General features: G+C 45.1%; 1 protein-coding gene across 1 annotated transcript; it reads left to right on the plus strand.

Annotated features, from left to right (window-relative positions):
- The first annotated feature begins 25,144 nt into the window (after positions 1–25,144).
- bambia (BMP and activin membrane-bound inhibitor (Xenopus laevis) homolog a) lies at positions 25,145–30,396 on the plus strand. The gene is made up of 3 exons (XM_078233611.1): positions 25,145–25,740; positions 28,018–28,302; positions 29,577–30,396. The coding sequence occupies exons 1-3, from the start codon at positions 25,665–25,667 to the stop codon at positions 29,993–29,995; spliced, it is 780 nt and encodes a 259-aa protein (XP_078089737.1). The 5' UTR covers positions 25,145–25,664; the 3' UTR covers positions 29,996–30,396.
- Positions 30,397–72,089: the final 41,693 nt, after the last annotated feature.

Below are 72,089 nucleotides of genomic sequence, written 5' to 3' on the forward strand. Positions count from 1 at the left end.
ATTCTGAAAGACGTGCTGATTAAGTGCATTGGCCATGTTAAATTCTCCCTCAGTGTACCCGAACAGGAACCGGAGTGTCGCGACTAGGGGATTTTCACAGCAACTTCTGCAACGTAAGCCTACTTGTGACTAATAAATAAACTTTAATTTTAAAGCTTCTTTAACAGCACCTTCCAAACTCATGGCCTCTACCAACTAGAAGGACAAGGGAGCAGACACATGGGACACCACCTCCTGCAAGTGCTCCTTCAAGCTACTCACCACCCTGACTTGGAAATATATTCCTGTCCCTTCACTGTCGCTGGGTCAAACTCCTGGAACTTACTTCCCAACAGCACTGCGGGTGCACCTACAACACAATGATGGCATTGGTTCAAGAAGATGGCTCATCACCACCTTCTTAAGGGCAATTAAGGATGGGCGATAAATGCTGGTCTAACCAGCGATGCCCACATCCCATGAACAAATAAATAAAATGATTGTCGAATTTCTGACAGTTGGTTCATTTCTATCAAAGTATTCTACAGTGCCTGCTGCTGACAGCACACCATTAATATAAAGCCACATTTACAGAAACACAGAATTGTTACGGCACAGAAGGAGGCAATTTGACCCATCATATCTGCAACGGCTGTCCAAATGAGCATCAAGACTTAGTGCCATTCCCCTGCCTTTTCCCTGTATCTCGGCACATTGTTTCTATTCAAGTAATCATCTCATGCCCTCTTGAATGTTTCGATTGAATCTGCCTCCACCACACTTTCAGGCAGAGAATTCCAGACCCAAACCTCTCGCTGTGGGAAAAAGCTTTTTCTCATCATATTTGCTTCCTTTGCAAATCACTTAAAATCTATGCCCTTTCATTTTTGATCCTTTTACGAGCGGGAACAGTTTCTCTATATCTAATCAGTCCATCCCCTTCATAATTTTGAACAAATCTCAAATCTCCTCTTAGCCTTCTTCTCTCTGAGGAGAACAGTCCCAATCTCTCCAATCTATTTAAAGTGTATTTATTAGTGTCACAAGTAGGCTCACATTAACACTGCAATGAAGTTCCTGTGAAAATCCGCTCGCCGCCACACTCTGGCGAATGTTCGGGCACATTGAGGGAGAATTTAGCATGGCCAATGCACCTAACCCTGTCTATCGGACTGTGGGAAGGGAGCACCCGGAGGAAGCCCATGCAGACACGGGGAGAGCGCGTAGATTCTGTACAGACAGTAAGCCAAGCCGAGAATCGAACCAGGGTCCCTGGTGCTGTGAGACAGCAGTACTAACCACTGTGCCACCATGTCTCCCATTTATCTATCCTCATAACTGAAGTTTCTTATCCCTGTAACATTTCATGTAAACCTCTTCTGCACTGTCTCCATCCTTCCTATCATGTGGCACCCAGCTGAGGTCTAACTAATGCCTTGTATATAAGTTCAGCAAAACCTCCTTGCCCTTGTACTCTTTGAAATTGTTCCCTTCCTACCAAGATCTAGATCATTAATATATATCAGGAAAAGAAACAGCCCCAATACCAACCCCTGGAAAGACCATTACAAACCTTCCTCCAGCCCAAAAAATATCCATTGACCATTATTCTCTGCTTCCTATTATTCAACCAATCCTGGCGCACGACCCAAAAGGCTTGGAAGCCAGTAGATCAGCAAGTGAAATGATGGGCGGGATTCTCCCCTCCCCTCCATGGTGGAACCTGTTGCAAGCGAGAGCGGAAAATCTGGCGCTCCAGCCAAAACTCCATTCACTGTCAGCGGTTCGGAAAATCCCAGCTGTAAACAAGGATGGAAGATTTTGGCCAATACGTTTAAACTGTGTGAGGCCTCGCATTTTGTTATAAAGAAACTCTGGAACTTTTAATATTTCTGTAACTGAACCTGCCAATTCTAACACTGGAGGCTGGATCAGCACATGGCAGTATTCATAGAATAGAAAGAATCATGGAATCCCTACAGTGCAGAAGTGGGCCATTCAGCCTATTGAGTCTGCACTAGCCCTCCGACAGAGCATCTTACCCAGACCCTATCCCCATAACCCCAGGTATTTGCCTTGCTAATGCCCCTAACCTACACATCTTTGGACACTAAGGGGCACTTTAGCATGGCCAATCAACCTCACTTGTACATCTTTGGACTGTGGAAGGAAACTGGAGCACCTGAAGGAAACCCATGCAGACATGGGGAGAACTTACAAACTCCATATGAACCCGGGTCCCTGGCACTGTGAGGCAGCAGTGCTAACTACTGTGCCACCACACCACCCAGGTTAGAGCTCAACTGGTTTTTATTTGTACTGCTGATGAAAAGTGATTGGAACCTCTTGATGGTCTTGCGCCTCTATAAGACACAGATGTGGGAAAGGAGAGCAGACTTCTGTTTTGAAAACCAGACTGTTGGGGTGGAATTCTGTTGAATTCACAGGAAAATTGGAGTGAATCATGCTGTTTATTTTCAGTGGGAGTTCACACTAGAATCTCCCACACTCTGTGCAATGCAGAGGCCACCCGGGTGAATATCATTAGATTTCAGTGGGCGAGATCTATTCCCGGCCGGGAGCCTGCACCGATCGCTGACCGTCCTCCTGCCCCCATCGATCCCCATGCAGAGTGGCAGCGGGACCCCACACCCCCACCAATCGCCCCCTAAGCCCCGCCCCATCAGGCCCCACACCCTAGGCCCCACCCCAATAGGCCTCATCCCTTTGTCACTACCCCATGTCCGATGGGCAGTGCCCAGCTGCCCCCTGGGCATGGGCACTTTGCCCCTTGGCAGTGCCAGGAGGTACAGGCTTGCACTGCCAGAGTGCCCATGCCCAGGGGGCACCACCCTGGCACCCAACCCACTGGGGGACCCCGATTGCCCATCATTCACTCCAGCAGGCTCAGGCCGCTAGCTCCCAAAAGTGGGGAACTAGTGTAATCCCTGGAGTGAAACACTCTATGCTGACGCTATAGTTAAGAAAGCCCACCAACGCCTCTACTTTCTCAGAAGACTAAGGAAATTTGGCATGTCAGCTACAACTCTCACCAATTTTTACAGATGCACCATAGAAAGCATTCTCTCTGGTTGTATCACAGCTTGGTATGGCTCCTGCTCTGCCCATGACCACAAGGAACTACAAAAGGTCATAAATGTAGCCCAATCCATCACACAAACCAACCTCCCAACCATTGACTCTGTCTATGCTTCCCGCTGCCCCGGAAAAGCAGCCAGCATAATTAAGGACCCCACGCACCCCGGACATTCTCTCTTCCACCTTCTTCTATCAGGAAAAAGATACAAAAGTCTGAGGTAATATACCAACCGACTCAAGAACAGATTCTTCCCTGCTGCTGTCAGACTTTTGAATGGACCTACCTCGCATTAAGTCGATCTTTCTCTGCACCCTAGCTATGACTGTAACACTACATTCTCCACTCATGTTTCCTTCTCTATGAATGGTATGTTTTGTCTGTACAGCGCGCAAGAAACAATACTTTTCACTGTATTCTAATACAAGTGACAATAATAAATCAAATCAAATCAAATCGGGCCTGGAGACTTCTGTGCCAGGCCTGCTAATAGCATTTAAATTATATGTAAAATATAATTTAAATGTTAACCCCGCCTCCCTGCCGATTTCTGGCGGGGAACAGACCGCTTCGGGAATCCAACACTGGGAGGCGCTAGCGGGCTGCGAACGCTCACGCAATTCTCCCGGCCCGCTGCGCTAAGAAACGATTGCAGCGGGATGGGAGAATCGCCCCTTGGTGTCCAGTTTAAATTTTGCGATGTCTGAACTTCCCATTGCCGGAGAATCATCCTGTTGGCCAACTCTTGTGCGGTTAACCACAGGGCCAAAAGGAAAGGTCACCGACCTCGATGGCCGATAGCAGTGCAGATCAACTTTACCCTCGAACTCCTGATGTAGAACCAGAATTCTAAGCTTTGCTTAATCATACTGAGCAATGCTGAGCATTTCGATGAGTTTATATCATAGTAGAAAGAAGTTGTGGTGTCAGCAAGTTCAGATATCAGTCAAATTATCATTTGTTCACAACGCAGAAGTGATTACAGTGGCAGAAAGAGACATGTTAATATGTTGAACAGGGAATTGTTTTCAGAGACTCAGTACACACAGATCAGAGTGAGTTCATTAATTAAAAGGGACAGTAAAAGGGAATAGTTCATCCCCTGAGACCTCCAACCTGCCAAAAAATAAATAAAAGAGGCTTTCAAAACTGGGCAAGTAACAATCTTATTATGATGGAGTCTTCTATCCACCTGAACTTGTAAGATAGCTCACTCATGCATGATCCATCTATTGTGTAATCTTGGCGTATCCATTACAGTTTGGTGCTCTGAGCTGAGGAGATTTTAGAACAGGAAAAGGTTAATTATTCCAAGCCATCCGTCCTGTCTCAGTAGACCAGGGTCCAAATTTATTCAATCCCTGTGTTAGCTTCAGTCAATTGCTGGCCTTTTTAATTAAAAAGTTCAGGCCTCTCTCCAGAAATGAAACTTTGGCCTTTCGAATGCACATTGATCATTGCCTGCCTAGACCATAAGATATAGAAGCAGAAGTAAGCCATTTGGCCCATTGAGTCTTCCCTGCCATTCAGTCATGGCTGATAAGTTTCACAACCCCATTCTCCTGCCTTTTCCTTGTAACCTTTGATCCTTTTACCAATCAAGAACCTATCTACCTCTGTCTTAAATATATTCAATGACTTGGTCTCCTCAGCCTTCTGTGGCAATGGATTTCATAGATTCACCAACTTCTGGCTGAAGTAATCTCTCCTGATCTCAGTACTAAAGCGTCCCTCTATTCTGATGCTGTGCCCTCAGATCCTAGTCTCTCCTACTAATGGAAACATCTTCCTCACATCCACTCTATCCAGATCTTTCAGTGTTGCAATGAGACCCCCTCCTTCATCCTTCTGAATTCCACCAAGTACAGAGTCCTCAAACGCTCCTCATACGTCAAGCCTTTCATTCCTGGGATCATTCACTGGACCCTCCTGGATCTGGACCCTCCAGATCATTCTCTGGGCCGCTCATCAAAGTGCTCCTTCTAATTATATATCCACGTTATCAATAAGAATGCTTGTTTCCACCTCGATAACATCACCCCACTTCACCTCTGTCTCAGCGCTTCTCCTGCCAAAACCCAACTTCTTTTACCTCAAAACTTGACATGTTCAGAATTCCTGGCTGGTCTCCCATGGAGGCTGACCTCCGTAAACCTGAGGTCATGCAAAATTCTGCTGCCCACTCACGCCAAGTCGCATTCACCTCTGACCCCTGTGATCACTGACCAACAATGGCTCCCAGTCCAGCAGCATCGTGATTTGAAAATTCTTGTCCTTGTTTGTAAATCCTTCCATGGTCTTGCCTCTCCCCATCTCGGTAAGCTGCCCCACAATTCTCTGAGACACCCCTGCTCCTCGAACTCTGTCCTCTTGTACATTCCCAATTTGAATCAGTCTCCAGTTGGTGACTGGCTAGGCCCCAAGCTCCGGAATACCTTGCTCACGGCTCCCTCGCCTCTTGACCTCTCTTTCCTCTTTTAAGATATCCCTTAATACTTACACCTCGTTGACCAAGCTTTTGGTTACCTCATCTAATGCCTCCTTATTTTGCTCAGTATTCGATTTTATTTATAAATGCTCCTGAGAAGTGCCGAGGAATATTTTATTACGTCAAAGATCTATATAAATAAATGTTATTGCGGTTATAGTACCACACGGTCTATTGTGCCAACATAGAGAGCAGATGGGAGAATCATAGAATCCTACAGTGCAGAAGGAGGCCATTTGGCCCATCGAATCCACACCGATCACAATCCCACCCATGTATTTATCTTGCTAGTCCCCCTGATACTAAGGGGTAATTTAGCATGGCCAATCCGCTTAACCCACACATCTTTGGAGTGTGGGAGGAAACCCACACAGACACAGGGAGAACATGTAGAATCCACACAGGCAGTGACCCAAGCCAGGAATCGAACCCGGGTCGCTGGCGCTGTGAGGTAGCAGTGCTAACCACTGGGCTACCACGCCGCCCACCAATTTAAAGTCACATCAAAAGACAGTACCCAACGGAGTGTAGTGATACCTGACTGTACTACACTGGAGTGTCAGATTAGATTTTTGATTCTCTTGAGTGGATCTTGATCCCACAACTTTCTGACTCCTGGTAAAATATTCAGGTTCACACATGAGCCCCGGCCAAAGCAGCACGGCTAAAGAACTGAATCATAGCAAACCTCAAAGCCTCAGGCAAGGAAGAGGATTTCGAGAAATAGGAATATTTTCTGTGGAGGTCAGAAGTGATAGCCCTTCCATCAGCGCACTGCTCCTCAATTCAAGAGATCTGTGTTTCTGTATCCTTTTCAAAGTGTACATTCCATCCCACGCCAGCTAAAGCCTCCTTTAAGTCCTGAGGAGAATTCCAGAACTTTATCTGGAAATATCACACAGGCCCCTGCCACATCTATCTCTCACACAGATACTTGTATCCCTTTGATATGCCCATGCATCCTGATTTATTATCATTTACAACAGACGCTGCTTTATCCTTGCTGAGCTCCTCCAGCCTCCAGGGCTGCACGAGCTGTTCCAGCCACCCTGCCCTTTATACGGGCGGCTTGTGGGTGAATCCTAGTGTCTGCACAACCCAAAGCATTTTGAAAGTGTGATACAATGCTCCCTGTGAGGAGGGAAACAATGTGGGCCAACATATTCTGCATTTTAGTTTTCATTTAAGGGGAAATATTGACAAATCTGTTGGTGTAAAGAGAAAAGACCTAAAGTCATTCATACCATAATAATGTTGCCCCCGTGTCTGCGTGGGTTTCCTCCCACAGTCCAAAGATGTGCGGGTTAGGTGGATTGGCCGTGCTAAATTGTACCTTAGTGTCAGGGGGACTTGCTAGGGTAAATACATGGGGTTAAGGTGATAGGGCCTGTGTGGGATTGTGTTTGGTGCAGGCTTGATGGGCTGAATGGCCTCCTTCTGCACTGTCAGATTCTATGATCCTCAGCTGTCTCGTGTTGACACAATAGTCTACAACAATGCTTTTTTTTAACCTTTCGCTCATTTCTTTCTCTTTATTGTCACACCTTGTTGGAAGTAGCTGGGATTAAAGCTTCCAAAGGCATTGCCCACCCATCTGTATCTTAGTGCTGTCAAATCTGTGATGAATAAAAGAAATAATAATTTGTTCAGTGATCAACCAGTCATTATTCTTGTCGGATGGTGGCAGGAGGGGTGGGTGGCGGGTGAAAGTAAGTCTTCTTCGAGGTTCGCTCCAAGATTTTGATTTGATTTGATTTATTATTGTCACAAGCATTAATATAGAGTGAAAAGTATTGTTTCTTGCGCGCTATACAGATAAAGCATACCATTCATAGAAAAGGAAACAAGAAAGTGCAGAATGTAGTGTTATAGTCATAGCTAAGGTGTAGAGAAAGATCAACTTCATATCAGACAGGTCCATTCAGTCTGATGGCAGCAGGGAAGAAGCTGTTCTTGAGTCGGTTGGTACGTGACCTCAGATTTTTGTGTCTTTTTCCCTGAAAGGTGAGAAGTGAACACGGGTGATACTGAATCATCAAATGTTGTGGAAGAGAATGGCCAGTTTCTGGAGGCTCACAAAGAAACACAATCACCTTAAGTTGCAGAGCGAACCAGTCACAGAGTCACGTCAAAACAGAAGGAAGCCATTCAGCCTGGAGAACCCACAGTGCTTCTAGAACAATCCAACCAGTCACATTCCCTGGTTTTATGCCGGTAACCCAGCAAGTGCCTTCCCTTAAGTGCCCACTCAGTTTGCTATTGAAATCATTCACTGTCTCTGCCTCCACCACTCCAATAGGCCATGAGGTTCCAGTTTATTGCCACTGCTTCTTTTGAAAGTGGAATGACGTTTTTAGGAAAAACTCTGCCGAAAAAAACATTTTGCTTCATGTCAATTAAACTTCATTTGGTACCTCATAAGATCATAGAATTCCTACAATGCAGAAAAAGGCCATTTGGCCCATCGAGCCAGCTGCCCTGTCCACATAACCCCAGGCATTTACCCTGCTAGTCCCCCTGACACTAAGGGTCAATCTATCAAAGCCAATGCACCTAACCTGCACATCTTTGGACTGTGGGAGGAAACTGGAGCACCCGGAGGAAACCCATGCAGACACAGGGAGAACGTGCAAACTCCACACAGACAGTGACCCAAGCTAGGAATCGAACCTGGCGCTATGAATACAGCAGGATATAGATAGGCTGGAAAATTGGGCAGATGGAGTTTAATTTGGATAAATGCGAAGTGATGCATTTTGGAAGAAATAATGTAGGGAGGAGTTATACAATAAATGGCAGAGTCATCAGGAGTATAGAAACACAGAGGGACCTAGGTGTGCAAGTCCACAAATCCTTGAAGGTGGCAACACAGGTGGAGAAGATGGTGAAGAAGGCATATGGTATGCTTGCCTTTATAGGACGGGGTATAGAGTATAAAAGCTGGAGTCTGATGATGCAGCTGTATAGAACGCTGGTTAGGCCACATTTGGAGTACTGCGTCCAGTTCTGGTCGCCGCACTACCAGAAGGACGTGGAGGCGTTAGAGAGAGTGCAGAGAAGGTTTACCAGGATGTTGCCTGGTATGGAGGGTCTTAGCTATGAGGAGAGATTGGGTAAACTGGGGTTGTTCTCCCTGGAAAGACGGAGAATGAGGGGAGGTCTAATAGAGGTGTACAAGATTATGAAGGGGATAGATAGGGTGAACGGTGGGAAGCTTTTTCCCAGATCAGAAGTGACGTTCACGAGGGGTCACGGGCTCAAGGTGAGAGGGGCGAAGTATAACTCAGATATTAGAGGGATGTTTTTTACACAGAGGGTGGTGGGGGCCTGGAATGCGCTGCCAAGTAGGGTGGTGGAGGCAGGCACGCTGACATCGTTTAAGACTTACCTGGATAGTCACATGAGCAGCCTGGGAATGGAGGGATACAAACGATTGGTCTAGTTGGACCAAGGAGCGGCACAGGTTGGAGGGCCGAAGGGCCTGTTTCCTGTGCTATACTGTTCTTTGTTCTTTTTGCTAACCACTGTGCCACCGTGCCACCCATGATATTCTTATACCTGTACTTACTGAATGATGTGATATTATACTTACAGATAAATACATTTATCACCTCCCTGTCTGAAAATAAAGGTCACCTTCCATCTTTATATTGCCTTTTGAATTAGGGATTTATAACTCTATATTTCTCTTCTCTTATCCGTGACTGGGGTTGTTCTCCTTGGAAAGACGGAGAATGAGGGGAGGTCTAATAGAGGTGTACAAGATTATGAAGGGGATAGATAGGGTGAACGGTGGGAAGCTCCTTGGTCCAACTAGACCAATCGTTTGTATCCCTCCATTCCCAGGCTGCTCATGTGACTATCCAGGTAAGTCTTAAACGATGTCAGCGTGCCTGCCTCCACCACCCTACTTGGCAGCGCATTCCAGGCCCCCACCACCCTCTTCGCCCCTCTCACCTTGAGCCCGTGACCCCTCGTGAACCTGCTTTTGAATTGAGTCTTTCACACTGCCCTTAGCAACCATAACAGTACTTATCCCAAGTATGTACACTCCTGACGATGTGAGAAGGTTGCTTGAAAGCTAATATATTTATAAGTATACAGCTCCTAGGTGCAGCTGAACATTCTTACTCCCAAATGTCCCACAAATATATTACTATGTTCTAGACAGCTGCTGAAATCGAAACAGTGCTTAGGTATGCCACAAGGGGGCAAATGTGCTCCACACTGAGGGAAGTGGGACAGTCAGTAGTTGGAGTGGTCAGCCAGTTCTAACCATCATACTAATCCAACGAGCTTTATTGTTTATTCATAAGCACTTTGGGGCTTGTTTATTAATTATTATCTGCAACAGATATTTATGGAGGATATTCCAGTTACGGCTGGAAGCTTTGTTTAGAGTGACTATCTGCCCAAGGGCAAGCTGTAGACACAACATTATACAGGAAACAATATAGGTACTGTGGAAATCATGATGATCTCATCTTATACCTACTTCCTATTATAGATACATTGTTAAGCGCACAAACTGCATCGTGATTACAACTCTACCACTGAAACTCCAAAACTGTTTGTAAAAATTGCAATCTGGTAGCTGATGTTCAATGTCTGGAGACAGTTTTTGATCCTGAGTTGTTGCAGTGGTATAGTATCCTGGTGTTTCATTCCAGTTCTCCTCTAATTCTGGCCTCTTTAACATCCTCTGATTGTAATCACTCCACCATTGATTGGCATACACTCAGTCACCCAGGCCCTAAAGCAGTGATGGACAATCTAGGCCAGTGAGTGGGCCGCATGAGTGGCCCCCCCTTCATCCCAGTGGGCCGCAAGATTGAAATCAGGCTTGTTGACTAACCACGACCAAATGAATAATATTCAATACATTTAATACATGATGAATATTTCACAGTGAGTTATAGAAAATGCTTAATCATTTATATATTAATAGAACTATCATCAACTTCAAATGCTAAAATCTAAATAAATATTTACACTTTGAATGCTGAGGGAGAGCACATCCCTCGCAGTCAATATTGAGTACAATCAGCATGCACCTCACTTCACGTACCCTTGCTTTACGTGCGTACCACTTCAGTCATACCGGTAGGGGGAAAAAAACGACGCAGGAGGAAATCAGCAGAATGTGGAAACACTGCACGTGGACCACACTCTGAACCCAGACATGCCGCATGTGGTCCCTGTGCCCACCACTTCCCTAAGCTCTAGAATTCTCTCTCCATTTCACTTTCCTCCTTTAGGACACGCCTTAAAACTAAACTATTCCGGCTCGGGTCACTGTCTGTGTGGAGTTTGCACATTCTCCTCGTATCTGCGTGGGTTTCCTCCGGGTGCTCCGGTTTCCCCCCACAGTCCAAAGATGTGCGGGTTAGGTTGATTGGCCATGCTAAAAAATTGCCCCTTAGTGTCCTGGGATGTGTAGATTAGAGGGATTAGTGGGTAAAATATGTAGGGATATGGGGGTAGGGCCTGGGTGGGATTGTAGTCGGTGCAGACTGGATGGGCCGAATGGCCTCTTTCTGTACTGTAGGGTTTCTATGATTTTCTATGATATTTGATTGAGTCTTTGGTTATCTGACTTGATATGTCCTTATGTTACTCCATGTCATATTGTTTTTCAGTTTAAATTTATTAATGTCACAAGTAGGCTCACATTAACACTGCAATGAAGTTACTGTGAAAATCTCCTAGTTACCACACTCTGGCGCCTGTTCGGGTACACTGAGGGAGAATTTAGCATGGCCAATCCACCTAACCAGCACGTCTTTCAGACTGTGGGAGGAAACTGACACAGGGAGAACGTGCAGACTCCGCACAGACAGTGACGCAAACCGGGAATTGAACCTGGTCTCTGGCGCTATGAGGCGGCAGTGCTAACCACTGTGCCACTGTGGTTTTTTCCTGTAAAGCACCTTGGCTCATTATATTACATTAAAGGTGTTGAATGAATAGGAGTTGTTGCTGTTCAATCAAGATGGTAGTTTTGGGCTTGTGAATGAGTACTGACATTTTGTTACGATTGAATGAGTGCTATGTTTTCAGAGTGGCACATCCCCTTCCACCAGCTGGAGATGCTGCAATTGTCAGGCACATTTTCCAAAAAGGTCCTAAGTGGCCTCTCCCGACAATGGATGAATATGTTTCAATGTTGAAGCAACAAGCCAGATTTCCCAGTTAGCTTTCAGCGGGAGGGTGCACGGAGCAACATAGCCCGGTTTAGTAATCAGAATTTGAAACTAAAGTCCATCATTTACAAAGATGTCCCGGTAAGTAAGTTGAACAATACGCAGCCTGGTGTGGAACTGTGCCTTTCGGACGTAGCAATGTCCTAGATTTGATCTCTGATTTGTACAGATTTAGATTTCAGAAAACTACTACTGATCTTTTAAAAAATGGGAATAGTGCGACTTTAGTTGTAGTTATTGTCAGTGTAGACCCGAGGGGCTGAAGGGCATTTTCTGTGTTGTATGACTCAATGATTCTATGTTTCTGGTGTCAAGAGGAGAAATTCCTGCTTCTGATCATCAGTTGCCACAAGAAAGCACATACTGACAGATGTTAGGTGAAGTGGGGTCACCTGCAATGCCCTAAGTGGTTGTTCTCAGTATGCTGATCGTCTGAAATACTATTGGAGAAGTTCTAATGGGCAGCAGGGTGTGGTTACTGCATTCCATGATAGCCGAGGCGTGAGCATACACCTTTCAGATGTGAACTTCTGAAAAGTACATGAAGTGATTATAATTCTCTGCCCTATTCACGTTTTGGCAAGAATAACAAGTTATCCAGTGACCCAGCATTGGGACAAGAAAAGCTGAACAGGTTTAAATCTGATAAATGTACTATCTAGTATTCACGAATGTCACCATTTGTTTGCACTGGAGTGTTAACATTAACATTAAAGAAAGAGATGATGAGAAGGAGGAACAATGAAAGAAGTAAGAATGAAGAAAGCATAGACATCATAGAAAGCATCCTTTCTGGATATGTCACAGCTTGGTATGGCTCCTGCTCTGACCAAGACCGCAAGAAATTACAAAGGGTCGTGAACGTAGCCCAGACCATCACGAAAACCAGCCTCCCATCCATTGACTCTGTCTACACTTCCCGCTGCCTCGGCAAAGCACCCAGCATAATTACGGACCCCACGCACTCCGGACATTCTCTCTTCCACCTTCTTCCGTCGGGAAAAAGATACAAAAGTCTGAGGTCATGTACCAACCGACTCAAGAACAGCTTCTTCCCTATAGCTGTCAGACTTTTGAATGGATTAACCTTATATTAAGTTGATCTTTCTCTCCACCCTAGCTATGACTGTAACACTACATTCTGCACTCTCTCCTTCTCTTCTCCCCTACGTTCTCTATGAGCAGTATGCTTTGTATAGCGTGCAAGAAGCAACACTTTTCATTGCATGCTAATATATGTGACAATATTAAATCAAAGCAAATCAAAAGCTGTTGGCTCTTCTAAAAAAAACATCTATTTGGCTCATTTTTCTCCTTTACCAAAATCATTATGAATGGAGTTGTAGATCCTCTCATCACTACTCCATTCTATTCAAACTTAATAATGATTAACATCAAAACCTATCCCAACTGTACGCCCCAATCTTGTTTGTCAGCCTCTTGTTTATTGAATGCATTTTAAAAATCCAAATGCAGGCATATTCCACTGTTCCCATGGAAACATAGAAACTAGAAGCAGGCGGAGGCCATTCGGCCCTTCAAGCCTGCTCCACCATTCATTTTGATCAAGGCTGATCATCGAATTCAATAGCCTGACCCCCTCTTCCCTCCATATCCCTTGATCCCTTTAGCCCCAAGAGCTACATCTAATTTCTTCTTGAAATCACACAACGTTTTGGCCTCAATTACTTTCTGTGGTCGTGAATTCCACACATTCACCACCCTCTGGGTGAAGAAATTTCTCCTCGCCTCAGTTCTTCATTGAATAATGTGGGATTTATAGAAACATAGAATCCTTACTGTGCAAAAGGAGGCCATTCAGCCCATCAAGCCTGCACCAACAACAATCCCAGCCAGGCCTTATCTCCGTAACCCCACATATTTATTCTCATATTTACCCCTTATCCTCAGAACATGACCCCTAGTTCTGGACTGCTTGCTGCACCTTCAAAAAGGTCGAACAGATTTGCAGTTTGTGAAGAGCTCAGAATCATAAAAGAGAATATTGAGGTTGTGCATTTCATCAAGCACAAGGAAGGAGGATGGAATCAGGAACTAACCTTTTGGTCTGTCCCAAATGTGTTCTCGTGTCTGATGCCAATGCGGCACAAAATATAACTGCATCATCGTAAAATAAATGAAGAGGTGCCACTGTCCCTGAGGTACCAAGATCCCCTCACCCCCAGACCCAAAACGTTGCTGCCAAGGTAAAAGTTCCCAGTGAACTGAAGGGGTTTATTGCTGAACCAGTGATGCATGTTTCACCCAGGGGGAGGATAATGACCAGAGAAGAAAATTGTGAATTACTGTATTGTGTTTTAGAACACTGGTGCAACTAACGGAATCTATCTGGAGTATTAAGGGACAAATGCCTCCAGCAGGAGCAAAGAGTTGTCTTTAGCAGGAATATTTATGTGCCAATCACTGCTAGTAGTATTGCCCAATGCTGCACTCGTGGGGTGTTTTACTCTTCATCAGCTTCTGCGTGGGATAGATGAAGAATTGAATCTGAAATCCAAGTCGAATCCTAGTCAAATGGCGCCACGGTGGCACAGTGGTTAGCATTGCTGCCTCACAGCGCCACGGACCCGGCTTCAATTCTGGCCTTGCACGTTCTCCCTGGGATGCATGGGTTTCCTCTGGGTGACCCGACTCAAAGATGTGCGGGTTAGGTGGATTGGCCATGTTAAACTGCCCCTTAGTGTCAGGGAGATTAGCAGGGTAAATATGTGGGGCTATGGAGATAAGGCCTGGCTGGGATTGTTGTTGGTGCAGGCTTGATGGGCTGAACGGCCTCTTTTTGCACAGCAATGATTCTATGTTTCTATAAATCCCACATTATCCAATGAAGGTCACAATCTGAAAGATCAACTTGCCTATTTTCTGCACAGGTGCTGATGGACCTGCCTACTATATCCAGCATTTTCTGGTTTTGCTTTAATTGATTCCGATGCCTCCCAGTTTCTCCAGCGAGAGCAGTTTCTCAGAACTAGGTCATGCTGACGTGAACTGCTATTTTCTGAAGAGCACTTCATGGTAAAAGCATAGTCTGAAAGGTATGCTAGTTATGTGCATTGGCCGTGCTAAATTCTCCCTCAGTGTACCCAAACAGGCGCCGGAGTGTGGCGACCAGGGGATTTTCAAAGTAACTTCATTGCACTGTTAATGTAAGCCTACTTGTGACACTAATAAATAAACTTAAAACTTAAAACTTTAGATCTATTTTTCCCTCTCAATTTAAAATGCCTGAAGATGAATTCAGTTTGAGACTTAGTCTAATTTGTTCGACAATAGATTAAAAACTTCAATGCTAATGATTCAATTTTCTGCTCTTCATTTACTCCAATTAAAAGAATGCCAAACAGAAGGCAATTTGAGGGACTTGAGGGAATCGGGCTGCCACCCATCCAGTTTTGGTCTGGGCTGTTTAATTTTTCAGTGGCCTGTGTGGAAAATCCTCAAATGAAAACCAGATACCAAAAGCCTGTATTTATAATGGAAGTCCATTTCATTTCTGCCTACTTCTGTTTCTCGTGATACGCAAGCGTTAGCTATTAAGGTTTTCAAAGAATTTTGATTTTCAGCAAAGAAGTCAATCAGACCACGATTCCAAAGAAGAGTCATATTGGATTTGAAAACATTAACTCTGTTTCTCTCTCCACAGATGCTGAATTCTTCCAGCACTTTCTGCCCCCTGTCCACTTTCAGATTGATTTGATTTGATTTATTATTGTCACATGTATTGGGATACATTGAAAAGTATTGTTTCTTGCACGCAATAAAGACAAAGCATACTGTACATAGAGTACATAGGGGAGAAGGAAAGGAGAGACTGCAGAATGTAGTGTTACAGTCATAGCTCGGGAGTAGAGGAATATCAACTTAATATAAGGTAGGTCCATTCAAAGGTCTGATGGCAGCAGGAAAGAAGCTGTTCTTGTGTCAGTTGGCACATGACCTCAGACTTTTGTATCTTTTTCCTGATCGAAGAAGGTGGAAGAGAGAATGTCCGGGGTGCGTGGCGTCATTGATTATGCTTTTCTGAGGCAGTGGGAAGGGTAGATGGAGTCAATGGATGGGAGGCTGGTTTGTGTAATGGATTGGGCTACATTCTCAACCCTTCGTAGTTTCTTGCGGTCTTGGTCAGAGCAGGGACCACATACCAAGCTGTGATATATCCAGAAAGGATGCTTTCTAAAGTGCATTTGTAAAATTTTGACAACACTCATTCAAACTTTTCTTCCTGGGCCAAATATTTTATTGGCTCAAGCACGGTCAGAGAACACATTAACAACTCTTTAGTATCTTGGTAATATAAGTGTTCTATGTGCAAATACTCAATATTGGCATGCCAGTTATACACTCCAATTATTCATCAGAATGAAAATACAGCTTACTAGTAGGGTCTTGGTGTTTTGAAGTGTAGGTTTCACACGGCCAGTGGCAATTCCAATGTGAATGCAACTGAAGGGGAAGAACATTAGCCAGACCGTCCCAATAGTTACATTTAGCAAATCCAGCAGGGTTACGTTGGGGTCACACCAGTTCAATGACATGCTCAATTTTAGAACTGACAAAGTAAATCATAGAATCTTAGAATCCCTACAGTGCAGAAGGAGGCCATTCGGCCCATTGAGTCTGCACTGACAACAATCCCACCCAGGTCCCATCCCCATAACCCCACATATTTATCCTGCCAATCCCCCTGACACTAAGGGGCAATTTAGCATGGCCAATCAACCTAACCCGCACATCTTTGGACTGTGGGAGGAAACCGGAGCACCTGGAGGAAACCCACACAGACGGGGAGAACGTGCAAACTCCACACAGTCACCCAAGGCTGGAATTGAACCTGGGTCCGTGGAGCTGTGAAGCAGCAGTGCTAACCACTGTGTCACCCTATGTGATGTGACATCAATATAAACAGCGTTTCTGTCCATTAATATCGACTCTTCCAGTCAGAAGCAGCTTACGTGTGAGAGAGTGGGGCTGAGTGAGTGAGACTCCGCATGGTTCACAAATAATGTAACAATTTTCTCATCCGAAGTTTGCTCAACATTTCACTCCTGTGCTAGTTCAAAAACCCTTTCACTGCTTGTTCTCCTTGCTCAGCTACTTTTCAGCCTGTTTAACAGCCTCTAGAGCAGCACTTAAACCTTTGAGTTAAAAAGTCATGGGTTCATACCCACTCTGCAGGCATGAGCACACAATTCCAACTGAGACATCAGTGCAGTACTAAGGGAGTGCTACACTGTTAGAGCAGCTGTCTATCAGATCTCGATCTAACTGCTCAAGTGGATATGAAATATCCAAGGGCTCTACTTGAAGAAGAGTGGTCGCATTCTCTCCCACTCTCAGACTCAATATTAGTCCTTCAAACAGCATCGCAAAAACAGATTACCAGGTCATTAAAGTTTAAAGCTTTATTCATTCGTGTCACAAGTAGACTTACATTAATACTGCAATAAAGTTACTATGAAAATCCCTTAGTCGCCACACTCCGGAGCCTGTTCGGGTACAACGAGGGAGAATTTAGCATGGCCAATGCACCTAACCAGCACGTCTTTCAGACTGTGGGGGCAAACCAGAGCACCCGGAGGAAACCCACGCAGACACGGGGGAGAACGTGCAGACTCCGCGCAGACAGTGACCCAAGCCAGGAATCGAACCCAGGTCCCTGGTGCTGTGAGGCAGCAGTGCTGACCACTGTGCCATCGTGCCGCCCACCTGCTTATCACCCTGCTATTTACTGTCCACAAATTATCTGCTGTTTTCTGTACTTTGACTAGTGACTACCCTTCAAAGGTACTTTATTGGCTCAAAAGCATTTTGGGATTACCTGAAAGGTCGTGAAAGGCTCTGAATGCAAGTTGTTTCTTTGTGCACCACTAACTCTCAGCTTCTTAATTGCAAGTTCCAAGTTTTACATCCAGCTTCAGTGTGAGAACAACTGACGTGCTGGTATCAAGGAAGTTGCTTTCCTCTGAATTGCTCCTATGCATCACAACATTTACAAACATTCAATCTCTCCAGCACTGACGCTCAGTAGCAGCAGTGTGTCCTATCTACAAGATGCACTGCAGCAATTCACCAAAGATCCTTAGACAGCACCTTCCAAACTCACGACCACTTACATCTAGAAGGACAAGGGCAGCAGATACATGGGAACACCACCACCTGCAAGTTCCCCTCCAAGCCACTCACCATCCTGACTTGGGAATATATCGTCATTCCTTCGCAGTCCCCGGGGCAAAATCCTGGAATCCCCTCCCTAGTGGCACTGTGGGTCAACCCACAGCACGTGGACTGCACTGATTCAAGAAGGCAGCTCACCACCACCTTCTCAAGGGCAACTAGGGATGGACAATAAAATGCTGGTCAACCAGCGACGCCCATGTCCCACAAATGAATAAACAAAAATTGTCTTTTTTTGCCGATGATTCAATTCTTTCCAACCTATTATTTTGCTTATGATGTTAACAAGCTATAACACTGAGATATAACATTTCTCAGTAGACAAATTTTAGGTGATGCTTTGAATAAATTATAGATCTTTGTGTGAGAACATTATGATGCATAAGGAACGTGGAGCTAATCTAAGATATTATAGATAAAAAGGGCCCTTTTTAAAAATAACCCATTAAATTTGAATATAGACTGAATGCAGCAAAAGGCACCAGGAAATAAATCACTTAACAGACTCTATAATATTGGAATGCCGATTACACTTACCAACTGCAACCTTTATGACCTCTTAGTCCTGGACTGGCTTACACATTAGATGACAAACAGCCCTGGGTGTTTGACTAAAACAGCAGCAAGAAAGACAGTCCAACAGCAGTGCCCTCTTCCAAGCCAACTAGCCCAGCATCAAAGCACTAATCACTTAAAACCAGCTCCGATTGGTGGGATATGTCATTTGTACATCTTATAAAATTATGAATCACAGAATAAAACAGTGCAGAAGAGGCCCTTCGGCCCATCGAGGCCCTGACCTGCCCACCTAATCCCACTGCCAGCACTTGGCCCATAGTCTTGAATGTTATGATATGCCAAGTACTCATCCAGGTACTTTTTAAAGGATGTGAGGTACCCCGCCTCCACCACCCTCACAGGCAGTGCATTATAGACGGTCACCATCCTCTGAGTGAAAAGGTTTTTCCTCAAATCCCCCCTAAACCTCCCACCCCTCACTTTTAACTTGTGCCCCCTTGTAACTGACCCTTCAAGTAAGGGGAACAGCTGCTCCCTGTCCACCCTGTCCATGCCCCTCATAATCTTGTACACCTCAATCAATGAGAGACATAGAACGGGAGGAGGAACTTTTCTCCTTAGTAGAGGGGCCAATAACCAGGGGGCATAGATTTAAGGTAAGGGGGAGGAAATTTAGGGGGGATTTAGGAAAGATCTTTTCATCCAGAGGGTGGTGGGAATCTGGAACTCTGGCTGAAAGGGTGATAGAGGCAAGAACTCTCACAGCATTTAAGAAACATTCAGTGAACACTTGAAACCCCATAGCATACAAGGCTCTGGGCCAAGTGCGGGAAAATGGGATTCGGGTAGATGGGTGCTTGATGACTGGCACAGACACGATGGGCCGAAAGACCTCTTGCTGTGCTGTAAAACTCTATGGGCAGGATTATATGACCTCACTCATCCCAAAACCATAAAATTCCGTCTGAGGTCAATGGGCCTTCCCATGCTCCACCCCTTGCCCACTCTGATTCCCGTAGCGGGCGGGATGGTAAAATTCCAGCCTATAACTCACCTATGGCCAGCCTCCTGAAACAACTGCTCTACTCCGAACTTGGTTGCAGCAGGAGACTCCCAAGAGGACAGCAGAAATGTTTTAGGCATGGCCTCAAACTATCCCTCAAACATTTGTCAATTTACAGGAGACCCTGGCCTGTGACCGATCAAAATGGAGAAAGCTAATTCGGGAAGGCTCTGAAGTACAAAAAGAGGCTTCATTGGGAATATGCAGAGGCAAAATCGAGGCATCAGGAGAAGCAACTGCAAAGACCCCATCTACCATTCCTTCAACACCACCAACCCAACATGTGGCAGAGTCTGCAGGTCCTGCATTGGACTTACCAGCCATCTTGGAACCAATGGAACCAAAATGGAAGCAAGCTATCCTTGATTACAAGGGACTGCCTAAGATAGAGGAAGAGGCATATTGAGAGGTATGGGTCATGTTCATGAACTACTGATCCCTTACTCTCATTTTTAATGTCACATCAATTCCAAGATATTTTAACACGTTGGAACATAATGCAGACTTTGATTATAAAATAATTCTGGAGAAGGATCATTTAGATCTGAAATGTTAACTGTGTTTCTCTCTCCACAGATGCTGTCAGACCTGCTGAGTTTATCCAGCATTCTCTTTTTTTATTTCAGATTTCCAAGCATCCGCAGCATTTTGCTTTTAAAGTTTAAAACGTATTTATTAGTGTCACAAGTAGGCTTACATCAACATTACAATGAAGTTATTGTGAAAATCCTCTAGTTGCCACACTTCGATGCCCGTTTGGATACACTGAGGGAGAATTTAACATGGCCAACGTACCTAACCAGCACATCTTTTGGATTGTGGGAGGAAACCAGAGCACTTGGAGGAAACCCACGCAGACACGGGGAGGATGTGCAAACTCCACACAGACAGTGGCCCAAACCAGGAATGGAACCCAGGTCCCTGGCACTGTGAGGCAGCAGTGCTAACCACTATGCCACGTGCAATGTACCACGATATATTTTTGTCTTTGGGGATGTTGAATGTTTCTATCCCTGAGAATTTCATAGCCAAGGATTTGTTTTGACGAGCAGTGATATGGAGATTGGTGTAACTGAATGTCAGAGGAGAACTGTATCAGTCCATAATCTGAAAAATATTAAATGAAATTGAGGAAGAAGTTCAGTAATAAAAAAGTGCCAAATTGTTAACAGTAATATCAGTAATACTGGTCAGCACGGTGGCACAGTGGTTAGCATTGCTGCCTCACAGCACCAGGGACCCAGGTTCGATTCCCGGCTTGGGTGACAGACCGTGTGGAGTTTGCACATTCTCCCCCTGTCTATGTGGGATTCCTCCAGGTGCTCCGGTTTCCCCCCATGGTCCAAAAATGTGCGGTTTAGGTGGATTGGCCATGCAGATTGTCCCCTCGGGGGTCTAGCTAGGGTAAATGTGTGGGGTTACAGGGATAGGGCCTGGGTGGGATTGTTGTCGGTGCAGACTCGATGGGCCGAATGGCCTCCTTCTGCACTGTAGGGATTCTAGAAATATAATATACATCTACTCAGACTAACCTAAAGATTCTCCATCTACCCCTGTGAGGACGAATTCGACTTGCTGTCCCATTTACAACAATTCTTGTTATCTTTAATTCTGCAGTGTCATATCAACTTTGAATCTGAAAAAGAAACTTAAAACATTAACATTTCCCCACCGCACCCACAACATCCATTATCCGGGAGCTAACGTTGGGTGATGTACATGATGTTTGAGCAGTGATCGTTGAAATGTAGAGATCTGTCAGCCTACTTTCACAGCTCCCCCCTGCTTCCGCGAGCCCTGTCTCCAGTTTTTTCGAAGCGAATGAATAATTAATCTGGAGAATCCTGCCTAATGATTTTTAAGCGACACAGTGACATGGCACCATGACGGCTTCGAGTGACTCTGGGGGTTGATGCAAAACAGATACTCAACTGGCGCCTCAGCCTCATTCCCTACAATTAAAATAATTGTTGCCTCTCCAGTTCCTGCATTCCCCGGAGGCAACTCTGAGACCGATCGCCTTTTTCACATCATTGTCAGGGCTATCTCTCTGGTCGCATCAACGGAGCACAATCTCCACTCTATGCAAAGGACAGCACATTCCCAGATCAGCGACAATAGAGATGAGAGATCTTAATATTTGAACTTAAGTACAGTCATGTGATTTAGTGAAGGGAATTCATTGTTGCACTATGTGGGATAATCACTTTTATCCGTTCCATATGGAATTAGGAAAGTTAACATTAGAATTACTTTCTAAACCTAGCCTTCCCTTCTTTGTCAAGCACACATTGTGTACAAATAAATATATGGGTGGAATGTACAAGCTCCCAGTCCCCACCCTTCATTTTCTGAAGAATCTGACATATTTTCAGGAACCCTCAGATGTTCTCCAATGGGTTTAAATATGTGTTTGAAAATAGTACCGTTGCTGTATTCAAAATAAACACACTTCTAGATTGTTCTAAAACAGTTCACTTTATTATATTTGTCAAGGTGTAATCTCACCTTCATGTTTCCCAAACGGTGACGATTGGCGACACTTCTAGAGTACTTGGCTGGATGTAAAGTGCTTTTAAAGCACTCAGTTGTCATGAAAGGCCCTTTATATTGTGCTCCCTATATCAGTTCTTAACGTTTCAATGCTATGTGGCCTTCCAATATTACCATTCCCTATGTAATTACATTGATTATAATTATAACTGTGAGATGGATGTATTTTTTCCAGTCTGGGATTTCAATTGATTTTCGTTGATTGCATATTTTGTGAATATTGAGTTTACCCAGGGGGAAGGTGGTGTATATAGCTGTATATTTTGTGAGGGTGCTGCATGTAACTGTATATTGTGTGAGGGTGCAGTATATAGCTGCATATTGTGTGAGGGTGCAGTATATAGCTGTATATTGTATGATGGTGGAGTATCTAGTTGCATATTTCGTGAGGGTGGAATACATAGCTGTATATTTTGTGACGGTAGCGTATATAGCTGTATATTTTGCAAGGGTGGTGTATATAGCTGTATATTGTGTGAGGGTGGTGTATATATCTGTATATTTTGCAAGAGTAGTGTACATAGCTGTTGATTGTGTGAGGGTGAATATATAGCTGTATGTTCTGTGTGGGTGGTGCATATGGCTGAATATTTTGTGAGGGTGGTGTATATAGCTATATATTTGGTGAGGGTGGTGCATGTAACTGTATATTGTGCGAGGCTGCAGTATATAGCTGTATATTTTCTGAGGGTGTAGTGTATATAGCTTATATTTTGTGAGGGTAGTGTATATAACTGTATATTGTGTGAGGGTGGAGTATATAGCTGTATATTTTATGAGGGTGGTATATATAGCTGTATACTTTGTGAGGGTGGTGTGTATCGCTGTATATTGTGTGAGGGTGGTGTATATAGCTGTATAATGTGTGAAGGTAGAATATATAGCTGTATATTCTGTCAAGGTGGAATATAGAGCTGTATATGTTCTGTGAAATCCCGAAGCACAAAAGTCCAAAGATGTGCGGGTTAGGTTGATTGGCCATGCTAAAAAAAAATTGCCCTTAGTGTCCTGAGATGCGTAGGTTAGAGGGATTAGTGGGTAAATATGTAGGGATATGGGGGTAGGGCCTGGGTGGGATTGTGGTCGGTGCAGACTCGATGGGCCGAATGGCCTCTTTCTGTACTGTAGGGTTTCTATGATTCTATGAGCATGCGTCAAATGCAATTGGGTGGAAACTTTGTCATTTTCGAATTTCGGCCAAAGCAGCGGCAAAAAGCGAGCAATTGTAAAAGGTTATAAGGTTTCACAGCCGGCGCCTGGATTCTCTTTTCTTAAAGATTGCATGAAGTACAATTGTGAATGTCATTTTTTGGCCGTTGTGTAAAAATATTTTGTGGGAACTAGCTAAATGTCACGCACATTCGGTTCGATACTTGGCTCTGCTCTGCTTTCACAGTGGAGATATCAAATACGATAGGTCTAAGGGCGCTCTGTCTTTTGATGGCCCCAGACGGTATACCAACAAAGTAATTAACATATCACTGACAATATTCCATTGGCTTGATACTGATCACAATCGGCGGTGTTTGCTGCGTATTGTTTTGGGGCTGATAATTGACTGTCAGTTGCTCTCTCTGTCGTCTCTGTGGCGCCGGGTGTCTTTTGATTGCTAATTTAACTTAACTGTCTGCAGCCCCTCCTCCCGTAAGACACAAAAACACACACACACTCTGCCTCTCAAGCCTGACCCCCCCTTTTCCCCACACACAGTGCATGGCCTGCTATATTCAGCAGTTACCGCCGTGATATTTGCTAAATCTCCACATATTTGCTAAAGGCATCTTAGAACTTCTGAGTTCATTCCACATTTAAAGCAATGCCCCCAACATCTTTAGCCAGGAACCCTTTTGTCCCGAATCGAGTCTTATAATGGCACGTACTTTTAAAAAAAAAAGTAAAGATTATTTTGCATCAATTTGAAAGCAAATTGCAAAGGAAAAGCGCAATGCTTGATTCTAGGATGTGGAATGCTGCGGTTCATTGCTGAGCTCACACTGGGCATTATGTTTCAGGATAATGAATCATAATGATGTGCAGACAGGCGTTATTCAAATACAAACCACTGTCTCAGCTTTACCAACAAGGTGGAGCCTGTATTCAATGACAGTCATTACACATCACACAAAAGGTAAAGGTTAAACTTTTCCCAATCCCATATAAAGTTCCTATATATTCCATTCCATTCCTGTTAAGTGTTAACATATTGGCGCGTTCAGTTTAAATCTCAAAATATTATTTGTCCATTAAAAAATTAGCTTTTTTGAATCGATTCTTTAAATCGATTTTACATTGTTTCCATGATCATTATAATGAGCATTTGCTGATGAGATACAAGGATAACATTTAATTTTAAAAAAAAATAACAACTCTTTACTGTTTTAAACCTAGCTGCGCAATGTTACAGAGTGGCTGAAACGAGATTTTGTTTTCAAAAATATACTTTATTTTGATAAAATATCTGCAAGAACATTACAAACACTCCAAAATAGCCATCACAATAAAAGCAATAATAACATTCAGGTTCTTTAAAGACATCAAGCAACATTCTGAGATGATTCCCTGCAGTAAAGGAAACGATTCAGACATCTTACAAATGTTGCAAGATGATTTTAAAGGTTGGAACAAGTTGCACTCCGAGGTGCTTCAGTACAACTGCGACCCATGTAATATTCACTGTATGTTGAAAAGGGATTTTGTTTTCTGGGAGACACAGCTGGAGAGGTTAGGAATGGGAAAGGAAATGTTTAATATCTTTACAGAGAGAGAGCCAGGGTATGAATGAACCTGTGGACGTAGGGGGAGGGGTGATTGACAGAATAGAATATCCACTTAACAAGAGGCCTTCAGCAGCAACGTTACCTCGGAAACGGCCAGAACCAATCACTGGAGGTCTGAGGGGCGGGATGTACCGCCCCCTCTGTCCTGTCCATCCAATCCTGTCCCTAGCTTCACCTCCCGGGGGCTGGTCTAGGGTTGTCCCAGGGGCTGATTGGTTAGCTGCAGTGAGGAGGGTGGGCAATGGCATGTAAGTGGGTGGCGTTGCTGTCATTCAGAGCGGGTAGGCATTGAGTGGGAGCGCAGTTAAAGCAGTGCCCACGGCTGGGTGGGGAGGCTGAGAGCTGGGCTGGCTGCAGTGGGAGGCTGAGTTGCCTGGACTGGGAGGCTGAGTGCTGGGTTGCCTGGACTGGGAGGCTGAGTGCTGGGTTGCCTGGACTGGGAGGCTGAGAGCTGGGTTGCCTGGACTGGGAGGCTGAGTGCTGGGCTGGCTGGACTGGGAGGCTGAGTGCTGGGTTCCTGGACTGGGGGGTTAAGTACTGGGCTGGCTGCTAGAGCGAGAGGCAGTCAGCGTAGTATCCAGGGCAAGTCGTGCCGGTTGGCGGCTGCTGCGCTCTATGGAGCTTGTGTTGTGAACAGCAGCAGCAGGGACAAGTTCAGCCAGGAGATCTCCAGCGGATCGGCCAGAGACTTGGAAAGGGGGTGAAAAGAGTGCAAGCTTGGCTGGCAAATCAAGCTGCAAACTCACGTCCAATAAACCTGGGAGGTGAAAAAAAAATTAGTGCAACTTAAATGGATCGGCATCTCAATCTCATCTCGATTTGGCTACAGCTGGAACTGTGTGCGATGGCGATCCTTTTAACTAAAGGTGAGTGAAGTGGGGGAGGGGACAGTGTACCTTCATCCCGGGAGGCTGAAAGGGCTGATCTGATCCATCCTTTCACATTGCTGCTCTTTTTTTTGTCTTAAGCTCTGCAAACGTCTGAATTAATAGGCTGCCGAATAAATAGTCTGTTTTGCTCCATTCTTTTCATACAAAGCCGCCGACCTCCTTTTGGTAAGATAAATTTCCCCTTGCTTACCCTGGCAGTTCAGTGCCCTCCATTGATGTAAGTGGACCTAAGGGGCAGGCGGTTGTCAAAATGTTTTTGTAAGCCGCCCCTAATGAATTTCTAAACGCTGAAAGACTCGGTTCCATCTTAAAGAGGTTACAGGGTAGCCCCGAGCGGATTTTTTTTTAAGAAAACCATAACTTTTTCTTTATTAAAGTGTAGTAAAAATCCATAATTTCTCTTGGAGAATGGAGGATACATTGTTAAAAGAAAAATCTACAACTTAGCATACCGCCCAATTGGCAACCTTGAAAACAAATCTTTTAAATAATTAAACATGAATTCTTGGGCCAGGCTATGGTTTTTTTTGCACGGCGGGAGGGGCATACAAGTTACAAGAGATTTAACTTTCATCCAAAAACAAAATCACCTGGGGGAGATATAGATGTTTGTTTGTAACTGTTCTCCTGCACTAGTGACTAATCAGTGCTAGAAGTTGGGATGAGCAACCTCCATTGTGTGTACCTTTTTATTTATTTTTGGTACAAACCTGTATTTAACCCAGATAAGAAAAGCCTGTCGTCAGCGACTGGGTCTTTCTGGCCGCATCAAAGGGAGAGCGCTGGGAGTGAAGCAGAGACTGATGATGAGGAGTCACCGATACTGGAGCTATGTGGCTGATAATGATATAATTAGGGGTTCACAGTCTCCTGTCTCCTGCCAGTTCACATCAAAAGCTTACTAAAAAAAAAAGCCTGTTGTATCTCCTGTAGCCATGTTGGCGGAGTACAAGCTCGTAAAAAGAAGAAAAAAAAACCCAAAATGTAGTAAAGGTATAATGAATGGTTACTTGGGTCGCAACAACTTTTTTTTCTCCCTCAGGTTTACAGATTCAAGGCTAACGCGTTTTTTAAAAAAAGATCAATAAGGTTTGCAAAAAACTGGAAGCTGTGAGAGTTGTCCAGTCAATAGGTTTGTAAAATCCAGGGGGAAGGTTTTTGTATCCACATCAGTCATTTTACACAGCCCCCTATCCTTCAGCCCCTCCATTAGCCCTGAGTCATTAAGAGCTGGGAAATTGCTGGTCGGGGTCTGGTAGCATTAAGAGCTGAGTTTAGGTGCTTGAAACCTGATCGCTTTCAGGCGAATATGGCAAAGGCTTCTTAGTCCTGCTTGCATACAAAGGGAACTTTTTAAAGTAATTTCTCAGGAGCGGAAGCTATTAAGATTTTTTTTTAAACGGGAGAGATGCACGTGTAATTTTTTTTTCTGAGGCTTGTTTGTGGTCGGAGAGGCTCCTGCCAAGGCCCCCATTTAATATAAAAGTTTTTTTGTTTTGGGAAATCTCTCGGTGATTTTCAACACCGCAGGCAGCCAACAGCCTGGCCTTTCCCTCCCATCACAAGTCAGCTTGCATGTAAAATCAGAACGAGCCTGCTGACTTTTTTTAAAGATGTTTCACTTTTAGTGTGTGTGTAAATACCAGTTTCCATTTGGGTTGAAAGAAATTGTCTTTGGCAAACAAACCACTAATTATAAGCTTCATGCTTCTTGTTTTAAAATGCTGCCTGAGAGGCAATAGCGAAGAAGCGATTTGAAAGAAAAGCCCTTTTGTGTCCTTTCTATACCTGCTTTGTCTCTCCACTTTGCAAATCGCTAGTTTTGAAGGGTGCTTCAGCTTTTTATAAAGTGCTGTGTTTCGGTGCGAAGAATGTTCATTTTTGAAAGGACTGGAGTGGGGTTGGCTTCCAGATGTTCTGCCATTTCACTGGAAGTTGTCTTGGATCAACCCAGTCAACGGTTTTTTGCCAGTCCTCCAGTGTTATTGCATTTACTATGAGGACTGGTGTGGTTGGAAAAACTTTAGGTTTAATAACTATGTATACTGGTATGCTTGGCGACACCACACCAGGAGCTGGAAGGAGTAACCTACTAATTATCAACTTTCCTGTGAGCTCAAATCAAAAAGTAGACATCAGCATTTGAGCATCAGTCTCTGGCAGTGCCAATTAATAACTCATATTTCATGTGTTGTACCGACCAAGTCTTGATCAGAAATTAACCTCACTTTTTTTCCCCCTTTTTAACTTTAGGTGAAATTAGATGCTACTGCGATGCATCTAACTGTGTGGCGACGGGTTACATGTGCAAATCGGAACTGTCGGCCTGTTTTTCCAGGCTCCTGGACCCCCAGAATACGAACTCGCCTTTAACTCACGGGTGCTTGGACACTGTTTCAAATTCGGCAAACATCTGCCATGCTAAAAGATCCCGGAATCACACGGGGACCTGGCCCATGTTGGAGTGCTGTCACGAGGATATGTGCAATTATAGAGGGCTCCAAGACGTCCTTTCACATCCTGGGAGCGAGAGCTCTGGTAAGAGAGCCTTTCGCTGTTAAATCTCTGCCTGATCTATAAGGTGATGACAGCCAAGTCTTTGGATGGCTGGTATTGATTTTGTTAATGTAATTAGAGACACGGGGAGGGAATGGCAAGATACGAGCTGGATCTTGAGCAGTAAGATATTATGTGTCTCTGCTAACAGAGGACTAGTAAAAGGTTTTCCCTGTTTAAGTATTTTGTTGTCTTTCTGGGGCAGCCAGCAAATTAGATTAAAATAAAACGGTTTCCTGGATTTTGGGTTATTGAATCTCGGTTCTATCTTGCTTGTCTTGTTCTGTTTGTTATTAAAACTTTGGAGGTGGTGGGAACACGAGTAGGTAAATATCCTAAATGCTTAATTGACTGGTTTAGATTTACCATTTGAGGAGAGGTGACCTGACTTTTGAAATGTCTTTAAGGAATAAAATAAAAAAACATGGTTGCACCAGCAACCTTTAATGACTACTCGGACTTGTTGGGACTTCTGAGAATAAAGGGCTATGAATTGATCATCCAAATGGGGATTGTACTGAGATTTAAGACAGATACAGAGGTTCTTGATTGGTAAGGAGATCAAGGATTATAGGGAAAAGACAGGAAAAAATGGTTTGAGAAACATGTCAGCCATAAACAAATGGCGGAGCAGACTCGATGGGCCAAATGGCCCAACCCTGCTCCTATATCTTTTATTAGTCTTTTGTGGGACGTGGGCAATGTTGGCTGGCAAGCATTTGGCAATTCTCGGCCAGAAAACCTGTTGGACTTTAACCTGGTGTTGTTAGACTCCTTACTGTGTTTACCCCAGTCCAACACCGGCATCTCCACATCAGCATTTATTGCCCATCCCTAGTTGCCCTTGAGGTGGTGGTGGCAAAATGAGTGGCTTGCTAGGCCATTTCAGAGGGTAATTGAGAGTCAACCACATTGCTGTGGCTTTAGAACCACATGTAAGGTCAGGACCGCAGATTTTCTTCCCTAAATGACATTAGTGAACCAGATGGGGTTTTCTGACAATCCACAATGGTTTCATGGCCATCAGTAGATCCTTAATTTCAGATTTTTAAAATCAAATTCAAATTCCACCATCTGCCGTGGTGGGATTCGAACCCGAGTCCCCAGAACGCTTGCTGAGTTTCTGGGTTAATAGGCTAGCGATAATACCACTAGGCCATCGCCTCCACTTATGGTCTTATTAATGCAAAAGTCAGTTGCTTGTTAAGCGTAGCAGTTCTGCTCACTCTTTCACTGTTTTTTCTCCCCCTTCTCAGATCAGGGAATTCGGTATCATCAGGACTCCAATAAGAACCTGATCTCCAGGGTGCAAGAACTCACTTCCTCGAAGGAGCTGTGGTTCAGGGCTGCGGTCATTGCTGTGCCCATTGCGGGTGGCCTGATCTTAGTATTGCTGATCATGCTGGCCCTACGTATGCTGCGCAGCGAGAACAAGAGACTTCAGGACCAGCGGCGGCAGATGCTGTCGCGTTTACATTACAGCTTCCACGGGCACCACTCCAAGAAGGGGCAGGTGGCCAAGTTGGATCTGGAGTGTATGGTACCTGTGACTGGCCACGAGAACTGCTGCATGACCTGTGACAAAATCCGGCACTCCGACCTCAGTAACGATAAGCTCCTCTCCCTGGTTCACTGGGGGATGTACAGCGGACATGGAAAGTTGGAGTTTGTATGACCCGTGTTTTAACGTGAGCCGCTCCTGGTTCTATTCTGCTGGACAATTGCACTTTATGTGAAAAGACAATCACGGACTTACTAAGAACTGTAAAGAAGACTCAAAAAAAGGTTGAACAAGGGACCTGATTTTAATATATTCTACACGTACGAGTCCTTGCCTCTGTGAAGGTTTCTGAAATTTCTCATTTGCACACTTTGTATAAGGATGAATTCTACACGCGTTTCCAGAGACAGTTCCGATGGCTCGGGGAGAGGGGGAACAAAAAGGAAAAAAAAAGATTTGTTTGGAGCTGACGGAAGTGGAGATAAACTGATGTATACTTTATGCTCCTGTTCTTTATATGTTTCCTGTTCCAATTATTGTAAAAATCTGAAAATATATTTTTTCTCTAATTCTGACCAGGTATCTTAGTTTTATTGTAGACCAAAATCCCAATTAAATACATTCTTTTGGAGGGCGAGCTCTTAATATTTTATTTACCGTTGTGGGATTTCCCATTTCACGGAAGGAATTTAAAAAAAGATGGCTGCAGAAAGTAGTGGTGATTATGATGGCCTTTAGCGTGACTACACAACAAGCTGTGTACTTCTGCGTTTACCCCTCCTTTATTAGCTTAATGTGGAAGGAAACTTTTTACTTTCTTCTCACACTTTGTCCCCTATTTTTATCCCCTCATAATGCTGAGACGAATTATAGGATCTCTACACCTCAGAAGGAGGCCATTCGGCCCATTGAGTCTGCGTCAACTCTTGACGACAATGCCACCCAGGCCCTATCCCCATAACCCCTGGCATATACTCTGCTTAATCCCCTAATCTACACATTTTGGGACACTAAGGGTGATTTCGCATGGCCAATCACCCTAACGCACACATCTTTACCATTTACAAATGATAAAAGCAGCCATTTCTCTCAACATCTCTCGGCAGAATATGCCTATTATAGTCCTATTGGACAGAGTTGCATTTGAAAAATGTTTTGCCATTTTAGATTAATTCTCCCAACCCCTCCCCAGAAAATAGACAGTTGCCTGTTGTATATTCTGATACTATTGTGCACTGGGATTAGAAAGGGAACCTGGGTGTCCTTGTCTTTGCTTGGACAAGATGGGCCAGATGGCCTCCTGTGCCACAACTTTCCTATGTGTTATTTAGTTGAATGTGAAGCCATCAAGTGACCGATCCTACCTGATTTTGCTAAGTTGCAGGTTAGAAGGACAACACTCTCCCATTCTCATTAAGCACTAAATACATGCAGCCAACCTCTAACTCTTAAAAACACTGCCCGATTATCTGTGGCTGCAGATGTTTTCTTCCGATGTAACTCCCGCTTGTTAGTGCTGACTGATACTGTCACATTGGGCGGTATTTTCTGGCCGCACTCGCCCAAGACCAGAAAATCCCTCCTGAGGTAAATGGATCTTTGTGTGGTCTGCCCCCGCCCACTTCAATTCCCCTGCCAGGTGGGATGGGAAATTTCTGCCCACTGTCTTTTATTAGTGAAGTGTTTTTTGACACCCAACTAGAGGAAGATCCTGAGGTTTATCCAATATCAAATGTAAAATTAATCTCAAAACAAGCTTGCTCTTCAGCTTTCTACCTCTTTCTGAATTAAACTAGTACTGTAGTTTCAACAGCGATATCCCTTACAAATTCATAGTTAAGACGCTCATTTCCTTTTCCCAACTCCTGGCATCACTTGTGGTTGCAAAATTCCCAGGTTTTTCATATTTCAATAGTTCTTTTCAACCAAGCGCACAATATATCAAGTTGTAGATTTTATTGCAAGCTCGATGGGCTGAATGGCCCCCTTCTCACTGTAGGATTCCATGATAGTTTTCCTCTGAAACCATAATTTAAAAATAAATCAACTTATAATTGGGTGTTACAACTATAAGGATACTTAATAAAACAGGGCATAAGCAGTTGCAAGTTGGGGCGATGGAAGAATTTAGATTAACACTTGGAAGATTGGTAAATTACAATATGATTACTTGGTTTAAATGAACTGAAATATTTCTGGTTTGAGCAGGCTTTGATGGGCTAGGTAAAGGATGGAAAATATGTCTTTATTGTTTCTTTATATATAATTAAAATAACCTTTTTAATTTACTGGGATAGATTTTTAAGTGTGTGTGTGTATATATATATATATATATATATAGCAACATTGTCAGTGATGGGGAAATTTTTATTCCATCAGCTTTCATGTTACGTTAGTCGTGCAACAGAAGTGATAGCTACTACATAGGTGATTGCCCACTTTTTAGCCCTTCCACTGCTAAAATTGGATGGAGGATTGGTTATTCGATACGAAGCAAAGAATAGGGATAAATGAAGCAGTTTAAAGTTGGTAGGTGGTGACTCGTGGAATTCCACAAGGATCTGTGCTGGGGCCTTAGTTATTTGCAGTCTACATTGATGATTTATGACAAGCAGGGAGTAATGTGTCTTGAATTTGTTGGTGAAATAAAGCAAGGTGTGAACGTCAAGCTTTGAGGAGGACACAAAGGCTGCTAAGGGAGATGGACTGGTTAAGTGTGTTGGTAACAAGATGGTAGATGGTGTATAATATGGAAAAGTGTAAGAATAGAAAAGCCAGAATACCTTCAAGGTGTAAAATTTGTAAACGTTGAAACTCCGAGGGACCTTGAGTACTCCTACAAGGACCGCAAATTTAGCATGCAGGCACAGCAAGCAATTGGCATATTGACCTTTATTGCAAACTGGAGTACAAGAATAAAGAAGTCTGGCTACAATTGTACAGGATTTTGGTGAGACCACACCTGGAATATTCTGTTCAGTTTGGGCTCCATTTTTAAGGAGGATATACTTGCTTTGGAAGCGGTACAGCAACACTTCACTAAATTGGCTCTCAGGATGAGGGGGTCGTGCTTTGATGAGAGGCTGAATAAATTGGGCCAGCGTTTCTGTGGAGTTCAAAAGGAGGAGAGGCTATTCTGAAAGGGCTCCACGGAGTAGGCTTAGAGGTTGTTTGCCTTGGCTGGGGAATCCAGAGCACCAGAGGGGTGGGCACAGTCTCAGTGTTGTGAATCTTTGGAGTTTTCTACTCCACAGAGCAGTGGGTGCTCCATTGTTCAATATATTTAAGGCTGAGGCTTTTTTTGTCTCTCAGGGAATCAAGGAATATGGAGAGCAGGAGGGAAATTGGAACTGAAGTCAAAAGTCTGAACCAATAGTTTGGAATGGCTGAACAAGCGTGATGGGCTGTATCTTCTATCCCTATTCCTATTTCCTATACTCGTATGTTAGAAGCTGTTCCTTTCAATCTTCATAAAAGATCTCCTTACAGATGCTGCCAGACTGGCTGAGATTTTCCAGCATTTTCTCTTTTCCTTTCAATCTTCCTTGTGGTGATTGCCCAGCACAAATGTTTTGTCCAGTATCAGGACTAGAAATATGAGTCCCCACTACCTTTGGGGCGGCACGGTAGCACAGTGGTTAGCACTGCTGCTTCACAGCTCCAGGGTCCCGGGTTCGATTCCCGGCTCGGGTCACTGTCTGTGTGGAGTTTGCACATTCTCCTCGTGTCTGCGTGGGTTTCCTCCGGGTGCTCCGGTTTCCTCCCACAGTCCAAAGATGTGCGGGTTAGGTTGATTGGCCAGGTTAAAAATTGTCCCTTAGAGTCCTGGGATGCATAGGTTAGAGGGATTAGCGGGTAAAATATGTGGGGGGAGGGCCTGGGTGGGATTGTGGTCGGTGCAGACTCGATGGGCCGAATGGCCTCCTTCTGCACTGTAGGGTTTCTAATCTTCTAATCTTCTAATCTTCCTTTGATTGCTCCTGTGTGGATGTACCTTGCGTGTAAAAGCAGTTCATTTGACGTGTCCCCAAATTAGGGAGGGCATCCACCCCTTCCGATGCCTGATCTTCAGCCCTAAAACCTTCAGATACCAACCAATCTGACGTCTGGTGTAAGAAACCAAAAGAGAAAATGCTGGAAAATCTCAGCAGGTCTGGCAGCATCTGTAAGGAGAGAAAAGAGCTGACGTTTCGAGTCCAGATGACCCTTTGTCAAAGCTCCTTACAGATGCTGCCAGACCTGCTGAGATTTTCCAGCGTTTTCTCTTTTGGTTTCAGAATCCAGCATCTGCAGTATTTTGCTTTTATCCTTTTGACCCCTGGTGTATCCTCCTTATCGCTTCACTGTAGGCCATGCCTTCAGCTGCCAAGCTCTGGGATTCCTTTTGAAGACTCCTACCTTTCTAACCATCGCAACCTTCAATTTTTCCAAGCTTTCGGTTATTTGTCCAAATAAATCCTCAATGTGGCTCGGTGCCAAATTTTGTTTGATAAAACGCTCCTACGAAGTACCTGGTGGCATTATTTACTATGTTAAAAGCTGTTGCATAATTGCACCTGGTTAATAAAATTATTAAATACCTCTACGGGAATAACAAAGATAAAGGAATACAGCTGAATATAACTAGAAAAACAACATTTTTGAGTGAAAATAGCTGCCATTTCTTTTGCAGTGAGCAGACTTAAAAAAACTCAAGTATTGTGTTATATTTGTTTTCCCTTGAAACAAATAACAGGAATTAAGTTTGTCAGGGTTTTCTTCCTTTGTTTTTTTTCCCCTTCCTTGGACGACAATGGTTTTGACTATTTTTATCAAACCTTCAAGTTTTATAAAGTGCTGTGTGTGTGCGTGCGTGTGTGTTCGCCCTCAGCTGACTCTTCAACACCCAGTTACTTGTGCTGAAAATTTTGATTAATCGCAGCCTAGGACAGAGCTTTATTTTCTTCCAGTCCAAAGGATATTGAAGCTAAATGTAGGAACCAGGATCTGCTAATTCAGCAGATTAGTGTTTGCCACAGGGATCTTTTAATAGTGTGGTTCAGTACCATTTATGGCCTCAGTATGTTACTATGGTTTCATTCAGTGCTTATCTTTTAATCATGGTTTATCCTCGATCAATAATGCATCTTGTTCCATGGTAATAACAAATAATTGCAACACAAAAAAACAAGACATTTGACCCAACTTGTCTATGTTTGTTCCACGTGAGTCTTCATCTTACTCTTTCACATAATCCTTACAGTGCGGTAGGAGGCCATTAATATAACGTTAAAGCGCCAGTCTTTTGATTGCAACGTGTTGAAACAGAGACAGTGTAGTGACTCCCAATCAATTTTTATTTATAGCCATATCCCAAAGAAATCAGACACACCATTTCCTCTTTAAATTAAAAGGAATAAATCTCTGTATGGAGGTCAATTTCAGTAGGATATGGAGTTTGTGTATGCAAAACAAAGGGAACAAATAAGAGGATAGCCGCAAATCAGCTAAATGAATTTCACAGAAGCACACAACACAGAAGAGGCTCTTTAGCCCATCAAGTCTGCACCGATACATTAGAAGCACCTGAACTCCCAACTAATCCCATCTGCCAGCACTTGACCCATCGCCCTTATGATGTGCCAAGTGCTCATCCAGATACCTTTTAAATGAGCACTTGGCACATCATAACATTCAGGGCTGTGGGCCAAGTGCTGGCAGAAGGGATTAGGTGGGAGTTCAGGTGTTCCTGATGTGTCAGTGTGGACTTGATGGGCTCTTCTGCGCTGTATGGTTCTATGATTCTATGAAAATCACTTTGCTGATTTGCAGCTATCCTTTATTTGTTCCCTTTGTTCTGCACACACAAACTCCACATCTTATTGAAACTGACCTCTATACTGAGATTTTTTTTAATTTGAAGAGGGATTTCAGAGGAATATATTTTAAGTGACACTTGATGGAAACAAGGGAGGAGGAATATGGTGCCAGATGAGAAGTGGGTAAAGCTTCTGTAGAGAAGTACTGGCACAGATCAATTTTGTCGAATGTCCTCTTTCTGTAGATTGGATGCAAAACCTGATCTCGTCATTACCAGACAGTTTGCCTGGTATTTCACATGGAGCCAATGGGCCTGACCACAGGCTTGTCTCCCTCTGGCTGCCCTGGTAATGACAATAGATGGTTCAGACAATTAGCTGTCTGACATGGTTTCCACCCCTCAAGCAGCCCTCCAAGAGCTGTTGCCCAGGCAATTGAGAGGACCAACAGCTCTTCAGTAGCAGCAGCGCCTCTGGGAGCAGTGGCCACAAATGGGACTGCAGCAGTCCCTGGATCAACGACCCCAGAACAGGACTGGAATTCAGGTAAGGGGTTAGAGCTCACTGGAGGGGGGAACGTCACTTATGAAGGCGCGGATTATCCTGTGGACATGGCCCGTGCTGCTGGAGGTGAGGTGGGGTGGGGGGGAGGGGGGGTGTTGCTACAGAGCCCATAGGGAGACTGGCAAGGAATATTATCAGATAGCTCGTAAGTGCCAGTTGAAATGAGAGCTGATGGAAGTCTCATTTGTTTTTGCTTTCAGCTAGAATATTAAAATATTGCAGAAAGGCAATACACACCTGACTGATTCACTTTCTGTATTTGCCCCCACCTGAGGAAAAATTCTTCCACCTTTGGGATTTCAGATCCACTCACTTTTCAGAAAGAGTCAAGATCAATCATAGAATCCCTACAGCGTCGAAGGAGGCCATTCGGCCCATTGTGTCTGTACCAACCACAATCCCACCCAGGCCCTACTCCCATAACCCCACACATTCAACCCACTAATCCCCCTGACAGTTAGGATGGCCAATCAACCTAACCTGCACATATTTGGACTTGTGGGATGGAACTGGGACACCCAGAGGAAACCCAGACTGACACAGGAAGAACATGCAAACCACACAGACGGTGACCCAATGCCGGAACTGAACCTGGGACCCTGGTGCTGTGAGGCAGCAGTGCTAACCACTGTGCCACCCCAATCAGAACCTATTTTGAATTTTCTTCCCCTAACCCAGGATCACTGTGGCTAATTGTGGTACACCCAACAATTGTTATGGTTGCGAGCAGCTAATTCAGCTCAGTTTAGGAATCAAACCGATAAGCATTATTCAACTTTTTTTAAGAATGAGAAAAGCCAGCAAAGTGAAAAACAGTTTCCTATAACACTGACTCACTGTATGGCATGCTGCCTCTTTCTGGTTAAGTGCTCCCAACCTTTACAGAATTATTAACATTTTCTCAATGCTTTGAAGCTTCGGAGTAATTTAGTGGAAATGGTCTGCTAATGAAAATTGAGTGTAAATAGGGCTTTCAGCAAATCGGCAGTAAACAGCTGCTTGACAAGTCCCTTCCTGCCACTTGGTCAGTAACTAGTCACAGTGTTGATCTACAGGGAAGACAGTCTGTCCATTCAATAGTGAATGGTGTTCAGTTGCTTCGAGCATCTTGTCGAGCAATGGGTGGCGGAACTTTTTATTTATATGCAAATTGTTTGCCATCCTGACAAGATTGTTTGAATTTGTTTGGATTTGATGCTGGCTGGAATACACCCGGCCCCCCCAACCCCCTTTCATGACCAGTAACTGGCTGTGAACTCATTCCCCGTGCCCATTAGTGGTGATTTGGCCAGAATCTCTTGCATTTTCCTAACTATTTGATGACAGTTGCTGATCTGCAGTGCGATAGCTTAAAGCCTTAAGTACCTCAACACTTATCTGGACAAGGTCACGGAGAACTTGCAGGGAGAAAAATGACCTAAAATGCTGTGTAACAAATGAGGCCTAAAATGTGATGCTGAGCAGAGCCTAACTAACGCTCATTAAAACTGCATTGTTGAGGTAAACGAATATTTTTAGAGAACTGGTACAGAAGTAAATGGTCTTTTCCGATACTATAAAATTCTATGATTTATACATCTTTCACATCCCAAGGGCATCTCAAAGCACTTTGCAATCACTCATTGTGTAGGTAAATGTATCTGTGGTATACTGCGCTGAGGCACTAAGACATTCTTATTTACATTAAGCTTGTGGTGTGGCAGGGCCGTAATGATTTTTTAAAAACTGGCTGTTTATTACCTCTGCCGCTGAAGATGCATCCTGTTTGTCTGGAAACAATATATATCTCAAGAGCTAAAGGATGGATTTCGACCCAACTTGGTAGGCAGATGGGGTATGGCCCAAGGAAGAACTGATTAGTTTTTGGCAGAGATACGGATCCAGTAGAAGATAGGGTGAATTCTTTAGAATGTTGTTGATTGTTTTAGAATTTTGTGGATTGTCTCAGCTGCTGTGGTGCAATTTGTCACAGCTGTCAAAATGTGAGCAGAGTTTTGGGCGCAGGTTGTTGGCTGTGAATTGTCCCAAAGCTTCCTCAGTGAGTTGGAAGCTTTTAATAAAGGAATTTCTTTTGTTAGCCCAGAGTAGCAACCAGGCAGGATAAATCTTCAAGGGAAAGTCACGTAATTATATTAATATTGAGTTAACAAATTGTAGTGGAGGCACACACTCTATGATTTTCCTCCTCATTTAATTTTCTTTGCCCTTACTTTCCTGTTTTCTCCCCCTTCAGTGTGGTTACCAGCCTTCCGAGATTGCCCTGGGAATCTCAGGAGGATTAAGTATTATTCTCCAGGACATTGGTTGTGAACATCCCTAAAGAAACATGATTGCCAGTCTTCATTGGTGCTTATTAGTTGTAAAAATATTGGAGAAGGATGAAAAAGGGCTGTTTATTTGGGTATTTATCTGGATGTTTATCTGGGTGTTTATCTGGGTGTAAGTGATTTGATGCAGGCTATATTGAAACTGGCAGGAATATATCCAAGTTGAAGTAGTAAACTAACCCTTCAACTGAAGGCTTCTTGAAAATCTCAATCCAAAGTTTAAGTTAAAGTTAAAGATTATTTATTAGCCACAAGTAAGGCTTACATTAACACTGCAATGAAGTTACTGTGAAATTCCCCTACAAGTACCCAATTGTCTGATCATTGTGAATGTAAGTAATACAATATCTGTCCACAGTGGTAGTTGGCCTTTTTTCATTCCTTTGATGGGATGTGGCATCTTTGCAAGGCCAGCCTTTGTTGCCCAACTCCTAATTGTCCTTGAACTGAATGGTTTGCTAGGCCATTTCAGAAGGGCAGTTAAGAGTCAACCACATTACTGTAGATCTGGAGGTAAAGATGGCAGATTTTATTCCCTAAAGGACATTAGTGAACTAGATGTGTTTTTACCACAGTTGATGATAGTTTCAGGCTCATCACTACTGAGACTAGTTTTCAAATCCAGATTTTTAAAAATTCATTGATTTTAAGTTCCACCAGCTGCCATAGTGGGATTGGAACCCATTTCCCAGAGTGCTGGATTACTAGTTCAGCAACATTACCACTATGCCACCATCTCCCTTTATGGTAACTCACCAATTTGGCCATTACTCATAAGCCCTCACATGATGACTATCTTGATTTGATTTGATTTATTATTGTCACATCTATTAACATACAGTGAAAAGTATTGTTTCTTGCGCACTATACAGACAAAGCATACCGTTCATAGAGATCTGACTATGGAGAACAATAATTTCATTTATATTGTGTCTTTAGCACAGAAATACATCCCAGTGTGCTTCACAGAGTTTTCACGAGAAATAACATGCGTCGAGCCAAAGTGATGATAGGAAGAGTGGCTAAAAGTTTAGTCAAAGAGAGAATTACAGATTGAGCTTAAAGGAGGTGAAGGAGATGGGGGGGACTTCAGGGATAGAATTAGAAATAGAATTGCCTGGACAGTAGTTCCCATGAACCAATACATTTTTCTAAAAAAAAGAGGTCCACCGGGAATTTTGGGAAGGTGATAAGATTGTGAAGGATTCTGTGAACCAAGATGAGGATTTTGAATTCAGTGCACTGGGAAGACAATTGTGATGGGTGTGATGGAGATAACCATGAGGGGGATTTTGAATTATAGAAGCAGATAGTTATTAACAGCACAGAAGACTTTTCAACCCTCCATCTAAAAGACAAGCTGGTTAGGTGCATTAGCCTGAATAGGCGCCGAAGCGTGGCGACTAGGGGAATTTCACAGTAACTTCATTGCAGTGTTAATGTAAGCCTTACGGCTAATAAATAAACTTTAACTTTATGCCATGATGGCTTCCTGCAAGGGCAACCCAACTGGTCTCACTCCTCCACCTCCCCCGCCACCTCCCCCAAAACTTCTCCTTCACCTTCCAATTCTCTTCGGATGACTATCCAATTTCTTTTTGAGGGCTACAAATGAATCTGCCTCCACCACACCCTCAGGCAGTGCATTCCAGATCCTAACCACTCGCTGCATAAAATAATTCTTCCTCAGTTTGCCATTGCTTCTTTTGCGTCCAATCAGAATCCTCTGATTTTCGGCCCATCTGCCAATGGGAACATTCTCCAGATCCCACTCAAATTTCCTCTCAACCTTCTCCCCATAAGCCTCAGCTTCTCCAACGTAGCCATGTGACTCCTTCATCTCATCAATCATTCCTGCACACCCACCCATCAGCCCCCTTCCTAAAGTGTGGTGCCCAGAATTGGACACAGTATTTCATCAGGCCAAAGCAGAGTTTTGTAAAGATTCATGCTCTTTTTATAAAACCCAAAATCCCAACTGCCTTTTCAACCAGCTTCTCAACCTGTCCTGCTACCTTCAATGATTTGTGCAAAGGCCCTTCTGTTCCTGCACCACTTTTAGGATTGTACCTTTTAGTTTATATTGCATCTCCTCATCTCTCCTTCCAAAATGAATCACGTCACACTTCCCTGTGTTAAATTTCATTTACCACGTGTCCGCCCACTCAGTCTATGTCCTCACACGCAGATAAAGGTTTTCCCATGTTTAGTCCTCAATTTATGCTGAATTAGTTGATCCCAAATGGGACAAATTCCTGGGCGAGAGAGGGAAGTGAAGTCAACCAGTCTTCCCACTTCCAGTCACTATGCAGTGACTCCTGTGGACACATGAGGCTGAATTTTACACTCCTCCACAGGCAGGCTTGAAGGTGGGGAATTGTTAACTCCAGTGCACGGTTTGCCCGCTGCCTACCCACCTGCCTCTGCCCCCACTGCAATTTTGCCATGAGTAGGGGTGGTGTCGAGCAGCCACCTTGCCAGTGGGCACTTAAATGGGCACTGATTCTCACTGAGGGTGGCATCGTGGTAATATCGCTGGAATGGTAATCCAGAGGCCCAGGTTAATTCTTCCAGTACCTGGGTTCAAATTCCAGCATGGCAGCTGGCAAAATTCAAAATTCAATTAATAAACCTGGAATATAAAGCTCGTATTAGTAATGGTGACCATGGAAACTGTCATCAAGTGTCATAAAAACCCACCTGGTTCACTATTGTCCTTTAGGGAAGGAAATCTGCCTTCCTTACCTGGTCTGGCCTACATGTGATTCCAGAGCCACAGCAATGGGTCAAAGGTGAAGGCTGACAATGCAGCAGGTGAGGGCAGCTTATAAAAGAGCCTCCTGGACAAATAGGGAGCCTTTTCATCACGACCACAACTTTCCTGCCCCAACATTAATGTCAGTAACATCAGACTTATTGAAAGCACAACAATGGCAAAGGTGCTTCACAAATTTTCAGGACTTCAGGAAGTGTAGAGGAGAACATGCCCCTGTCTACATCTTTGGGAATGAAGTAGAAAGGGCCGAGAGCTTCAATTTTTTAGGTGTCCAGATCACCAACAACCTGTCCTGGTCCCCCCATGCCGTAAGAAGTTTAACAACACCAGGTTAAAGTCCAACAGGTTTATTTGGTAGCAAAAGCCACACCCGTGTGGCTTTTGCTACCAAATAAACCTGTTGGACTTTAACCTGGTGTTGTTAAACTTCTTACTGTGTTTACCCCAGTCCAACGCCGGCATCTCCACATCATGGCCCCCCATGCCAACAGTATAGTTAAGAAAGCCCACCAACACCTCTACTTTCTTAGAAAACTAAGGAAATTTGGCATGTCAGCTATGACTCTCACCAACATTTGCAAGATGCACCATAGAAAGCATTCTTTCTGGTTGTATCACAGCTTGGTATGGCTCCTGCTTTGCCCAACACCGCAAGGAACTACAAAAGGTTGTGAATGTAGTCCAATCTATCACGCAAACCAGCCTCCCATCCATTGACTCTGTCTACACTTCCCACTGCCTCGGCAAAGCAGCCAGCATAATTAAGGACCCCACGCACCTCAGTCATTCTCTCTTCCAGCTTCTTCCATCGGGAAAAAGATACAAAAGTCTGAGGTCACGTACCAACTGACTCAAGAACAGCTTCTTCCCTGCTGCTGTCAGACTTTTGAATGGACTTACCTTGCATTAAGTTGATCTTTCTCTAGACCCTAGCTATGACTGTAACACTACATTCTGCAATCTCTCGTTTCCTTCTCTATGAACAGTATGTTTTATCTGTATAGCGTGCAAGAAACAATACTTTTCACTGTATGTTAATACATGTGACAATAATAAATCAAACCAAATAATAAATCAAACAAATTAAATTTAAAAAATTCTTTCACAGCTTGTAAGTGTCACTGATCAGGCCAGCATTTGTTGCCCATTTCTTGAGCAGCAGCCGGTCTATGTGGTGGTGTAGGTGCACTGACTGTGATGTGTAGTTGCACCCACAGTGTGGGAGTTCCAGGAGTTTGATCCAGTGATACTGATGGAACAGTGATATGGTTCCAACTCAGGATGGCGTGTGGCGAGGGGGGGGTATCTTGCAGCTGGTGATAGTCCCATGTGTCTGCTTCATTTATAAATAGTCACATTACATTGATTTCACTTTACTGATGTGTACATTACTGTTATTTGTTGAGACTGGCTTAGTCAAAGGGCTCAATGTACTGGCACATCTTTGGTTGGCACACAGTAATGATTACATGGAGTTCGGGACATTTCCTTGGACTGTACCTTCCAAGCTCCCCAGCATCGCATTGCGGGGGAAGCCATCTCAGAACTTCATAATAAGAGTTTGCACAGCAATTGCCCAGAAATCCAAACTTCCTTTAGACAATTGCCCTGCACTGGGAAACATCTGAAAATGCAAGTTTACTCACAAACATCGAATGGTTCCAATAGGGTTACACCAATAGTTACCCAGAAAAAGTTAGAAGAGATATAACCTCTTCCAACTTCTGGGTCAGTATTGTAAACACCCAGATTGACCTCCTCAGGGACTCCCCCTCACCCCCAGACCCCTGGGGCATCCCTCACCTCCCAAATAACCACACCCCATGGTATTCCACACTGCAACCCCCTGCCCCTCCCCGTGACCCCTCCCCGTGACCCCCCCTCGGGATTTCCCCACCTACATGGAACCCGGATCTCGCCATCGCAGCCCAACTGCCACCCCATACCCGCCTGAGGTCAGACCCCCTCCCCACAAATCCAACCCTACCCTCAACCCAATCCACACTGACTCATCCACATCCCTGTGGGCCCAATCCAACCTGACCCTACCTGACCTCCCCCCACAAGCCCAACCCAACATGATCCCCCCCCTCCCGAGACCTGCCACCTCTCTGCCACCACACCCACTGCCGCCCCCCCACCCACACCTCCCCATACCCCCACTACCCCGAGGTCAAAGACCAAGGTCAGAACCCACCCTCTCCTGTCCATGGTAAGACACCCCCACCCCAAAGTTCAACTCCAACCCCTCCCATTGGAATCCCCCCAAACCTCCCAAATCCTGTTCACTTACCTTAGACACCTAGCATCTCCTTTCAACCTATCTGCTTTACAGCAGCTGGAGCTGGAAAACAGGGGTCACGCCCTTCTGCATTTCAACAGTGCTGGACTTTGACACTGGGCCTCAAGGGCTACTGCTGCGCCTGGATCTCGCCCGGCCTGATTTGGAAGGTCAGGCGAGGCAGGCACAGAAGAAATTTAATTTGATTTGATTTATTATTGTCACGTGTATTAACATACAGTGAAAAGTATTGTTTCTTGCGCGCTATACAGACAAAACATACCATTCATAGAGAAGGAAATGAGAGAGTGCAGAATGTCGTGTTACAGTCATAGCTAAGGTCGAGAGAAAGATCAACTTAATGCAAGGTAAGTCCATTCAAAAGTCTGACAGCAGCAGGGAAGAAGCTGTTCTTGAGTTGGTTGCTACGTGACCTCAGACTTTTGTATCTTTTTCCCAACGGAAGAAGGTGGAAGAGAGAATGTCCGGGGTGCGTGGGGTCCTTAATTATGCTGGCTGCTTTGCTGAGGCAGCGGGAAGTATAGACAGAGTCAATGGATGGGAGGCTGGTTTGCGTGATGGATTGGGCTACATTCACGACATTTTGTAGTTCCTTGCGGTCTTGGGTAGAGCAGGAGCCAGACCAAGCTGTGATGCAACCAGAAAGAATGCTTTCTATGATGCATCTATTGAGCAAAAGTAATTGAGCGCCGAGTGGCAATCCAACACCAACTGCCACTCCGAGATAGTTATGGTGTTTTTCTATTCACCCTTTATTGATCATGTTGGTGTTGACTGTGGAATTCTCCATTCTGTGGGACATGGTTGAACTAGCAGGCTCAGCTGGCTCTCCCTTCTGTACAAAAGGACACTGTCCCAAGATCACTCTCCGTGGGGATAACTGAAATGTTGAAAGTGAATTCAAAGTCCGATAAGGCACTGCCAACCAGCTGCCCTGAGATGGACCCAGATGTGGATAGTACTGACATTGCCCTTCAGGCCTCTCATTTTCTTAACATGACTAACTGACTGTTCCCAGCACCGCACCCCCCGCAACCCAGGCTCTTCCCTCTTCCACTCCTCCATGCCCCCGACCCAATTCACACATCCTGCCTCCTCACCACTGATTCACCTTTGCTATTGCCGAGCCTCTATGCAAATACCCTTCTTCTCCCTCCCTGTGCTGAAGAGTTCAACAAGGAAAGCCACTGACCTCAGACACAGCTGCTCAAAGCTGACTGCTGCACATTATTTTTATTCCTTCAATGGATGTGGGCAGTCACTGGCTAGGCCAGCATTTATTACCTATTTCGAACTGCCCTTGAGAAGGTGGCAGTGAGCTGCCTTCTTGAACCCCTGCAGTTCATGTGTGCAGATGCTGTCAGGGAGGGAATTCCAGGGTTTTGACCCCGTGACGGTGTAGAAAGGTCAATATATTTCAAGTTGGGATGATGAGTGACTTGGAGGGGGACATCCAAGTGGTGTTTCCAGGCATCTGCTGCCTCTATCCTCCTAGTTGGTGCTAGAGGTGGGTTTGGGAGGTGCTGAAAAAAGAAACCTTCGGTTGCAGTGCATCTTGTAGATGGTATACATGGCTGCCACTGTGAGTTGGTGGTGGAGGGAGTGGATGTTTGTGGAAGGGGTAGCAATCAAATGAACTGCTTTGTCCTGGGTGGCGTCAAGCTTCTTGAGTTGGAGCTGCACTCATCCAGGCAAGTCGAGAATATTCCATTTCGTTCCTGACTTGTGCCTTGTAGATTGTGGAAAAGCTTTGGGGAGTCAGGAGGTGAGTTACTCACCACAGCATTCTTAGCCTTTGACCTGCTCTTGTAACCACAGTATTTAGATGGCTAGTCTAGTATAGCTTCCAGTCAATGGTAACCTCCGGAATGTTGATAGGGGGGATTCAGTGTTGGTAATGCCGTTGAATGTCAATGGGCGATGATTAGGTTCTCTCTTGTTGGAGATTTAAGTTTAAGTTTTTTTTAATGTTTATTTATTAGTGTCACAAGTAGGCTTACATTAACCCTGCAATGAAGTTGCTGTGAAAATTCCCTAGTCGCCACACTCCGACACCTTTTCGGGGACACTGAGGGAGAATTTAGCGTGGTCAATGCACCTAACCAGCACGTCTTCCGGACTGTGGGAGGAAACCGGAGCACCCCGGAGGAAACCCATGCAGATATGGGGAGAACGTGCAGACTCGGCACAGACAGCGACCCAAACCAGAAATCGAACCCAGTTCCCTGGCACTGTGAGGCAGTCGTGCTAATCACTGTGCCACCGTGCCACCCATTGCTTGGCACTTGTGTGGCGTAAATGTTACTTGCCACTTGTCAACCCAAGCCTGGGTATAGTTCAGGTCTTGTTGCATTTGAACATGGACTGCTTCAGTATCTGAGGAGTCGCGAATGGTGCTGAACATTGTGCAATCATCAGTGAACATCCCCACTTCTGACCTTATAATGGAGGGAAGGTCATTGATGAAGCAGCTGAAGATGGTTGGGCCCAGAACACTATCCTGAGGGATTCCTGCAGTGATGTCCAGAAGCTGAGATGATTGACCTCTAACCACCACAACCATCTTCCTATGTGCCAGGTATGACTCAAACCAGTGGAGAGATTTCCCAGATTCCCATTGGCTCCAGTTTTGCGAGGGGCTCCTTGATGCCACACTCAGTCGAATGCTCCATTGATTCCAAAGGCAGTCACTCTCACCTCACCTCTGGAGTTCAGCTCTTTTGTCCATGTTTGAACCAAGTCTGTAATGAGGTCAGGAGCTGAGCAATCCTGGCAGAACCCAAACTGAGCATCTGTGAGCAGGTTATTGCTGAGGAAGTGCTGCTTGATGGCACTGTTGATGACCCCTCCCATCATTTTACTGATGATCGAGACTGGTCTGAATGGTCGGTAATTGGTCGGGTTGGATTTGTCCTGCTTTTTGTGTACAGAACATACCTGAGCAAATTGTCCACATTGTCAGGTAGATGCCAGTGTTATTGGAACAGCTTGGCCTGGGAGGGGGCATGGCAAGTTCTGGAGCACAGGTCTTCAGTACCTCACTTTTAATGAATGGAAACTGAGTGCCATTAGATTTTTGTATGCTGCTGACTTAATTGTGAAGGTAGAAGGTAATTTGAAAAAGTTTTACACTGATGAGTATTTATTACCTACAAATATATTACAAGTGGAAACCTGCCGCAGGACAGCGTGAGGCCCAAAACGTCACAAACGCATGGCTGACTTAATCTCTGCATATAAGGCCGCTCTCAAATCAAATCAAATCAAAAATTTGTCTCCATAACACTCCTCAATTAAATTTACATGGGCTGTGCCACAGCACCAGGGGGAACACTGTGGGTTCATGTTCCCAGCATTAAAGCATCAACTGGCAATGTTAAAACAGACAAGTTGGCTTGATACAGCCTAACAATAAAGTTCAGGTTTTAGATCAGTGTAGGGCTTAATCATTTGCAAGCTCTTCTATCTGGTCCAGATTTCATTTAGCAACTGTAAAACAAGCCTCTGACAATTCAGTAAATGATGAGGATATTTCAGTAAATGGGATTTTCAATTTTTGCCCAACCCATCACGCAAACCAACCTCCCATCCACTGACTCTGTCTACACTTCCCACTGCCTCGGAAAAGCAGCCAGCATAATTAAGGACCCCACGCACCTCGGACATTCTCTCTTCCACCTTCTTCCGTTGGGAAAAAGATACAAAAGTCTGAGGTCACGTACCAACCGACTCAAGAACAGCTTCTTCCCTGCTGCTGTCAGACTTTTGAATGGACTTACCTTGCATTAAGTTGATCTTTCTCTACACCCTAGCTATGACTATAACACGTTCTGCACTCTCTCATTTCCTTCTCTAAGAATGGTATGCTTTGTCTATATAGCACGTAAGAAACAATACTTTTCACTGTATGCTAATACATGTGACAATAGTAAATCAAATCAAATCAAATCAAAATATTTTGTTTAAGGTCACTTTACTGATGAAAAGCAATTTAAAAATTGTCTAAAATATTTTTCAGAAAAAGTAATTACCGTTGTGGGACTTGAAACAACAGCCCAGGGATAGAGGGTCCGAAGACAGAATTCTCCCAATCCCACCCGCCACAGGACTCATTGCGGGCAGGGGGCGGACCATGCAAAGGTCCATTGATTTCAGGTGGGATTTTCCGGTTTTCCCATCGGCAGCAGGAGTGACAGTGTTTTTATAGCTCCTTTCATGATCTCAGGACATCCCAAAGTACTGTGCAACTTTCAAATAATTTTTTGAAATATAATCACTGTTGGAATGTAGAAAACATAACAGGTAATTGATGGAAATAACAATCTCCCACAAACAGAAGTGAAATAATCACAAGGTCATTTATTAAATGTTGGTGACACTGGGGAACGCTTTGTCATCTCTTCTTCAAAATAGTCTGAAAGACGTGCTGGTTAGGTGCATTGACCTGAACAGGCTGCCAAAGTGTGGTGACTGGGGGATTTTCACAGTAATTTCAATCCAGTGTTAATGTAAGCCTTACTTGTGACTCGTAAATAAATAAACTTCATAAACTTTTTTAATGAAGTAAGACGATAGGATCTTTTGCACCAACAAAGCACGTTTAACGTCTCAATCAAAGGGCAGCAACTCTGCAATGTGTCGTATTTCCTCAGCAGTGAAACAGGACATCAGTCCAGGATCAGCCCTGGTAGAGCACCATGCCCACTCCAGAATCAGCCCTGTTAGAGCACCGTGCCCACTTCAGGATCAGCCCTGGTAGAGCACCATGCCCACTCCAGGATTAGCCCTGGTAGAGCACCATGCCCACTCCAGGATCAGCCCTGGTAGAGCACCGTGCCCACTTCAGGATCAGCCCTGGTAGAGCACCGTGCTCACTCCAGGATCAGCCCTGGAGAGCACCGTGCCTATTCTAGGATCAGCCGTGGTAGAGCATAGTGCTCACTCCAGGATCAGCCCTGGTAGAGCACCATGCCCACTCCAGAATCAGCCCTGTTAGAGCACCATGCCCACTCCAGGATCAGCCCTCGTAGAGCACTGTACCCACTCCAGAATCAGCCCTGTTAGAGCACCGTGCCCACTTCAGGATCAGCCCTGGTAGAGCACCGTGCCTATTCTAGGATCAGCCCTGGTAGAGCATAGAGCTCACTCCAGGATCAGCTCTGTTAGAGCACTATGCCCACTCCAGGATCAGCCCTGTTAGAGTACCGTGCCCACTCCAGTATCAGTCCTGGTAGAGCACCGTGCCCACTCCAGGATCAGCCCTGCTAGAGCACTGTGCCCACTCCAGGATCAGCCCTGGTAGAGCACCGTGTCCACTACAGGATCAGCCCTGGTAGAGCACTGTGCCCACTCCAGGATCAGTCCTGGTAGAGCACCATGCCTATTCTAGGATCAGCCCTGGTAGAGCATAGAGCTCACTCCAGGATCAGCTCTGTTAGAGCACTATGCCCACTTCAGGATCAGCCCTGTTAGAGCACCATGCCCACTCCAGGATCAGTCCTGGTAGAGCACCGTGCCCACTCCAGGATCAGCCCTGGTAGAGCATTTTACCCACTCCAGGATCAGCCCTGGTAGAGCACTGTGCCCACTCCAGGATCAGCCCTGCTAGAGCACCATGCCCACTCCAGGATCAGTCCTGGTAGAGCACCGTGCCCACTTCAGGATCAGCCCTGTTAGAGCACCATGCCCACTCCAGGATCAGTCCTGGTAGAGCACCGTGCCCACTCCAGGATCAGCCCTGGTAGAGCATTTTACCCACTCCAGGATCAGCCCTGGTAGAGCACTGTGCCCACTCCAGGATCAGCCCTGCTAGAGCACTGTGCCCACTCCAGGATCAGCCCTGGTAGAGCACCGTGTCCACTCCAGGATCAGCCCTGGTAGAGCACTGTGCCCACTCCAGGATCAGCCCTGGTAGAGCACCGTGCCCACTCCAGGATCAGCCCTGGTAGAGCACTGTGCCCACTCCAGGATCAGCCCTGGTAGAGCACCGTGCCCACTCCAGGATCAGCCCTGGTAGAGCACTGTGCCCACTCCAGGATCAGCCCTGGTAGAGCACCGTGTCCACTCCAGGATCAGCCCTGGTAGAGCACTGTGCCCACTCTCAGCACTTGAACCTACAACTGCCAGACTAAGAGGCATGAGTGCTACCACTGAGCCACACAAAGATTGGCCAGACTTGCAGGGAAACCGGGTGAATGACTGTTTACATCATTTCTCTGAGTTTGCTGCCCAAATTACTCAAGATTTGTGGAGCACCACACTGAGAGTTTGGCCTGGATTTTATTACTGATTCATCTAGAGATGGCAGAAGCTCTGCCTACACATACAGAGGCCACTTTCAATTCTGGCGAAATCGGGTCCAGCCTTTCTGCTGATGAACATGGACTCTTCAAGCTGTGACAGGGAGGGGGAGGACAGTTTAAAATAACCTCTTTATAACATGCCAGTGTTAAATTGGAGCGATATTCCAGTTATGGGGTTATATCGAGCTGTAGATGAGATGACATAAGTAAATGACGTGAGGTCAGAAAGTTGTGTACTTCAAAACTGCTGATTTTATGAGGCAGTGAATGGGTTTTGGATAAGGATAATCAGAGTGTAAGCTGTTTTGCAAAGTAAACTTGGTCATTTCAATGAATAGCATTATTAGAAAAATCTATTCCAGTTGAATTGAAGCTATTATATACTTTGGGGCCAGATTTCCTCTGGTGCGCTGCCCAATAATACTGTGGCCGTGATCTGAGATATTGGGGTGGAGCACTTATCTTAAAACTAAAGCAAACACAACGAAAATTTGCAGTAATGCAGTAGGACGTGCCGAGGCACATCGCAAGGGCAGTTATCAAACAACATTCAACACTAGCATTTGTAAATCTGCGACAAATGAGGCAGCAGGGATGTAACCGCATCTTCTTATGAAGGAAGCTTGTCCTGAGGTGCTGGACCCCTTGCCCAGTCATTCTAACAGTGCAGGAGCTGAGAGGCACAGGAGGTCAGGGTATCGAGTCAAAAGATAAGTGAGAGGCGTTTCTTCCTGGCAATGGAAGTACCGCCTTGGGGGCTAGATGTTCTTCCAGCCGCAGGTTTTACACAGAAGCCTTGCAAACACTGACCATTGCCATAATATGAAGGCAAAATACTGCGGATGCTGGAATCCGAAACAGAAAATGTTGGAAAATCTCTGCCGATCTGACAGCATCTGTGGCAAGAGAATAGAGCTAATGTTTCGAGTCTGGATGACCGTTCGTCACAGTTGTAAACCATTACAGCATGTGCAAACCCCTGGGACTTGAGGAACAGATGGGTCTCCCACTCTGTTTCCTTGTACATGGTCGGCCTGGATACTCACCCTAGCCTGAACTTCTGGGGTGCAATCAATTGCATAAAAGGACAGATCAGACAAGATCTTCGTCCAAAGATGTGCGGGTTAGGTTGATTGGCCATGCTAAAATTGCCCTTAGTGTCCTGAGATGCGTAGGTTAGAGGGATTAGTGGGTAAATATATAGGGATATGGGGGTAGGGCCTGGGTGGGATTGTGGTCGGTGCAGACTTGATGGGCCGAATGGCCTCTTTCTGTGCTGTAGGGTTTCTATGATGATGATTTATGATGTAGTCTGGGTATCCACTTATGGTCCAGATAGAACATAGAACATAGAACATTACAGCGCAGTATAGGCCCTTCGGCCCTCGATGTTGCGCCGACCAGTGGAACCTCACAACGCCAGGGGCCCAGGTTCAATACTAGCCTCGGGTCACTGTCTGTGTGGAGTTTGCACATTCACCCCGTGTTTGCGTGGGTTTCCTCCGGGTGCTCTGGTTTCCTCCCACACTCCAAAGATGTGCAAGTTAGGTTGATTGGCCATGTTAAATTGGCCCGAGAGTTAGGGGGATTAGCAGGGCAAATGAGGGTTACGGGAATAGGGCCTGAGTGGGATTGTGGTTGGTGCAGACTCAATGGGCCGAATTTCCTCCTTCTGTGAATTGTGTTGTGGTGCCTTGCCCTTCCATTAGGTGGAGAATGCACTGGTCTCTCCTGGTTTAGGTGACAGAGTTGCATTTGTTTCACTGCAGAGTAGCTTCTTGGTGCCTTTTGCACTTTCCAAACAGTAATTGATCTCCGTCTCTCTCCCACTGAGTGTTCAGTTACCATTGATGAAAATATACTGTGGGCCCCATTCTAGGATTAGATAGGGAGTACACCTGCATCATACTAACTATTCACTTAGACAGAACTGGCAGGATTTCCAGCAGGAAATGTTATCCTGCCAGTGATTTGATTTGATTTGATTTATTATTGTCACATGTATTAGTATACAGTGAAATAGCACGCATGAAACAATACCTTTCATTGTATCCCAATACATGTGACAATAATAAATCAAATCAAATTAAATGTAAACCTGGTGTCAATAAATCTGGGCATTCATCATCTGCTGATCAGTAAAGCAGTCTTGACGCTAACGCCTTCTGAAGTGGTTTGTGGACAGCACGGTGACACAGTGATTAGCACTGCTGCCTCACAGCTCCAGGGTCCTGGGTTCGATTCCCGGCTTGGGTCACTGTCTGTGTGGAGTTTGCACGTTCTCCCCGTGTCTGCATGGGTTTCCTCCGGGTGCTCCGGTTTCCTCCCACAATCCAAAGATGTGCGGGTTAGGTTGATTGGCCATGTTAAATTACCCATAGTGTCCCGGGATGTGTGGGTTAGAGGGATCAGCGGGGTAAATGTGTGGGGTTATGGGGATAGGGGCCTGGGGTGGGATTCGTTGTCGATGGGCCAAATGGCCTGCTTCTGCACTGTCGGGTTTCTATGGTTTCTATGACCAAGAAATGAAGGTCACTGTTGTGTTAGGGCAATGTGGATGTACATCTGTACAGTGGTTAGCACTGCTGCCTCTCAGTGCCAGGGACCCGGGTTCGATTCCAGCCTTGAGTCACTGTCTGTGTGGAATCTGCACATTCTCCCCGTGTCTGCATGGGTTTCCTCCGGGTGCTCCGGTTTCCTCCCACAGTCTGAAAGATGTGCTAATTAGGTGCATTGGCCATGCTAAATTCTCCCTCAGTGTACCCGAACAGGCGCCGGAGTGTGGCGACTAGGGGATTTTCACAGTAACTCTATTGCTGTGTTATGGTAAGCCTTACTTGTGACTAATAAATAAATAAACTTTAAAAAAAATAAGAAAGTTAGCAGGGCAGTAACCGGCAGAGACTTTTAAACAATGACCCTATTCTACGAATGGCAGCATGTGACAATTTTTGTTAAAAAACACTGCATTTTATAACCTGGTCCCTTGTGCTAGATTCAATCAAAATGTTATGTCTGGTACTGAAAGAAAATATTAAAATAATGGTCCTTGTGGTCTCTGTGACTCTCAGCTCGATGTAAGTATTGCCAAGATCACAATATTTGCTTTTTTTTGTTCATGTAAAACAGTCACTTCTTTATATGTAACAGGGCTGGAAGTCAAACTCAAACTCAATGAGGAGATTCCCTGGCTCATCCAGAATAAGGCACGGAGCATTTAATCTTTCCATGGCACAGACCTACGCTTAGGCTCAAAAATAATTCCTTGAGACCATTATAAACCTTGATCTCTCGAACTCGACTGTCTGAATACATTGATGAAAGTCAGGAAATGTTCCCTCTGCCAATTCAGGACTAAAATGTGCGTGGCTGATGGATGTGTCTATGACTATTTCCTTAAATAGACTAACAGATAGAGACGTAACTATAGATCTAAGTGGATATTGGATGAATAGGGCTTCAGTTGTCAGCATTTTCTACATGGGAATGAATGTATATAATTTTTCCCTTGCTCTTCCCTGCAATTTCCAGATCTCCTGCCGCGAAGGTGCTGACGACTGTCGGAGTTATTTGGAAGAAGGGATAGAAACACAGTTCTCCTAAGTTTGTGGATGCCCATAAGGTCGTAAGACATAGGAGCAGAAGTAGGCCATTCAGCCCATTGAGTCTGCCCCGTCATTCAATAAGATCACAAATGATATGATGTGATCACCCTCAATTCCACTTTCCCGCCTTATGACACCGTAGCAGCCCATTCCACATATGGCAGCATGTGCCAAAATTATAAAAAAAGCACTGTGTTTTATAAGCGGGTCCCTTGTGCTAGATTCAATTAAACTGTTATGTCTGATACAGCAAGAAAATCTTAAAGTAATGGTCTTTGCGATGTCTGCAGAAGTATTGCTAAGATCACAATGGGTGAGATGTTTGGGAACAAGTTTATCAAATCCAAAAGGACTTGGGCAGATTAGGGTGCTGGACTGGTGAGTTTCATCTAATACGGAGATTTGGAAAGTCCCAGAAATAGTGAAGGACGGTAAACCATGGAAATTTCAACTAAATGCCATTATCTGTAGCGTTGTCAACTTTGAATTTACCGAGGTTTGATCAGATAATGCATGACCAGGCTTCATCTGTCTACCCACCCGAACTCCAATCCCTTGACCCCAGTCTCTTTCTCCTTCCCATTGAGCTACTTCCCCCAACCTCACCATGGAGTTTCCATTACATCCCTCATAGAATCATAGAATCATACTGCAGAGGAGGCCCTTCAGCCCATTGAGTCTGAGCTACCTCACAAAATTACTATCCCTAACCCCCATTCCCCAGTGTCTACATAAACACCAGTTCCAGTTCTCTCTCTCTCTCTCTCATCCAGCACTAACCCTCAATCCCTCTGTACCACATTTCCCAGTTCACCTCTCTCATCAAATGTCCTCCCTTTGAGCCTCATTCCCAGGGCGGCACGGTAGCACAGTGGTTAGCACTGCTGCTTCACAGCTCCAGGGTCCTGGGTTCGATTCCCGGCTCGGGTCACTGTCTGTGTGGAGTTTGCACATTCTCCTCGTGTCTGCGTGGGTTTCCTCCGGGTGCTCCGGTTTCCTCCCACAGTCCAAAGATGTGCGGGTTAGGTTGATTGGCCAGGTTAAAAATTGCCCCTTGGAGTTCTGAGATGTGTAGGTTAGAGGGATTAGCAGGTAAATATGTGGGGGTAGGGCCTGGGTGGGATTGTGGTCGGTGCAGACTCGATGGGCCGAATGGCCTCCTTCTGCACTGTAGGGTTTCTAAGATTCTATGATTCTCCTTCCTTAAGACCCAACAATTCCCTCATTCCCATTCTCTAATCATCCTCGCTGCAGCACCCCCACTACCAATCCCTGGCTCTTAGAACCTTGACTGCTGACCTCAGCCCTTGGTTGACGTGCCCTCAAACTGCCAGTCTGATGTTACTCACCCTCCTTCCCAAGCCCCAATCCACCAATCCCCACTTGTACTCACTTCCTTCTACCTGCAGAGCCCTATCCCCATGCCCCTAATCCCAGGTGGACCCTAGTCCAGCATTCCTCCCTGCTCCATCTCTCCTCCCTCTCTTTCCTGCCTTGCCTGCTGTCTCTACGCTGACCAGCTGATCCTGTTTCCAGTTACCATGAGCCAACTTGTTGTCATGCCAGGCAGTTACATCACCCTGCCAAAGCCTTCTCTGAGTGGCAGTAGGTGATAATGCAGTTGCTGCAACTGTACAAGGCACTGGTGAGGCCGCAACTGGAGTACTGTGTGCAGTTTTGGTCCCCTTATTTGCGAAAGGATATATTGGCCTTGGAGGGAGTGCAGAGAAGGTTCACCAGGTTGATACCGGAGATGAGGGGTGTAGCTTATGAGGAGAGATTAAACAGATTGGGTCTGTACTCGTTGGAGTTTAGAAGGATGAGGGGTGATCTTATAGAGACATATAAGATAATGAAAGGGCTGGATAGGGTAGAGGTGGAGAGATTCTTTCCACTTAGAAGGGAAACCAGAACTAGAGGGCACAGCCTCAAAATAAGGGGGGGCCGGTTCAGAACAGAGTTGAGAGGGAACTTCTTCTCTCAGAGGGTGGTGATTCTCTGGAATTCTCTGCCCATTGAAGTGGTGGTGGCTTCCTCATTGAATATGTTTAAATCACGGGTGGATAGTTTTCTGATCGATAAGGGAATTAGGGGATATGGGGAGCAGGCGGGTAAGTGGAACTGATTCGCTTCAGATCAGCCACGATCTTGTTGAATGGCGGGGCAGGCTCGAAGGGCCAGATGGTCTACTCCTGCTCCTATTTCTTATGTTCTTATGTTCTTATATCAAGTGAGGTTTGTCCTTTTCGCATATCAGATGCCATAGAATTTTAAATGTTGCTCTAGTTTCTGTCTAAATAGTCACTTACGGTGAAGTCTTCCATGAGGTTTAATGACCCTCAGTGCAAAGATCTTTCTTCTCCTTTCTCTCTGGTTCTTCCAGTCAGAATCTTCAGTCTGCGTGCGACCACTTGTTTATTACTGTCCGTCAGAGGAAACAACCTGCACCACTTTCCCAAAGTAAAGTCCCAAGGTTTCACCTATTTCTGAATCTCTCGGCATCATTGCTCCTCTCTCACCAAATTGCTGCTGCTGCCAATCTTGGCTTTGCAGGAAATACTGGTCCTCATTTGCAGACTCATTCTTTCCCCACTTCCCCGATTCCCATTCCCCTGTTTATCTCTTTCTCTGAGCCCCCATTCTCCTGACCCTATTCCTCAGTCCCCCTCATTGCCCCAAATCCTCATCCTGATTATTTGATCCCCCAGTCCTCTGTCTTCCTCTGTCCTGACTCGCAGTTTTCTATCATTTGCTGTCCCCTCCCACCCAGGCATGAATCTCAATCTTCGTTCCCCCCCCCTCACCCCTCCTGTTCACCCATTCTTTTCTCCTCCCCCTTCCCCACAATGTTCACTCTTTTTCAACTTCATGCCACATTTCTGTTGCACACCAGATTCCTGGCTGTCTCTCTGTCATTTTCTCTGGCTGCATTTCTGGATAAGATGCTCTGTTGGAGAGTCAGTGCCGACACGATGGGCTGAATGGCCTCCTTCTGCACTGTCGGGATTCTATAAAGAGTGGACAGCAAAGTTTAAATGTTTACAGTGGGACTTTGGGAAAGTAGTGCAGGCTTGTTTCCTCTGATGGACAGTAATAAACAAGCAGTCGCACGCAGACTGAAGATTCTGACTGGAAGAACCAGAGAGAAAGGAGAAGAAAGATCTTTGCACTGAGGGTCATTAAACCTCATGGAAGGCTTCACCGTAAGTGGCTATTTAGACAGAAACTAGAGCAACATTTAAAATTCTATGGCATCTGATATGGGGTGATTTTACAAGAACCTAATAGTGTAAACAATGTAAATGCTTTGTAAATGTAAAAGGTTTTACAACAAATTAGCATAGCTTTAGCATTAAAAGACATTAGCTGCATTATTCAAAGGAGAGAGGGTAACTTTTAAAGTTTATTTATTAGTGTCACAAATAGGCTTACATTAACACTGCAATGAAGTTACTGTGAAAATCCCCTAATCGCCACACGCCAGCGCCTGTTCGGGTACACTGAGGGAGAATTTAACGTGGCCAATGCATCTAACCAGCACGTCATTCAGACTGAGAGAGGAAACTGGAGCACCCGGAGGAAACCCACGTAGACACGGGGAGAACGTGCAGACTCCGCACAGACAGTCACCCAAGCCGGGAATCAAACCTGGGTCCCTGGTGCTGTGAGGCAGCAGTGCTAACCACTGTGCCACGGTGCTGCCTGCCTTTATAGGTAACACTTGGCCCTGGGGATTTGTTGGCCCTGGCACCCTGCAAACACCTTTGCACACTGATGCCATCAGTGTGATCTTGCAGGACAGCAGTCTGAGCTTCAACTGCAGCATTCAGATGCTGGGGTGGCTGCTGCCTGTTCTACGTAGAAGCTGAGACATCAGCCATCAGATGCTGCATCGTGGTTGGGCCCAAAGGCTTGCTGATGGGATTGTCACCATTACCACGTGGGAAAGGATGTGTGAAAGCTCTGTGCAAAGCCCTGTGCCCCGTTGCCGTTGAACTCCTCCATGCTTCCTGATGTAGAGCACTTGTTTTCCGACAGCCTTTCCAATGCATCATGCATTTTGTTTGGCAGACTCACCAGTGTTCTTCTGCAGACTGTCTCATTGAATTCTCAGCTGAGTTCCATACAGCAGAAGCAGTGTACAATTTCACCCTGAGGTGAGATGGCACCTGTGATAACTCTGCTCCTGCTCGAGCTGCAACCCAGTTGTGCCCTTTGCGAGCAGAGCATTTAGAAATGCATGATATAATCAAACAGAATCAGCACGGCATCATGAAGGAGAAATCATGCTGACAAATTTATTCGAATTCTTTGAGGTGGTAATGAGCAGGATAGATAAAGGGGAACCAGCAGATGTAGTATACTTGGATTTCCAAATAGCATTTGATAAGGCACTGCACAAAAGGCTACTTAATAAGATAAGTACCCAAACAGGCGCTGGAATGTGGCGACTAGGGGATTTTCATACTAACTTCATTACAGTGTGAATGTAGGCCTACTTGTGACTCATAAATAAACTTTACTTAAGTGCCCATGGTGTTGGGGGATAGAGGATTGCCTAACTAAAAGAGGACAGAGTGTTAGGATAAGAGGAGCATTTTCAGGATGGCAACCTGTAACCCGTGGAGTGCCACAGGGATCAGTGCTGGGGCCACACTTATTTCTAATATATATTAATGACTTGGATGAGGGAAATGAATGTACTATTGCCAAGTTTGCAGATGATACAAAAATAGGTGGAAAGGCAAATGGTGAGGATGACACAGAATCGACAGAGGGATGTAGGCAGGTTAGGTGAGTGGGCAAAAACTTGGCAGATGGAATATAATGTAGGTGAAGGTGAAATTATGCACTTTGGTAGGAAAAATAGAGCAGCTGAATATTATTTAAATGGAGAAAGACAAAAAGCTGCAAATCAGACGGATTTGGGGGTCTTCATGTATAACTCACAAAAAGTTTGCAAGCAAGTTCAGCAGGTAATAGGGAAAACAAATGCAATGATGGCTTTCATTTCAAAGGGAATGGAGTATAAAAATAGGGAAGTCTTGTTAAAACTATATAAGGTACCAGTTGGCTAAATGTGTGAAGCCACTGTAGAGAATAGAGAATATGTATTTTAGGTCTCATAAAATCATAGAATCCTACAGTGCAGAAGGAGGCCATTCGGCCCATCGAGTCTACACTGACCACAATCCCACCCAGGCCCTATCCTCATAACCCCATGCATTTACCCTAGATAGCCCCCCTGACACTAAGGAGCAATTTGGCATGGCCAATCCACCTAACCACATATCTTTGGATCTTTGGACTCAAGTCTGATCGCTGGAGATCACTGGTAGATAAGTGGCTGGTGATTTGCGCAGTGGTTGAAGCTCGTGTTGCTCGTGGTAGGAAATGACATTTGAGGATGCATTCGCTGACCTTGATCACTTGTGTAACATCATTGAAATTCTTGTGGCACTGCAACCAGGTCTTCAGGACTTCCTAACGTTAAACTCCATGGTTATTTATTCTCACCGCCTTTTGACTGTCTTCCTTTCCATCTCCTCCACCAAAAGAACATCTGAAAATCTGGAATCTATGCTCTGCCCGCGACCTTTCCCTCCCACCCTTTGCCAGGTCAGGTTCTCTTCAGCCCTGACCCCTAGTATCTGCACCAGCCCCATGATGCACCTTTCTTTTAAGAGGCCCAGGCCAGTTTTAAGTTGCGCTAGCCACTCACAACATTGGTCCCAATGAATACGATGGTTGGCACTGGCTGAGTGCGGAGATCATTGAGTTAAGCAGGCAGCACGAAGTTGGCATGGTGCCTACAATGCAGTCCAGGGGAGTGGGGTAACTGCCCATAGTGATCCCCGCGCCCATTTTTGGTGGCTATCGAATTTAGCCCCCCTGTGTGTTTAAGAATCTGTTTACTGCATCATGTGAAACTAATATAGATGAAACCAGTACCCCTTGTAAATGAAAACAGAAAACAGATGCTTGTTGATTAGTGACCATGTAGGTGATGACAGGACCGCACTCGTTCTGTACTGTTGCACTGCTGGTACAGAGGCTGTTCCCAAACATGAACATGTCACCAAGTCAGTTTTATCATTGAACCAGAGATTGGATTTAGAGAAGATAGTTCAGAATGTTAATCTAGCCTGAATGATTAATGTTGAAATCTGCACACCTTTCAGCCCGTTACATTCTCAGGGCTATTGCTCCAGAGTATACAGGAGATTTCTGCAGTACTTTTCTTAGTATTGTTACCAGGTGCTACTCTTCTTTATAATTAACCCTCAAGGTTCAGGCAAGTTAGTCCTCTTTTTACTTATCTTCCTGATTTCCTGCCATGTTCTGTTTGACTATTGTGCGTCTGGAAGTTTATAACGTTTTATTTTTAGTGCTATTACCATTTTGGTGGAGAAATCTAAAATCGTAATAGCAAAATCTTCTCTCAACAGCAACTTGGGATACGTACAAACTTTATATGTGGCTCTCAAATCCTTCCATGTTTTACATTCCAACAAAAGTTTGGACATCTTGATTTAAAAGATCGCTGGATGGAGACTAAAGTCTGGGTGGCACAGTGGCACAATGGTTAGCACTGCTGCCTCACAGCACCAGGGACCCAGGTTCAATTCCCGGCTTGGGTGGCTGTCTGTGTGGAGTTTGTACATTCTCCCCTGCGTGGGTTTCCTCCGGGTGCTCCAGTTTCCTCCCACAGTCTGAAAGACGTGCTGGTTAGGTGCATTGGCCCTGCTAAATTCTCCCTCAGTGTACCCGAACAGGCACCAGAGTGTGGCGACTCGGGGATTTTCACAGTAACTTTATTGCAGTGTTAATGTAAGCGTACTTGTGGCACTAATAAACTAAGTCTCTGTACGATAGCTGAGGCTCAGAGCAGCTCCAGTAAATTAACTGGAGAGTGGTTATTTAATAGTATATGAGTAAGAAACAAGTTGAGAATACCTCAATTTGCATAACAATGAGGCACAGCATTGAACAGACATAGGATTAGCAAGCATCACCTAAAGAAGTGTGACCTGAAATGAATGAGTGAATTGATATGAAGCAAAATAAGGAGAAATATTTTCTCTGCAGATCATCCGGAAGAGGTTTGATGGTATTCGATAGGATTATTTTAAAAAATATTCATTCATGGGACATGGGCATCGCCGACTGGCCAGCATTTATTGCCCATCCCCTAGTTCCCTTGTTCAGAGGGCAGTTGAGAGTCAACCACATTGCTGTGGCTCTGGAGTCACATGTAGGCCAGAACAGGTAAGGACGGCAGATTTGCATCCCTAAAAGACATTGGTGAATCAGATGGGTTTTTCCAACAATCGACAATGGTTTCATGGTCATCAGTAGATCCTTAATTCCAGATATTTTTTATTGAATTCAAATTCCACCAACTGCCATGGTGGAATTTGAACCCAGGTCCCCAGAACATTAAGATAAAAGGGTCATCCAGAGTCGAAACGTTGTCTCTATTCTCTCTCCACAGATGCTGTCCTACCTGCTGAGATTTTCCAGCATTTTCTGTTTATGTCCCCAGAACATTAGCTGAGTTTCTGGATCAATAGTCTAGCGATAATACCACTAGGCCATCGCCTCCCCAAATAGAGGAACATGGAGGTACATGCTTCAAAGGTAATCACAGAGGTACTCAGAAAAGAATGTACTTGCAGATGTAAGACATACAGTAGGAATGTTTTTCAATAAGTTACAGTAATGAGAAAAAACAGTGAAGCAAAACTGAGGATCAGTATCAGATAGTTTATTTACCATTCACTAAGGAAAAGATCAATCATACACTCCCCAAACACTGAACACTTCGGCATAAATGAGTTAAATCCTTCACAGGCTCAAAACGAATAGAACAATAGGATCCCTACAGTGCAGAAAGAGGCCATCGGGCCCATCAAATCTGCACCGACTCTCCAAAAGAGCATCCCCTAATCCCATGCATTCACCATGGCTAATCCACCTAACCTATATGGGACACTAAGGGGCAACTTAGCATGGCCAATCCACTTAACCTGCCCATCTTTGGACTGTGGGAGGAAACACAGTAATGCAGATATTTGATTTGATTTGATTTATTATTGTCACAAGTCTTGGCATACGGTGAAAAGTATACACGCTATACAGACAAAACGTATCATTCATAGAGAAGGAAAGGAGAGAGTGCAGGATGTAATGTTACAGTCATAGCCAGGGTGTAGAGAAAGATCAACTTAATGTAAGGCAAGTCCATTCAAAAGTCTGACAGCAGCAGGAAAGAAGCTGTTCTTGAGTCAGTTGGTACGTGATTTCATACTTTTGTATCTTTTTCCCGACAGAAGAAGGTGGAAGAGAGAATGTCCGGGGTGCAAAAAAAAAGCAAAATACTGCAGATGCTGGAAGTCTGAAATAATCACAAGAAAAACTCAGCAGGTCTGTCAGCATTTGAGGCGAGAGGAAGAAGGTTAATGTTTTGAGTCTGTATGACATAGGCATGTATCCATGCCTTTCATTTTTGCTTTTTGATAATAGCCTATCTCACAAGAATCTGTGTTAGGGCCTCAGTTATTCACACTATTTATTAATGACTTGGATAAGGGCATAGAAAATCATATATTCAAATTTTCTGGTGATACAAAGTTAGGCAACATTGTAGACAGTGTTGATGATAGCATAAAATTGAGAAGTGATATTGATAGACTAAGTGAATGGACAAAACTGTGTGGCAGGTGGATTTCAATGTAAGCAAGTGTGAAGTTATCCATTTTGGACTGAAAAAGGATAGATCAGGGTACTTTCTGGATGGTATAAAGTTAAACATAGCGGATGTCCAAAGAGACTTGGAGTTCAGGTGCATAGATTTTTAAAATGCCACAGACAGTTGCAGAAAATAATCAAGAAGGTTAATGGAATGCTGGCCTTTATATCTAGAGAATTGGTGTATAAGGACACAGAAGTTATGCTGCAGCTATAAAAAAAACTTTGGATAGACCCCACTTGGAGTACTCTAAGCAAATCTAGGCACCACACCTTAGGAAGGAAAGGACAGGGCAGATATTTCCACTGATTGAAGATTCTAGAACCAGGGAACATAGTCTAAAGATTAGGGCCAGACCATTCAGGAGAGATGTTATGAAGCATTTCTACACACAAAGGGTGGTAGAGGTTTGGAAATCCCTTCCACAAATGGCAGTTGATCCTAGATTAGTTGCTCATTTTAAATCCGAGTTAGATCAATTTTTGTTAAGCAGAGGTATTAAAGTTTTATGAGCCAAAGGCAGGTATATGGGAGGAAATTCTCCCATCCTGCTACGCTGCTTTTGTAGTCCTGCAGGTCGGGAGACTCGAGCGGAGGCCATTTTGTGGGCTCGCTGTTGGGCAAGACGGCCTCCGCGATTCTCCGAGCGCCAGATTTCCGACGCCGTCAACACTGCACCAGGAATAGGCACAGAGCTGAATAATTTATGTTAATCCTCATTTGAATACAATTTAAATCCCATTAGCAGGCCCAGGACTGAAGTCTCCAGGCCGACTAGCTTCTCCCTCCCACCCACCCCCGCACCCCGCCAGGAGTGGTTCACACCAGTAGGGTTTAGTATAGCTTGGCCCGGCCCCGCTGAAGTGGAGGGGGGGCAGTTGAGGCCCCTAGAGGGTCGGACGTTGAGAGGGTGCACCTGGGCATTGCCAGCTTGGTCATGCCAGCCTGGGCCCACTGCAGAGGGGGCACCATGGTACTGCCCATCGGGCATCGAGCAGTGCCAAAGGGGTGAGGCCTAATGGGGCAGGGTTTTATGGGGGCGTGGCCTCTGAGGCGATCGGTGGGGTGGAGGGTCCCGCTGCCACTTTGCATTTGGGCTGAGTGACAGAACGGGGGAGGCCACTGATCAGAGCTGATCATCAGTGTGGTGGATGGGGGGGCGGGGGGGGGGTGGTCAGGCTGCTGGGAGGGGTCGGGGATGTCAATAGGGGAGAAATGGTGGGGTTCCAGAGATCGGGGCTGCCAGGAGGGAGGGGTTGGGACTCCAGGGGGAGAGGTCAGGGCTGCCTGTGAAGGGGGAGGGAGGGCATCGGTACATCGTGGCTACGGTGGCGGGGGGCATTGAGGCAGGCTGGGGGAGGATGGTGCCGAGGCTGGTCCCGCCAGGTTCGGGACGCCAGTGATTGGGCTGTGGGAGGATCACATGACTGGCGATGCGGGGGTCGCGGGGCTAGTCAGCAATCGGGAGGCCGGCAGTGTGGGTCCACTGCTAATGCGCCAATCTCTGCTCTGTCAGATCGGAACATGTGCAGTGGCCCGCTCAGCGCTATGCTGCCGGCCTCTCCAGCGGGAATAGGCCATGCCCACTAACTTTTGGACTGGTTCATGCTCGTGTGCTAACATGTGGGAGACACCCACTAAAAAAACAGCAGGATTTACTCCAGTTTTTACACAAATTCACTTGGAATTTTTTTGGGAGAACTGCCGACATGGATTTAGGCCACAGATCAGCCATGATCTCATTGAACAGGCTTTAAGGGCTGAATGGCCTACTCCTGTTCCTGTGTTCCTATCAAAAGCACTTCACTGAATGAATCACCTTTTGAAATGTTTTGGAGGCAGCAGTCATTCTGCACTGGCAAATTCCTGAGATTTAGTGATAATGGCTGGAAAAGAAATGTTGGCCAGGAAGCCAGGAGAACTTTCTGCTCTTGTGCTATTAGACATTCAGCATCCATCCAAATCTACAGCCGACACTCAACTTAACATTCTATCCAAAGTATGGCACATTGGTAGGTTTGTGCAAACAATGCAACCTTCCAACAAAAACCTAAATACACGATGAATGTTACTCACACCCAAGTATGCAAGCTCCTACTTGGGTGTTAATGTCTGTGCCTGTCTAACGGCCAACAACTATTTACCGAGTGCAAGGTAAGGTGACATGGGTGGCACGGTGGCACAGTGGTTAGCACTGTTGCCTCACAGAGCCAGGGACCCGGGTTTGATTCCCGGCTTGGGTCACTGTCTGTGTGGAGTTTGCACGTTCTCCCCGTGTCTGCGAGGTTTCCTCCGGATGCTCCAGTTTTCTCCACAGTCCGAAAGACGTGCTGGGTAGGTGCATTGGCCATGCTAAATTCACCCTCAGTGTACCTGAACAGGCGCCCGAGTGTGGTCATTAGGGGTTTTCACAGTAACTTCATTGCAGTGTTAATGTAAGCCTACTTCTGGCACTGATAAATAAACTAAAATGTAGCATGAGGGACCAAAGCAGGTAAGAGGAAGGCCGCAAGCCTGATTTGATTTGATTTGATTTATTATTGTCACAGGTATTAACATACAGTGAAAAGTATTGTTTCTTGCGCGCTATACAGACAAAGCATACCATTCATAGAGAAGGAAAGGAGAGGGTGCAGAATGTAGTGTTACAGTCATAGCTAGGGTGCAGAGAAAGATCAGCTTAATGCGAGGTGGGTCCATTCAAAAAAAAAGATTGTCGCTCTACACTCGATGAAGTGTAGAGCTCCTCCACTTTCAGATCCTCATACTCCCTGCTCTTCAATACCTTTCCATTGAAAACTCTTCTGTTTGATTAATGGCGCCTCTCATGCTGAGGCCGGTAAGATGAGGCAGGGGACGACGGGGCAGGAATGATAGACCTTACTGATTGTTCTCTTCCTCCAAGTCATCGTCAGCGTCTCCTTGATCCAGTTACCATGAAAGAATGCTTCTCGAAGCTCAGAACAGAGACCATGTGGAGAGGGGGAGGCAGAGATATGGAAAAATAACAGGTAAGACAGTTTGCGGAATTGTTAAACATTCTAGTGTTGATAAATTAAATTTTAAAAATTCTGAATGATCCGGCACAAAATCAGCGAGAGAAACGTCATCCAGACCCAAAGTTACAGGAATACCTTGCCTCACAAAGAAAGGACTGTTCCACTTAGCTCAATCGTTTCTACAGAATACAGAGAACATGTATTTCCAGGTCAACGCTGAACTGCACACTCATAAGCTAACAATGTGGTTTTCCACATGATGGTCAGTATCGACCATCATCAACAACCAGGAATAACTGAAGACATGGATCGGAATTTTACTGCCTTGCCCCACCCCAGAATCGGGCAAGGCTCGCAGAACGGAATTCTCCGCTGGCCTCGGGCAGGATTTTATCAACCTCGCCCAAGCGAGATTGTAAAATACCGGCCCTGGAATCCATCAGAAGCCCTAGAATATTACAACCACTTGTAATACAAACGCACCAGAGGATTCGATGGAGGAAGGTTGTAGCGGCATCATTGTGGTATTGTCACTGGACTAGTAATCTAGAGACCCAGAGTAACACTCTGAGGACCTGGGTTCGAATCCAACCACGGCAGATAGATCCTGACAGTGCAGAAGGAGGCCATTCAACCCATCGAACCTGCACTGACAATAATCCCACCCAGAAGGGTCATCTAGATTCAAAACATTGGCTCTATTCTCTCTCCACAGAGGCTGTCAGACCTGCTGAGATTTTCCAGTATTTTCTGTTTTTGTTTCAGATTCCAGCATCTGCAGTATTTTGCTTTTATGGAGTCAAAGGGAATCAGGGAAAACTCTGCTGGTTGGAGTCAAAACTAGCACACGGGTGGATGGTTGTGCTGCAGGGGTTCCTCAGGATAGTGTCCACAGCCCAACCATCTTCAGCTGCTTCATCAATAAACTTCCTTCCATCATGATTAAGTCCAAAGATGTGCGGGTTAGGTTGATTGGCCATGCTAAAATTGCCCCTTAGTGTCCTGAGATGCGTAGGTTAGAGGGATTAGTGGGTAAAATATGAAGGGATATGGGAGTTGGGTCTGGTGCAGACTTGATGGGCCGAATGGCCTCTTTCTGTACTGTAGGGTTTCTATGATAAGATCAGAATAGGAATATTTGCTGAGAATTGAACAATGGGTGGAATTTTACCGCACTGTCGTGGGGGTGGGCCGCAAAATGTGTAAGCTGTTCGGAAGTCCATTGAGTTTGGTGGGAACTGAAAATCCCACTGACAGAAGGGGATGTAAAATTCCACCCCATGTTCAGTGCCATTCCCAACTCCTCAGATACTGAAGCTTCCTGCCCGAAACAGACAGGATCCTGGGATACCCTTTACAAAGGCCCCAAACAAAAAGGCAGCGTGTAGAAAGTGAGTGGGAATGGGTGTTACGTTTACCACTCTGATTTTCAGAATGCTATTGCTCACATTCCCATTTGGCAGAAGTTGTGATATTTAGGCCCTCACTGTCGTGCCTTATTTGCGATCACCATGATGAGATAAATGCCAGTTCAGTTATTTTTGGTAAATTTCCCCCTCCTTCTGGCAATTTTCCACTCCTTTCTCTATCCCGGTTCTGAACATGAGGTTGCTCCTTGAGAACCCGCCACTCTCTTGAGGGTGGATATTATTGCAAAATCAGCCTTGGCAGCGGTTGTTGGCATGCCATCATCTGAGCTCAATTCTGCCTCATCGATACCAACACATTGCACAGTTCTGAGGAGGAGTTTGCCGAATAATCATAAAGGAATGTGAAACTTGGCCAATCTTCTCCGTTGCAATCCTCTCCTACTGCCTTTATCCAGTTAAATTAACTAATTCAGCACAGATTGCAGAGTGAACGTGGTGTATAGTGACATTCAGAACAGAACCAGGCCATTTAGCCCCTTAAATGTGCTCCGCCAGTCAACTGGTTAAGGAAAGGACAGGATTGGCAGCTTAACATTCCAGGATACAGATGTTTCAGGCGGGATAGAGGGGGATGTAAAAGGAGTGGGGGAGTTGCACTACTGGTTAAAAGAAATTTGCAAGCTGGAAGAAGGAAGGAAATGAGTGAGGGGAAAATTAATTAAATTGATTGAATGGCCCCAAAATCAAAGAGCCAGCACAGGCACGAATGGCCTGTAAGATTCTGGGCAAATTCATTCCCCTCAAATGTCACCAGTTATTTGGGGCGGCACGGTAGCACAGTGGTTAGCACTGCTGCTTCACAGCTCCAGGGTCCCGGGTTCGATTCCCGGCTCGGGTCACTGTCTGTGTGGAGTTTGCACATTCTCCTCGTGTCTGCATGGGTTTCCTCCGGGTGCTCCGGTTTCCTCCCACAGTCCAAAGATGTGCGGGTTAGGTTAATTGGCCAGATTAAAAATTGCCCCTTAGAGTCCTGAGATGCGTAGGTTAGAGGGATTAGCGGGTAAAATATGTGGGGGTACGGCCTGGGTGGGATTGTGGTCGATGCAGACTCGATGGGCCGAATGGCCTCCTTCTGCACTGTAAGGATTCTATTCTATGAATATCATAGCTGTACTCCGGGAGGACACCTCGGAGGGCTCATACAGCGAGGCAATATGGGTAGAGATCAGGAATAGGAAAGGTACAGTCACAATGTTGGGGGTTTACTATAGGCCATCCAACTGCCAGCGGGAGATTGGGGAACAGATGTGTAGGCAGGTTTTGGCAAGGTGTAAAAGTAACACGGTAGTTGTGGTGGGAGATTTTAATTTTCCCTATATTGACTGGGACTCACTTAGTGCTAGGGGCGTGGATGGGGCAGAGTTTGTAAGGAGCATCCAGGAGGGCTTCCTGAAACAGTATGTAGATAGTCCAACTAGGGAAGGGGCCATACTGGACCTGGTATTGGGGAATGAGCCCGGCCAAGTGGCCGATGTTTCAATAGGGGAGCAGTTCGGGAACAGTGACCACAATTTAGGAAGCTTTAAAGTACTGATGGATCAAGATAAGTGTAGTCCTCAAGTTAAGGTGCTAAATTGGGGGAAGGCTAATTACAACAATATTAGGCAGGAACTGAAGAATGTAGATTGGGGGCAGGTGTTTGAGGGAAAATCAACATAAGTTGATAGGGATTCAGGACCGGCACATTCCTGTAAGGATGAAGGATAAGTATGGCAAGTTTTGGGAACCTTGGATAATGAGAGATATTGTGAGCCTAGTCAAAGAGAAAAAGGAAGCATTTGTCAAAGCTAGGAGGCTGGGAACACATGAAGCAAGTGTGGAATACAAGGAAAGTAGAAAGAAACTTAAGCAAGGAGTAAGAAGAGCTAAAAGGGGTCATGAAAAAGCATTGGCCAGCAGGATTAAGGAAAATCCCAAGGCTTTTTATACATATATAAAGAGCAAGAGGGTAGCCAGGGAGAAGGTTGGCCCACTCAAGGATAGGGGAGGGAATCTATCTGTGGAGCCAGAGGAAATGGGTGAGGTATTAAATGAGTACTTTGCATCAGTATTCACCAAAGAGAAGGACTTGGTGGATGATGAGTCTGGGAAAGGATGTGTAGATAGTTTGAGTCATGTTGAGATCAAAAAGGAGAAGGTATTGGGGTTTTTGAGAAACATGAAGGTAGACAAGTCTCCAGGGCCTGATGGGATATACCCCAGAATACTGAGAGAGGCAAGGGAGGAAATTGCTGGGGCCTTGAAATAAATCTTTGTATCCTCACTGGCTACAGGGGAGGTCCCAGAGGATTGGAGAATAGCCAAAGTTGTTCCTTTGTTTAAGAAGGGTAGCAAGAATAATCCAGATAATTACAGGCTGGTGAGCCTTACATCAGTGGTAGGGAAATTATTGGAGAGAACTCTTCGAGACAGGATTTATTCCCACTTGGAAATAAGTGAGAGGCATTAGTGTTAGTGAGAGGCAACATGGTTTTTTGAAGGGGAGGTCATGTCTCACGAACTTGATCGAGTTTTTCGAGGAAGTTACGAAGATGATTGATGAGGGTAGGGCAGTGGATGTTGTCTACATGGACTTCAGTAAAGCCTTTGATAAGGTCCCTCATGGCAGACTGGTGCAGAAGGTGAAGTTGCATGGGATCAGAGGTGAACTGGCAAGGTGGATACAAAACTGGCTCAGTCAAAGAAGACAGAGGGTAGCAGTGGAAGGGTGTGTTTCTGAATGGAGGGCTGTGACAAGTGGTGTTCCTCAGGGATCAGTGCTGGGACCTTTGCTGTTTGTAATTTATATAAATGATTTGGAGGAAAATGTAACTGGATTGATTAGTAAGTTTGTGGACGACACAAAGGTTGGTGGATTTGCGAATAGTGATGAGGACCATCAGAGCATACAGCAGGATATAGATCAGTTGGAGACTTTGGCGGAGAGATGGCAGATGGAGTTTAATCTGGACAAATGTGAGGTAATGCATTTTGGAAGGTCTAATACAGATAGGAAATATACAGTAAATGGCAGAACCCTTAAGAGTACCCCTATTAAGAGTATTAATAGGCAAAGGGATCTGGGTGTACAGGTACACAGGTCACTGAAAGTGGCAATGCAGGTGGAGAAGGTAGGCAAGAAGGCATACGGCATGCTTGCCTTCATCGACCAGGGTACTGAGTTTAAAAATTGGCAAGTCATGTTGCAGCTTTATAGAACCTTAGTTAGGCTGCACTTGGAATATAGTGTTCAATTCTGGTCGCCACACTACCAGAAGGATGTGGAGGCTTTGGAGAGGGTACAGAAAAGATTTACCAGGATGTTGCCTGGTATGGAGGGCATTAGCTATGAGGAGAGGTTGGAGAAACTTTGTTTGTTCTCACTGGAGTGTTGGAGGTTGAGGGGAGACCTGATAGAAGTCTACAAGATTATGAGAGCCATGGATAGAGTCGATAGTCAGAAGCTTTTTCCCCAGGTGGAAGAGTAAATTACTAGGGTTTAAGGTGCGAGGGGCAAGGTTTGAAAGAGATGTACGAGGCAGATTTTTTACACAGAGAGTGGTGGGTGCCTGGAACTCGTTGCCAGGGGAGGTAGTGGAAGCGGATACAGTAGTGACATTTACGGGGCATCTTGACAAGTACATGAATGAGACGGGAATAGAGGGACATGGTCCCCGGAAGGGTAGGGGGTTTTAGTTCAGTCGGGCAGCATGGTCGGTGCAGGCTTGGAGGGCCGAAGGGCCTGTTCCTGTGCCGTAATTTTCTTTGTTCTTTGTTCTTTGGATCATGACTGATCTGTATCTCAACTCCATTTACCCACCTTCTCTCCAAATCTCTTGATACTCCAACCTAACAAGTCACATCAACTTCAACCTCGGAAGTTTCAATTGCCCCAATCTCCACAAACTTCTTAGAAAATAGAATTCCAGGTTTTCCTTTGGGCATGAAGCATACTTTTTCTAAAGTTTGAAGTTTATTTATTAGTGTCACAAGTAGGCTTACATTAACACTGCAATGAGGTTACTGTGAAAATCTCCTAGTCGCACATTTCGGCGCCTGTTCGGGTACACTGAGGGAGAATTTAGCATGGCCTATGCACCTAACCAGCACATCTTTCTGACTGTGGGAGGAAATCGGAGCACCCGGAAGAAACCCATGCTTACACGGGGAGAATGTGCAGACTCCACACAGACAATGACCCAAGCTGGGAATTGGACCCAGGTCCCTGGGGTTGTAAGGCAGCAGTGCTAACCACTGTGCCACTGTGCAACATTCTGCCTCCTGTTCAGTTACTTCCTTGCTCCTTCCTTTGCAGTCCCTCTAGTGTCACATCTCTTACTGCCTAACCTTCTGAAGAATGAAGAGTTAATTTTTTCTCCCCAACCAACACATCCTTTCTTTTTCTCACCGCTGTATAAATTTACCATGGCTCACAGCTGGCAACACACTTACCTCTGAGTCAGAAAGTTATGGGTTCAAGTCCTACTTAAGGTCGTGGGTGTAAGAATCAAGCTGACAGTCGAGCACATCATTGAGGGAGTGCTGCCGGAAGTGCTGGCTTATGGAGGAGCCAGTAAAGCCTGTCTGCCCTCCAAGCTAAACACAAAAGGTCTCAGAGCGCTAATTTAAAAAGGAGAGCAAGGGAATTCTCCCTGCTGTCTGAGCCAATATTTATCCCTCAATCAACATTGCAAAAAAAAAGCAAGAAAATGAAAGCAAAATGCTGTGAATGTTGGAGATCTGAAACTGCTGTTCTGAAGAAGAGGCAAACGGACCCAAAGAGTTAACTCAGTTCCTCCCTCCACAGATGCTGCCAGATTTGCTGACATTTTCCAGCACTTCCAATATTAATCACAAAAAACCCCAGATTATCTGGTCGTTTTCACATTGCTGTTTGTGGGAGTTTGCCATAATTGCTTACATTACAATAACTACACTTCAAAAGTTTATCTGGAGTATTGTGTCCAGTTTTGGTCTCCTTCTTTGAGGAAGGATGTGGGTGGCATTGGGAGTTCAGGGGAGTTCGCCAGATTGATTCCGGGGACGGATGATGAGAGATTAAACAGTTTAGGCTTGTACTCGCTAGAGTTTAGAAGGATGAGAGGGGATCTGATCGAGGTATATAAAATTTTAAAAGGAATTGATTGAGTAAATGTAGACCAAGTGTTTCCTCTTATGGGGCAATCTAGAACAAGAGGTCACAGGTATAGGTTGAGAGGCGATAGATTTAAAACTGAGATGAGGAAGAACTACTTCTCGCAGAGGGTGGTGAATCTGTGGAACTTGCTGCCCCATCGCAGGGTAGAGCCTAAATCATTAATTGGTTTCAAGAAGGAGATAGATATATTTCTAATTAAAAAATGGGATAAGGGGATATAGGGAACAGGTGGGGAGATGGATTTGAAACCAGGGAGAGATCAGCCGTGATCTGATT

The sequence above is a fragment of the Mustelus asterias genome, chromosome 2, assembly GCF_964213995.1.
Source record: "Mustelus asterias chromosome 2, sMusAst1.hap1.1, whole genome shotgun sequence".
Classification (NCBI taxonomy): domain Eukaryota; kingdom Metazoa; phylum Chordata; class Chondrichthyes; order Carcharhiniformes; family Triakidae; genus Mustelus; species Mustelus asterias.

What these genes read in the sequence shown, in the direction of transcription:
- bambia (XM_078233611.1), top strand. Translation starts at nt 25,665, where the DNA reads ATGGATCGGCATCTCAATCTCATCTCGATTTGGCTACAGCTGGAACTG. An exon ending in GGCGATCCTTTTAACTAAAG is followed by an intron (nt 25,741 to 28,017) that starts GTGAGTGAAGTG and finishes TTTTAACTTTAG; the next exon opens with GTGAAATTAGATGCTACTGC. An exon ending in TCCTGGGAGCGAGAGCTCTG is followed by an intron (nt 28,303 to 29,576) that starts GTAAGAGAGCCT and finishes CCCCCTTCTCAG; the next exon opens with ATCAGGGAATTCGGTATCAT.